The following is a 63,710-nucleotide window of genomic DNA, read 5'->3' on the forward strand; positions in this document are numbered from 1 at the left end:
AATAAAACATGATATGGATTATGTTGCTTGTGTGTGTTAATGCAACCATGTAAACACCGGAAAAATGTTGGGTAAAACAGTTGAAAAATGCTGGGTAAAACAGTTGATAGATGCTGGGTAAATGTGTAACAACTGAAAAATATTGGGTAAAACAGTTGAAACATGCTGGGTAAATGTATGATAATTGAAAAATGTTGAGTAAAACAGCTAAAAGATGTTGGGTAAAACAGCTGAAAGATGCTGGGTAAAACAGTTGAAAGATGTTGGGTATGAAATGAAATGAAATGAAAAGGGAAATGAATGGAATGGAAATGAAATGTGAAATGTGAACAATGTAAAATGGGAAAGAGTCACTTAAAATGAAATGAAATGCAATGTTTAAGTTATGAACATAAACAGATGTGTACGATTGAATAATGACAGAAAAGAATAATGTATTATGATATTAGAAGTATTTATGTATGTAGAAAATGTTATGTTTGGGCAGGGCACACTCTTCTCCTGAGGGCTTCCTGAGAAAGGCGAGTGCACTAGTAGCTTCAGATGTGACAGTAGCCACATAACGTATTAGGGCAGAGGGAACCTACTTATATGGGCAGGTAGATTTTCCTATCCTTAGGACCTTTATCGGTAAGTTATTGTTGAACGGTGTGAGTACGAGATCAATTTAACACTTGAGGGCTTACTGAGTAAGGTGAGTGCCCTGGTATGTTTTAGTAGTGACCTTAGGGTTACCTAAATATCATAGTAGAGGGGTGCTACTTGTATGGGCGAGTAATCACCCCTATCCTTGGGTAATCTGGTGGGTTAAATCTTTGCATGTGATTGATTAGGTTTAGAGAATGATTTTAGTGTTATGTTAATTGTAGACACCTCATTTTTACCCAGGCCCAATACTATTATTATTATCATTATTATTTTTAATAATATTATTATTTTGCTATTATTATTATTATTATTTGTCTTTGTTATTATTATTATTTTATCATCATCTTTATTATTATTATTATTATTATTATTTATTTATTTATTATTATTTGTATTATTATTTATTTATTTATTTTTGTCATTAATTATTTTCACAATTATTATTATTACTAATTATTTTTCGACATCATTATTAGTATTATCAGTATTAGTATATTATTATTATTTTATTATTATCGTTATTATTTTTACCACTATTATTTTCATTATTATTATTATTATTATTATTATTATTATTATTTTAACTATTATTGTTACTAATATTATTATTACTATTATTATTATTATTATTTATTTCGGTTATTATTATTATTATTATTATTATTATTGTTATTATTTTGTTGTCATTATTATTTTTAGTAGCTTTATTATCATTATTATTATTACTATTAGTTATTTATCTTATTATTATTATTATTACTATTATTATTATTATTATTAGTTATTTTTGTCATTACTATTATATATATTATTACCATAAAATATGAAGAGAATAAAAATGAAAAAGGAAAGGAGAAGAAGGAATTTTTAGGGTTAAAATTTTATAAAAGGGGCTGCGCTGCACACTGGACAGGGGTGACCGGCAGAGGCCAAAAAGAAAAGCAACCAAAAAAAAATAAAAGCCTCACTGTCTCTCTCTCTGGCTCTCTCTCTCTCCGGCAAGTCTCCTTGCCACTCTCACATCCTCCCATCTCCTTCACTCCCCCAACAGCCGCCTCTGTTCCTCACCTCTGTCTCCATCTTCTCCAGCGGCCAAGCACGCCTCCAGACCCAGTAGAAGCCTAGCTCTGTGGCCAACAACAACTCTGGCCAGACACCACAGCCGCAGCCAAGCCCCACGGCAGCACAGCAACCTCCGCCCACCACTCCAGACTTTCTGCTGCACAGCCGAGCCTTTCTCCACCACAACAGCAGCACCACCGTCTGCAACCAGCCACCCTTACTAGTTCCAGCGATAGCCCAGGCAGCATCATCTCCGGCTACATCCGCTCCAGCAAGGCCTCCCGGTGTCCCTTGCTCCATTCTCCGGTAACCCCTCTGGTAAGCCTCCCTTCACGCACACACTGTAAACACACACCATTCGCACACATTAACACACATACACCGTGCACACACAGAGAACACACACACACACACACACACACACACCATACACACACCCACCCACACACACACACACGTAAATTTTATTATTCTTATTATTATTATCATAAGTTTTTTTTATAATCGTTTCAGTAATATTCATGTTTTTTTTTTTTTTTTGAAAGATATTAAACATTTATTATTATTATTGTAGAATCTTTATTGTTTGAATTCTTTTTAATATTTAAAGTGCGCTTTTTGCTGTGTTTATTGTATAAATAAAAATATTAATATTATTGTTGTTGGTTTCATTATTTAATGTTTAGTATCCATGATATATTTTTCTTGTTATTATTGTTGTATACTTTAATATCGTTGCCATGTTAATATTATCATGCTTGTTTTATTGTGTATTTATTTTGCATAGTTATATTGTTGCGATGCATGTTTATTTTATTGTACGTTTATTTTGCATATTTATCATATTATTGTATTGTGTGCTTATCTTGTTGTATATTTATTTTTCATATTATTATGTTGCATATTTATTTTATTATATATTTTTTCATATTTATGTGATTATTATTATTGCCTTATATATTTTTGTATATTTATGTTATTTTGAATGTACATTCTTTGTATAGTTTGTATATTTGTATTATTATTGTGATTGCCTTATATAATTATTTGCATATTCATGCACATTCTAGTGTATATGAGCTTACATATTTTCATATTATTATCGTAGTTGCATAATATTCAAATTGTATATCTAATTTGCATGTATATATATCTACGTAATATCATTGTCTATTATGTATTCCTGTGATATTCTTGTTTATTATTATTGTAATTATCACGTTAATATTAGTTGATCTTATTATATAATTATTTTATGGTTTTCATCATTGTCATATTGATATTGTATATTTTGGGTGATCATTATTGTAATAGTGATATTGTATGTTAGGGCAGTTATATGGTTATCGGGTTTTCGATTATTATTATACATTATTTGGGATTGATTTGTTGCCTTAATTTCATTAATTGTTTTAAATATATATTATTATTTATTAACATGTTAATATTTAGGTCGATTTGTTTCCATAGTGTCAGTTATTTCCATATTTGCTATTTTACCTTTTGCACATTAGTTTTAGGGCAGATTTGCTTCCATAATTACATTAGTTGCTTCCATATTTATTATTGCATTTTGTACATTTATTTTAGGATTCAAATTGTTTCCATAGGTATTAGTTGTTTCCATATGTGTATATATTGAATATTAACTTTAGGGTTTTGATTATTTCTAGGTTTGTTATTATTGTATTTATAGGGTGTTAATATATTATTACATGGTAGTGTATTATTGTCATTATTAGTATTATGGTTATTATTATTACGTAGGATATAGTGTCATTATTATTAGTATTCTAAGTTTAGTATTATCACGATATGAGTTACATTATTATTATCCTTATTATGCGTGTATTATTACTATCTATTAGGTTGGTTTATTATTAGGGTAAGTTATTAGGTGCTATAAGCAATTTATTATTATATAGTATATATAGCATATATGTATCCCTATTATTATTACACGTATTAGGGTAATTTAATTTCTTAGTTTATTATCTTATTAATATATATTAAAACCTCCCACACTAGTATTTTCCTATAAAAATTTTATATATAATTTCAAAATTTTGGGAGTGTATTTTCTTAATTTTATTCCCTATGATTTAATTGCGGGGGGTATTAGCCTTTGGGCTTCACGTACCCTAAGCTCTGAGGGAATATATGTATATATATATATATATTTATTTATTTATTTATTTATTTTTTCCATGTATTTATAAACTTATAAAAAGGAGTAATTCAAAGGATTATTAGATTAACTTAGGGATAATTTTAAATTAATTAGGTACCGTTCGTAAGAACGGGCGCGTAGGGGGTGCTCGTACCTTCCCCTCGCGTAACCGAACTCCTGACCCCAACTCTGGTAATGTAGACCGATTCTACCCCTAACGGGGTAGTAATCATGTGTTCTAACCGCACTAAAGGTTAGTGGCGACTCCTACACCATATTTTTCCTGAAAATATTAAAATAATTTCTAATTTCGCCGACCGGGGCACACGCGCTCGCGGGACGTTGCGACATTAATAATTTGCAAATTTTTTTAAAATGATATCTACTTACCTCATGTTAGCCACACGTTGTTTTAATATATTATTTCTTCCTTTACTGAGATGTGTCTCACCCGAATATGAATTTATCTTTTTCAAGATTTCCTCGGGATCAAGCTTTGAAAGCTCAAGATTTTTATAGCATTTTTGGGAGATATAAGAAAAAGGGTATAAACATTTTAATGATGTTTTTGGGAATGTAGATATTTGATGTTTTATATTTTAAGTCTTTTAGATATTATGAATGGTTGTGAAAATACTGAAATATTTTGGGAGCTATGTAGATTTATGGAAATGTAGATGATAGATGATTTATTATCGATTATAGTTAGGATTAGTAAACTCTGGTATTATGTTATATGGAGATTATGTTTATGTATTCCGCTATGTCTATTATGAATTATGGATTATCAAGTATAACACGCTGAACCCGAGTTTAAGGGTTCAGGGCGTTACACGCGAGCCTCATCTACTCGCCTAACTGGATCTCCTGAAAAATAGTAAGTCACTGGGATGAGACAACGCTCAGTAAGAGGAAATATGTTATCACTAGTGTGTGGCGGCTAAGTTACACATTTAACATACTGATATAATACTGATACTGTAAAATGAGTAAGTTGATATTGTACAAAACAAAGTTGATATACTGTACAAAACACATAAAATGTAGTTTAAAATACAACTGAGTTTATGAGTTTACTATCTTTACATACTTCTAATATGATAATATAAACTGCTGATGTATGATATATCTATATATACATAGGAACTTCTGTTATACCCTAAAATCTGTATGTCATGATTTAACCCCTCATGACAGGGTTGTGCGGCCTGTAGGCTGGACTTACTTTGGTTGGCCTGCCAGGCATGTAATAACCCCAAAAATAACTATACAAGATTAGTAGAGTGATTAAAAAAAATGATTAATTAATTAAATTTAAAGGAAAAAGAAAAAAATAATAATTGAAATTTATTTTTATTTTTATCAAGAAAATATATTATTAATATTAATTAAATATTATTATTATTATTATTATTATTATTATTATTATTATTATTATTATTATTATTATACTAGACCTACTTGAAGCTTCTTTGAAGCTTCATAACGAATCTTGAAATTGCAGAGCCGCAGCCCCCCCTTCCCCTTCTTCTTCTTCTTTTGTAGTGTAGATTCTTGACTGGAAGGAACAGGAGCTACGCACAAAGAAGATTCCACTGGTAAAAATTTTGTAGCGCAATCATGCCATTGAGGAGACTTCTTGGGAACTAGAGGATCAGATGCGCCAAAGATATCCACACTTATTCAGTGGAATTGAGAGTTGAGTCAGTCAGAGTAAAGGAAATAAGACTGTATATTTTTATTTGTATAGTGTAACGTAAGATAGATATAGTTTCTAGTTTTGGGACGTGAATGGTTTTGGAAGAATTTTGAATAGTTGTAATCTCTCAGAACCCTCTTTGTAACCAAGGTGTTCCTCCATCATAAATGAGGGTAATTAATAAAATTAAGGTATTTATCTTTAAAGATGGGAAACAGATGAATAACAAATTTCGAAGACAAAATTTTTATAAGGTGAGGAGAATATAATAACCCCAAAAATGACTATACAAAAATGACTATACAAGATTAGTGGAATGATTCCAATAATAATAATAATAATAATAATAATTGATTAATTAATTAAATTTAAAGGAAAACGAAAAAAATATAATTAAAATATATTTTTATTTTTATTAATAAATATATTATTATTAATATTAATTAAATATTATTATTATTATTATTATTATTATTATTATACTAAACCTACCTGAGGAATCTTGAAATTGCAAAGCCGCAACCCCCCCTTTCCCCTTCTTTTTCTTTTCTTCTTCTTTTATGCTTTTGCGCGCAGGACACACACACACATACTCTCTCTCTCTCTCTCTCTCTCTCTCCTCGTTCTCTCTTCCTCTCTCCTTAGTTCTGTGACAGATTCTCTCTTGATCGGAAATTGGAAGATACCGCTGGACTTTATTCTCCGCTACCGTCATTTCTATCGAAGCGGATCGGTGGTAGGAATCGTCGTAGGTTGTTCCATCTTCTTGTGTAAGGCTAAATTTGTTTTTTTTTCCCCCTCCCCTCTCAATCTTACAATTATAAGTCCACATTGCACGATTCGGACACCATCACAAGAATCTATGATGATTCTCTCCAATCCAGTGAAAGAAACGAATTAATTTCCCTCAGTGAGATCGTTGTGGGTAAAACCTCAAATTTGAGATATGGGGGTTATTAAAGAGCCTATTTTTAATTAATTAGTATTAATTTAGAAATTATAAAATATTGAGCATCTGGAGTTGAAGTAGGATTTCTGAAATTTAGGGCCCGACTGTGTGCTGCGGGTGTAATTTTGGGACCCGCAGACATAATTCAGAAAATTAATTGGGGCGTATTAAATGTTAATTTGGGGTATATGGAGTCTAGGAAAGGTTAAATGGGTATTATTTTAGGGAAATAAGTTAATTAATTTAGGAAAAATGTAAATTACAGGAGTTGAGTTTCGAGTGCCAAGGGCGTAGGATCTAAGTGTTAACGAGACTCTCAATAAGTCAAGTAAGGGGAATAAATTATAGCAACATTTTTAGAATTACTGTTTAAATTAATATGTGAAAATGTGCATATGGTATTTTGCCTAAAAGAAATTATGATATAAATATTAGATAAATTGTGTGGCATTTGAGTAATATTAAATTGTAATGTTTTGGAGTGTGAAATTAATATATTATGAATATTAGATGAAAAATGTGTGGCACATGACATGTGTTGAAAAATATGAAATATAACGATGAGTATTTTCTGCGAAAATATTGAAATGAGAATGATTGATGTGATTAGTAGAAAATAATGAAATGTGATATTTATATGTGAGTATAAATTATTTGCACGAAAAATGTGATTGTACAAATTACTGATATGAGTATTTTGGGAAATATGGAAATACGTGAAATATGATATGTACTATTATGAGATGATGGAATGTGCACAGAGAATGATGAGAATATTTATATTGAACTGAATTGTGATATACTGAAATATGATTGATGAAATGCCAATACCGCATAATGATTGTGGGTATGTGGTAGTGAACCCTGATGGATGGTTATGATATTGAGCACGGTACCGTTGCTAGTGGTGTAGTACAACCACACGGGCTCTTGAAGTGTGTGGCATGACAGTCGATTGTGCTATTTTGTAGGGTTGTTGGGCCCTCTGAGTCTGGATCAGGGCTATAAGCCGCCCAATTATACTACAAACGTGATATGATATTTTGATCTAACCAGGTCGGCTAACCGCGATTAGATCCAGCCTTCGGGCCGCACAACCTTGACCATGGGAGGAAGCATGGGTTGGGTAGAAAGATCCTCAGGGTGGCTATGAGTTACAGACGCGATGTTGGTATTTGATACCAAGGATACTCATAAGCTAGAAAGTAAAATAGAAACAGAAAGTAAAAGAATGATAAAATTGGCTAAAATGAGAAATGAAAGGAAGAATAGAAATTGAGAAATAAAGAATGATAAAATTGAGAAATGGAACCGTGTGAGTTAAAAATATAAATATTTGAGGCAAAGTGAAACTCTCCGCCTGAGGGTTTACTGAGTAAGGTGAGTGCTCTGATAGGTATTTGATGTGGCCATACGTGACTGCATAATGTGTTAGGGTAGAGGGAAGCTACCTGTATGGGCTGGTAATCTTCTCTATTCTCAGGAACTTCGCGATTAATATGTGTTGGAAATTATTGAATTTAAGAAATGGTTTTAAAGTTTATAAAAGCTTGTGTTGTATATCTATATGATTATGAGAATGTGTATATCAGTGTATTTTCTCAGATGAAATGATGGTTTGAAAAGTAAAGTGCATTATAACTGAACTCATATGGTCACACACTGTAAATAATTTATTCCTTCTTACTGATATGTGTCTCATCCAAATTATCTAAATTTTTCAGAGGACGGAGATAGGTCAGGCAATAGAGCTCTGAGACCTTAGGGAGCTGAGACCCTGACACACAGGGTGAGTTTTGGACTAGGGAAGGTGTAATTCCCCTAGAGTTGAGTTGTTTTTGAGTATGGGATGGTGATGTATTTGTGTATGTATCTTGATACTCCGGGTATTGTATTCTTGTTGTTAAGCATGTATTATCTTCCGCTGTTAGGTTTTATAAATAAAATGACTTTTTACCCAGTACCCAATGCGGGTTGGGTTATATGAAAGGTAGTAAGGTTGTTGACGTGGCTGATTTATGGATGTTGTCGATGACGTATAAATTATTTATTATTGTTTATGAAAAAAAAAATTTACCAAAATCTGGGCGTCAAAGGCAAGTCAATCTATATGTCTAACATCCGCCAATCTAGTCCACTGCAATCTCTCCGGACAATCTCCAACTCTATCTCGTCTAACCGGTCACCTCAACCCAGCTTGCTGGGGAGACTGCAATCTCTCTTAACGCGGTTAGACAAAATCCACGTACTATTTGAGTTATGTGGTTGCACTCTATCTGAAATAGAAACGGTACTGTGCTCTATTGTCTGTATCTGTGTGGAATTTCCTCAGGGATCTGATACTGTGTAATACTATATATATACTTATCTTGCTATTTTAACATGATTTCAAACTAACGATAACACTATAAATCTAAACTGAAATATCTAACTGAAATATCTATAATATCTGTCTGTAATATCTGTTTGTAATATCTGTCTAAAATATCTGTAATATATGTCTGAGTATTATGGTTTAGAAATCATGTTATTCCGAAAAATGCTATAAATCTTACTTTCTGTTAATATACTTGTATAATTGGATATCTATAAAGTTTCATAATCAACATATTAAATTATAATAAACTCAAGCCACACAACTGTGTAATTAAAATCTCATGCTTCATATCTGTAATTTCACTGAAATAATAATACTCATGATATTCTGGAAAAATAAACTGATCAACATGCTTGTAAATATATATACATAATCTTCTGTTATACATTCTAAAAACTCTATAACATAACATATTTCCCTTACCTAATTTTTGAAAAGCCCCTACTGTATTATAGCCTTACACCTGTAGGGTTCCCCACTCAACACCCTGAAAACAACATCTCCCTGAACAAAATATCAGTATTTCTTTATATACTTTTCTTATAACTATGGTAAAGCCAGATATTGAATAAAAGGTCTTACCTTGAATTTGGGATGAAATCCAAGGCAGCCCCATCAACGATCCGCTCCAACAGACTTGAAGAGAACTTTCCTAGGAGCATCGTGGTGGCCTCGGATAGTCAAACCGGCAAGAATTCGGCCTGAAAACTTAGAGAAAAGGGTGGGAGAGATGAACGAGAGAGAGAGAGAGAGAGAGAGAGAGAGAGAGAGAGGGGATTTCGTGCGTGAATTTCAGCTGAAAAATGAAGTTTAGGCTATTTATACACTGGCCTTCGTCGACGAGCCACATCACTTCGTTGACGAGGTCAAGAAGGATATTCGTCGACGAATGCTTATCCTCGTCGACGAAATTCATAACTGAAATATAGCCTCTCGGTATCATCTCGTCAATGAGACACGTCCCCGTCAACGAGCCCCCCATATGTGCTCGTCAACGAATCCCCTGAGTTCATTGACGAGACCCTGTTTACTTTCCAAATTTTAATTCTTTTTCTCTCCTTCTCCTATTATTAAATTATGAAAATTATCCGGGTCTCTACAACATGTGTATAGAGAAAGCAGCCTGATGCTGAAAGTGGAGCGGAGTGGAACTTTTGGCATCAGCCTTTTGGGCTTGTAATTTATTGTTTTATTGGTTGGGATTAGGGGTGAGCATAATTCGGGGAAATTTGAATTCACCGAATAAACCGACCAATTTTGGTTGGTTCGATTCAGTTCAGTCAAGAAATAGGGTCAGTTTGGTTTGGTTATAATTTTACCAATTTTTGGTTAATCAGTTATCAGTTCAGTTAATAGGGATTTTAATTCGGTTAACTGAATTAACCAAATTAATAATTAATTACAAATTTAAATATAAATTAAAGCTACTCTGGAGTGTTTTGAGATCGAGAGTGAATTCAAAAACTGCAGTTGCTAATGATAGAAGAGCAAAATTGACAATAATCCTCTATGCTTTTTCCACATACTATTGCCATCAATGACTTGCTGACATCTTCAAGCTTATAAAATTCAATCTTTGGCTGCTTGCTGTTTCTCTGACGAACAAATAACATACAAAAAGCAGCAGCGGTTTAGGAAGGACCAAGGAAAGAGGAAGTTACCCTTTCGAAGATAAATCCAAATAGAGATCCTATTTTAAATCATATAACTCATGTCATCCTAGAAAACACAACATGGGTTTATTATTTCTATTAATAAAATTAATAGATGAGCTGCTTAATTAAGCTGGAATTGGTAAACAAATTTACAATTATATTTATTTTTTAATAATTAATTTCAAATTATTTTGGTTAACCAAATTACTCGAAAAGGTGATTCAGTCAGGTTTGTTTCGGTGAGCTTCCTTTGTTCGGTCGGTTCGGTTAACATAAATTATTTATCAAAAATTTTGGTTAATTAACTGAAGTTGGCCGAACCAATCGTTTGCTCACCCCTAGTTGGGATGATTAATGGTTTGGGGTGTTGGGGCAATGCCCCCGCGGTATGGTACGGGGGTATTTGAAATTTTTTTCTAATACCTCTATATAGTTAGGGTTAGTATAAATATATATGATGTAACCCTACTTTCATATAGTGAAATCTAGACGCTGCTTGCTCCTGTGGATGTAGGCATACTGTCAAACCACATTAAATTTGTGTATTTTTGTTGCTTTACATTTGTTTTTTTATAGCGCCCTAAACTCGGTGGTGCCCGGAGTGCTATCCTATCTACACATATCTCTGATACCATACCATAGTAACCCGTAATCCCGCAATAGGTACTCGGTACACCAGTTCATATCTCAAATAAAACATGCAGTGGAAACATATACATGAACTCCGAATACAATACCAGAGTTCTAGAACCATCATATCATATATACACATGTCTCTTCGAAAACCAATTAATACTACAACCCAAGGTAACACAAAACATATCCATATACATATATATATACTAGTGTCTCACCGGCACTATCTTCAAACCCCACTAACTAATCCTACCTGGAACTCTCTAAACTCGAGTCCCTGGATTTCCTGAAATGTTAAAAGATTATAGGAGTGAGACACCTCTTAGTAAGACGGAATAGATTATTGTCAGTGTGTGGCAACATGAGTTCCGGTGTAGCATAACTTATAACCTTTAAATAATTAACTTTAACTGGTAAATCATGTAAATTTGTTCTCATATATACATATATATTTGGAAATATACATGCTTTCCTACATAAACATACTTTATCATAATAGATTTCTTTATGTACGTAAATTGTCTGATATATCTATATATACATAAATCTTTCCCTGTGACATTCATATATCTTGTCATGTAATAATCCCATATGACCGGGTTGTACGGCCTGTAGGCTAGAATTAGCAATGGCTGGCCTACCACACTAAGTCAAACATAAAAGTCTGTAAGTACGATTGCCCACCCAGCTTGGTCTGAACTCATCCTGCTCTCCGCAACACTTCATGGGCCGGCCCCAGGGGTATCCTACTCTTCGCAACACTTCACAGGCCAATCGACTATCCAACACCAACACTCTATCTGAGAAGTGTGGTTGCACTAACTAATCTGTACACCCAATCTGGTTCGAACCCATCCTACTCTCCGTAATACTTCTTAGGCCGGACACAAGGGGGTTTACACTGTCATATCTTGCTAGCTAGCTACGGTACCGTGCTTTGAACATAATTAGTCCATTAGGGTTGACTCACTCTAAAAATGAGCAGCACATAATGCTATCCCAAGTATAGGAGTTCTGTCATGTAATATTAAGCCTAAAGGCTAGATTGTCTCCTCAAGGGATGCAGTTTTTCTAAACTCATGTAAAAAGTTTACTGAACATGGTTTAGATTCGGTTTTGGGGATTTTTGAGATATTTGTGATGCGATTGAAACGACATAAAAACTAAATTATAAACCTAACAGACATAAAATTAATGACAAGAAACGGGAAACAGACACAATAAAATAGACGATTACAAAATTAACTATGGAAAATAATCCTACATTTAACCATTGAGACAGGGAATAAAATCTACATTTGAAATTTCAGGCAAATGCCTAAAAACAAAAACTTTATTACGTAACTGAAGCATGCAACCCTAAAATCATCAATCAAACACTAACGCAGCCAAAACTAAATTTTTAACACAATCAAGAACTTAACAAAACGCAAACTAAAAACTAAATTTTAATAAAAACTAAACACAAATTAAAAATTCCAAGACTTTAATTAAAACACAACTCAAGTAAGCAATATTAAATGGAAGAGAGAGAGAGATAAACCTAACATGACTTCAAAACTGAATATTCAAAGCAATAATAAACTTAAACCAAATCTTTAAAAATGTATTTAAATAACAATGAAAGTAAATAAAAACTAATTAAACAAAGAGAAAAAAAGAGAGAGAAAGAGTAGCCGTGAAGTTGGAGTTGCAGTATGTAAAAACCCGAAAAAAAATTTTAAAAAAATAATTAATTAATTGGTTAAACACTATTAAATTAATGAATTAAATAAACAAATAAAAAGAAATAGTATGAAAAAAAAATTAATTAAGAGTAACTAGTAATTAATTAAATATTATTAAATTGAATTAATTAAGTTAAGTAAAGTGGTGATAATATATATATAAGGATAAGATATATATATAAGTTAAAAGTAAGTTTGGAAAAAAAAAAGAAAAAAAAAAAGAGATAAGGAAGCTGAGAGACTTGCGAATTTCAGAGAGAGAGAGAGAGGGATCCTACGCTCCGTCACTCTCCGTCTCCACTTCTCTCTCTCCCCTCATTTCTCGATGGATATTCGACCAATCGGGAAACGGAAGGTGTCGTTGGATTCCTAACTCCGCCACCGACATTTCTATTGGAGCGGATTTGTCATGGGAGCAACGTAGGCACCATTTATGGGGAAAGGTATATTTTCCCTAAAGTTCTAATTGGGGTTTTCTTGACCCTACTCCAAAGCAAGAGTGAGATTTGGAAAATTTGGTAATTTGGTTAAATTTAAGGGTATATTTATTTATTTAGAATTTATGGGATTAGGAAATATTAAAATAATATTTTATTCATGATTAATTACATGGAATTAAGATTTTTGATTCAGGGTCCGGGTGAGCGCCGCAGGTATTTTTCGGGGTTCCTGTTGGCGTAGTTCAAGAAATCAGGTAAGGGGAAAAATATATATTAAACCAAAATTTTTATGAATTTAATGAAAAAATAATTTGTGTTATATATACGTGTATATGTTTCGGCATAGGTAAAATGCCAACTATTTAAATTATATTTTTTTCGAGTTTAGGGTTGTTTATTAGATATGTATATACGAAAATGAACTGATGAAAGTGAGAAATATTTTCAAGATAATTATGTAAGAAATGAAAGGTATTTTCAGTATATAAACATTAAATGTTGGTTGATTTATTTTACAGGCAATGTATGAATTTTATTGCTAAACTGTGTGACATGAGATTCTGTGTAAATATATGTTAAATGTATGAGATGCAGGTTAAGTAAGTAATGCATTGTGAATAAAACATGATACGGACTATGCTGCTTGTGTGTGTTAATGCAACCATGTAAACAGCTGAAATATACTGGGTAAAACAGTTGAAATATGTTGGGTAAAACAGCTGAAAGATGTTAGGTAAATGTATGACAGCTGAAATATGTTGGGTAAAACAGCTGAAAGATGTTGAGTAAATGTATGACAGCTGAAAAATGTTGGGTAAAATAGTTGAAAGATGCTGGGTAAAATAGCTGAAAGATGTTGGGTATGAAATGAAATGAAATGAAAAGGGAAATGAATGAAATGGAAATGAAATGTGAAATGTGAAATGCAAACAATGTAAAATGGGAAAGAGTCACTTAAAGTGAAATACAATGCAATGTTAAGTTATGAATATGAACAGATGTGTATGATTGAATAATGATAGAAAAAAATGATGTATTATGATATTAGAAGTATGTATGTGTTGACCCCATGGGTCATATCCTGGTTTTAATAATGACGAATACTCATGTATTTAATGGTATCTAGTTCATATGCAGGTCTATACTAGCAGATATATTGATGGCACGTTAAAGCTTAAAGTTGGAAGACCCTATACATGTTGTACTTTATTTCATTATCATTTAAAGGGTCTGTAATAGTAAATAGGGTTTTCATTGTAATAATTGCATGTATCACCTGTATGATGTAATGTGTAAGCTTGAAATGAAAATGACCTTAGAAAGACCTTACGGTTGACCGACACCGAATTTTTTCAGTGTCTTTAAAAAGAACCTAAAAAGGGACCCTAGGACACTCACTCATGCATAAACATGTTTGATTATTTGAAATAGGGTGATTGTTGGATGAAAAAAGACCGAAATGCACAAAATGTGCACTTTCGGTCGACCGACCTAGGAAGTTCATTTTGGCCCTAATTGACCGAACCAGGTCTGGGTCAACATGTTGACTGCAACTCGGTCAACCGAATTGTATAGTTTATTTGGCCCTAGTCGACCGAACCCTCATGAAGTCAACAATTTGACTTCCTGGTTGACCGAGACGTTTTTGTATTGCACTAACCTGGTCGACTAAGGGTCCTCGGGAGTTAGGCCTGGCAAAACGGGTCATGACCCGTCGGGTCACCCGAACCCGTTTATTTTAAACGAGTTTGGGTTTAAAGAAGTTAACCCATTTAATAATTGGTCGGGTCACAGGTTGACCCGTTTATAAACAGGTTCAACCGGGTTTGGACGGGTCACCCGGCGGGTAACCCGTTAATTTGGATCCTATTCCTTTAAAAATTATATACATCCCAATTCCCAATTCCAGCATCCGTCCCACCGACTCCCACACAAAAAAACCCTAACCCATGTGGCTGTGCCATGGCTCTCCTCTCAGCTCTTACTCTCTGACTCATAATCCTCTCCTCTCCTCTCCTTTCAGATCTCACTCTCTTAATCCTCTTCTCTCCTCTCCTCTCCTCCCTCTGGGCTCTGATGCACTGCAGCCGCTGCTACGTGCTGGCGGTGCTGCGAACGATCGACTCCTTGATGGACCACAGCCAGCAGTCGTCATCTCCTCCACAGACCACAACCAGCAGCCAGGGATCACCTCTGTGGAGGTGAGTTACTTGATATATTTTATATGGTCAGAGGAGGAGGGGCTGCCTGTGTCGTCGTCTTCGTCGTAGCGAAAGAGCACAAATTTTGGAGATTGGAGGGAGAGGGAAGTGAGGTGAGTCTTGAATCGGCGGTTGAAGTTGGTCCTGGTGGTGCTGCGGATGGTGGTGGCTGTGCTGCTGCTGGTGGTGGTCCGTGATCTAGGGTGGGTGTAGATGGTGATGGTGGTGGTTATAGTGGAACTGGAAGAAATTTTCTACAATTTTGCTAGGGTTCATGATAGGCAGAGAGAGCCTCAAGAATAGGAAGGGAGAAAATATTTATATTTTCTGCATTAATAAATATAATGTAGTATTTTTTTTATAAAAAAATATCATTTTATGTGGAATTTTTAAAAATATTAAAATAAATAAATTATATATTTTAAACGGGTGACCCGTTACCCGCCCATTTATTAAAAGAGTGGGTTAGGGTTGGCATGTGTATAATTCGTTTAACATCGACCCGTTTATGACCCAACCCGTTTATAAGCCGGCCCATTGGTGACCCGTCCAAATCCGGCCCTTCGGCCCATTTTGCCACCCCTATGGGGAGTTGTCCCAACGGTCTAGTCGACCGACAGGCCTAGTTCAAATTAGCCTGGTCGACCAAACCTCGGACATAAGAAAAATTGTCTCATCCGGTTGACTGAAAAGTTAGTTCATTTCAGTCCCGATTGATCGAACCATGCAAAAAGGCTTTGGATTTAAAGATCTGATCGACCGACCTAGGCAGTTCAAATTTGGCCCGGTTGACCGAACCATATGAACTTCGGTCGACCGAAAATGTTTATGGTCGACCAGACCTCTCGGGTGCCCTGAATTTTTTACCGTGGTTAAATATTTTAAATAGGGTTAATTATTTTAAAATGATTTAAAACTTTCCCAATAATGTCCAATAGGTCCCCAATGACTATAATTCTTCCATTCTCTATAAATAACCCATCATTTGCAAAGATTAGAAGAGGATTAGCAATCTTGAGTAGGAGAAATTCCCTGAAAATCCCAAAACCTATAGTACTCATTTTTTAGCCTTCTACACTTATTCTTACCTGATCTTACTACTCAAACTTCTTTGTAAGTGTGTTTAAGTGTGGTTGTTCTATAGGTTTGCTCTCCCCGCTCTACTTGATTGATATTATTTTTATTGAGAGCAAAACCTTAAGGATTCTTAGGTGACTTTGATAATAAGTTTATCCTAAGGGGACTTTGTTAGATCTTCTAAGATTGCACCTTCATTGCAACATCTTGAGAAGATTGTATTTATTTTTGTTTGCAAAATCCTTTTAAAATTATTTTCAAATATCTAGTGTGTTTTATATTGAAAAATATATTTGAAGAGATATTTGTTTATGAGATAAAAATCTTTGTTGCAATATTCATTGACTTACATATTATTTGCTGATACAAAGATTAAATATATTTTGCAAACCAAGCATATACATTATTTGATATTTGCACGATTGAGATATTCTGCTGATTGGAATATTCAAGACTTGATTGATATCTCTGTTTGAGCATTTAGATTGAATATCTAGTGATACAAAGATCATATAGGTTTGCACTCTCACGTACGCATTACATTGATAGAAATATTTCTGAGAGTTGAACTATTTAGATCACATTGAGCTTACATATTAAATCATATTGTGGTATATGTAATTACGCGTATTTGGGTACACATCTGCTTTACTTGAAAGCATAATCACTGTACCATTTGATTGTAATACACATACTATTGTATTTCTAGGCACGGGCCTAAAGAGGGAGACTAGCCCTGGAATAGTCCTGAATTGGCTTAGACCCGGTTAGGAAAGCTAGGTGCATCCTCCTATTAAGGCGTGTAGGTTGAGGTCAGTCCTGTGCTAATTGACCTGGTTGTAAGCGGTGTTGCTCCACCCTTAAGTGAGCTATTAGTGAAATCCTCAGGCTTGCGAGCTAGAGGCGGGGACGTAGGCACAGTTGGCCGAACCCCGATAACATATAGTGTGTTTGTTTATATTTCCGCACTTTATATTTACCGCACGTGTATGTTATTATGTGAATGATGTGCTTGATTTAAATTTCCGTATATTATATTTATCGGCGTATTTGGAACTACATAGAATGACCCTAGGTTGTAATATTTTGCTAACATCTAGTTCAACTTACGAGAAAAGTTCAAAATTCCACTTCACCCCCCCTCTTGGGAATACACCAATTCTAACAATATGTATGTAGAACATGTTATGATTAGGCGAGGCGTACCTTTTGCTTGAGGGCTTGCTGAGTCAGGCGAGTGCACTAGTAGTTGCAGATGTGACAGTAGCCATATAACATACTAAGGCAGAGGGAACCAACTTGTATGGGCGGGTAGATTTCCCTATCCTTAGGGCCTTTGTCGATAAACTTTTATATGAACCGTGTGAGTACAAGATCAATTTATCACTTGAGGGCTTACTGAGTAAGGTGAGTGCCCTGATATGTTTTAACTGTGACCTTTGGGTTGCCTAGGTATCAGAGCAGAGGGGTGCTACTTGTATGGGTGGCTAATCACCCCTATCCTCGGGTAATCTCGTGGATTAAATCTTTTGCATGTGTTTGATTAGGATCAGAGAATGATTTCAAAAATGGTGTTAACGATTTTCAAATGTAAAATCTTATATATTATATATAAACTCATGTTAGCCACACACTATTTTAATATATTGTTTTTTCCCTTACTGAGATGTGTCTCACTCGAATATGAAATTATTTTTTTCAGAATTTCCTCGAGATTGAGCTTAGAGAGCTTGAGATTTTATAGCATTTTTGGTAAATAGAAAGAGAAAATGGTATATTTTTATGTTAATTTTAATATGTATTTTTTATGTTTTATGATGAATGTTTTAAGTTTTATAAGATATGGATGGTTGTGAAACATACTGGTATTTGTGGATAATGTTTTGGAGACATGTATATATTTGAATATAGGTAGATGATTAATTTATTATGGTTGGTAGTTAGAATTAGTAAAATCTGGTATTATGTTATATGAAGATTATGTTTATATTTTCCGCTGCGTATATGTTGATTATGGATTATCGGAGATTTTATTAGGTATAATGCGTTGGACCTGGATTAAAGGGTTTGGGGTGTTACATAGTAGGCTACTATTCTTTCTTTGGCGCTTGTCCCCAGCTTCCCTGCTACAGCTGCCGCCTCCCCAAGATAAAAAAGACTCTTCAAACCCTACCTAAAAGCTACCCTAAAGCAAAAGTAAAAACCTAATAATATATTCCTCCACAAAAGATGCTCCTTCCCCTTTTATAGAAGACCCAACTGCCCCCCCCCCCCCCCAAAAAAACCACATGGCTACTACCCAGCGCATGGTCTTCTTTGGCCCATCTCCACGATTGAAGCCCACTCAACACACACATCCCAACCTTCTAAACCCAGCTGCCCGCATGGTTTTTTTTTTAATCCCCACACGTGGTCACATAAGTGCATGGGTGAAGCCCAACCTTGCTTGTCTCGCCCATTTGCTTGCCACTCACGCACACACATGATGTAACGACCTGCTTAATTGACTACATAATCAACCATATTAATTATCATTAACTTAAAATATAACAAAGTCAACCCGAACCCGTGGGTAATGGGGTCACACCCGTCATACACAGCGGAAATCTAAGTAACAATAAATATAAATTTCATTCACCAAACCATAAGATATATTATACTAGAGTCACCTACATACCATCATAATACTGTATATAATTATACAATCCCCAAAATCATCAAAAGATATATCTAGGATCTAAAATCAAAAACCTACTGACCCTAGTTCAAATGACTCGCCCTCCTAGGGGGGTGGTAATCACTGCCTCAACGGCGGCCTCAATCTGCCGGTTTTTCTAAGTTCCCTGAAATAGTTTAAGTTGGGGTGAGACACCTCTCAGTAAGGGAAATAAACTAAATACAATTGTGTGACAACATGAATATTTACATGCTATAATAAATATACAAACATGTCACATGCTTGAAAACACCGATAATAACATAACTGAGTAAACATACAGTTTCATAATTCTATTAAATCATACTATAATTCACTTTTCATAAAGTCATCTGATATAACTAGTAATTTTGAAATTTACCCAGGATGTATAACTAGCTGATGTCATGTATTACCCCCTATGACGGGTTGTGCAGCCCAAAGGCGGGACTGGACAATAGCTGACCGACCACTACCGAGTCAAAAATGTCTGTAAGTGCGATGGGCCCGCCACACCCTGGTCTGGATTGCTAAGTGGATGTCTACAATTCTACACTGAAAACCACATCGACTATCCATCTCCCATTCCCTCTACTAGCAAGGGCGGTTAGCACAAGTTTAAACTGAACTAAACTGTATAACTACGGCACCATGCTCTTGAAACTGATCTGAACTATCATCCGGGTTCTGATAACATATAGTACATGATAATATACTGTTTAATGTAAATAGATTGCTAGCATTTTCTGATTTTTGTAATAACATAAATAAATACGACCTTGCACCAAATATATTCATAACTGCGGTCCTGCACCGAAAACATGCATAATCCATGGCCTTGCACCGGCTATCAATCACAGCCTTGTGCCAAACATAACATACATACTGATCTGATTAAATGTATTATTTATCATGTATTCTGAAATCATAATGTACTGCATTATATTGTTATTCTTGAAAATCACTGATGCATGTTTTAACTGTAAAATTGACTTAACATAATACATTATACATAAAATAACAGTCATGCTACACAATGCTAAATAAAATCACACATTCTATTTTGAAATCATATTTCCTGACATTTCATAGTAAAATATACATTATTGTGTAATAGCAGTATTTTCTCAAGTATACATTTTCTCATTAATACACATATATAGCACATGCTTTCTGAACATAAATTTGCTAATAAATGATAATAATTTTCATAAAAAATTACTGTTTTAGTTTATTCCCTTACCTCATTACTAAAAATCCCCTATAATGTCTAGTCCTACACTTGTAGGGTTCCCTATTCAACACCCTGAAAATAATATTTTCCTGAACAAAACTTCAATATTTTCTCAAGTATTATATTTTTTACAACTGTAGGAAAGACAAATATTGAATAAAAAACCTTACCTTGAAATTAGGATGAAATCCAAGTCAGTCCCACCAATGATTTACTTTAGCAAACTTGAAGAGAACTTTCTCAGGAGTGTCGTGGTGGTCTCGGATCATCGAACCGACGAGGATCCAGCTCGAAATCTTAGAGAGAAGGGGGAAGGAGCGAACAGGAGAGAGAGAGGAAGAATTTTCGCGAGATTCTGCAGAAAAATTTGAGTTTAGGCTATTTATACACCTGCATGAGCCACAACACTTCGTCGACGAGACTAAGAAGGGAGTTTGTCGACGAACGCTTATTTCTCGTCGATGAAATTTAGAGCTGAAAAAAATAACCTCTCGGTATCTTCTCGTCGACGAGACACGTGTCCCCGTCGACAATCCCAATAAGCCACTTCGTCGACGAACGCGTTTCAATTCCCTTTTTCTCCCTATTTTATTATTTAATCATTGTAATTTCTTCGGGTCTTTACACATGACCACTTTGGTTAAGCCCAACTTTCACATTTTAATTAAAAACCTAGCTACCATTTTGTTTCAAGGCCTGTGTATTGGACCTCTTGTTTGGTTTGCATGGCTTCTTTACATGGTTCCTTTTTGTGTACACGACTTCATGCAAGTCCACGTAGATTTTACATGCATGGCACCCGACTCCTTCACACACGCACATGACTCACGTACACAACCTCAAGTAAATAATTCCTCGCATGCTCACGTGTTCCAATTTCGAGCTTTCCTCATATGCGTGGTTTGATTTCCGGAAATTATCCTACAATGATTAAACATAAATATTCATACATTTACGGCAAAATAGGATAATTATCTCAATGTTATCGAATGAGCTTAATGTTAAAATATTGAACATAATCAGGCATTTAATTAAAATTATAATCTTTAATGCATGAATTTAAACGCCTAATTATGCAACTTTGACGCGTAATCAAGGGTTTTGTTATCATATAGTACAATTTATAATATAACTTTTATCGTGAACTCATTTTATACTTATTATTTCATATATCTGTGTAAATCATGTTTTCATTGTCACATCATCTCTGTCAAATCAAAATCCGTATAAAACCGTCATATCATAATTGTCTCGGTATAAAACCAGCATAACATATCATAACTTGGCTTAAAGTCGTCATTTCATAACTCTGCATAAATTTGTCACGTCATGTTTCTACATAATTCTGTCGTATCATGAATTTTTTATAAATTTTGTCATACCATGAATTCTGAAAATAAATCTGTAATTTCATAAATCATGTATAAATCAGTCATATTATTATTTTTGTATAAATTTATCATATCAAAATTCTAAAATAACTCTATCATAATTTCATTACTCATGTCACACAATTTGACTAAATATTTCATTATATAATAATCTACCTGAAAAACTATTTTATTCTATTGAAAATATCGATATAAACTTTCCTAGGGTTTGCCCAAATTCAAATACTAGGTTTTTCCTAAAACATACATATAATACATTTCAAAATCTATCATTTCCATGTGCCTGAATACCCAGAAAATTATATATACTATTCTTGTAATCGAATAATATAATTTAAGCAGTTATGTAGAGGCCCGATAAATTATATTAATTAAATAATAGGAGGAGGAAGAAAAAGAAATTGTAATTGGAATTCAATAGGGGTCTCGTCGATGAATGTGCTGTGTTCGTTGACGAACACGCTTGATGGGATCTTCGATGGGGACACGCATCTCGTCGACGAGAAGTTACTGAGGGACTATTTTCAGCTCTGAATTTCGTTGACGAGGAATAAGCGTACATCGACAAACTCCCTTCATGTCTTCGTCGATGAAGTGATGTGTCTCGTCGACGAGGGCAAGTGTATAAACAACCCTAAACTCGGATTTCAGCGTAGATTTATTAAGAAAAGCAGATTTTCTCTCTCTTGTTTGTCCCCTCTGCCTTCTCTCTAAGATTATGGGTCCGATCTTCACTGGATCGACGATCCAAAGCCGCCACGCTACTCTTGGGGAAGTTCTCTTCAAGTCTGCCAGAGTAGATCGTTGGTGGGGCTAAGTTGGACTCCATTCCAAGTTTAGGATAAGACTTTATGTTGAGTATTTGACTTTCCTACAATTGTAGAAAAGGTAGTATTCGAAGAAATACTAAAGTTTTGTTTAGGGAAATATTATTTTTAGGGTGTTGAGCTGGAAACCCTGCGGGTGCAAGACTAGTCATTTTAGGGGCTTTCCAGTAGTTAAGTAAGGGAGTAAACTAAAACAGTAATTTTTCATGAAAATTATTATTATTTAATAGCAGACTAATTTTCAGAAAGCATGTATTATGTATGAATATATTTGGAAAATGTACATTTAGGAAAATATTGTTATTACACAGGAATATATATATATATATATATATATATATATATATATATATATATAGTATAAAATGTTAGGAAATGTGATTTCAGAACATAATTCATGTTTTATTCAATATGTGTGGCATGAATATTATGTCATGCATATTATATTATGTTAAGTTAGATTTACAGAAAAAACATGTTTGCAATTATTTTCAAGAATAACATGATAATACAGTAAACTGTGATTTCAGAATATATGATAAACAGTACATTTATTCAGATCAGTATGTATGATATGTTCGGCATAAGGCCATGATTGATAGCTGGTACAAGGCCGCAGTTATACATTTTTTCAGCGTAAGGCCGCAGTTATATATATGTATCTGGCGAAAAGCCATGATTATTTATGTTATAACAGAATTCAGAAAATGCTATCAATCTTTTTATATTAAAACAATATATTATCATGTACTATATGTTATCAGAATTCGGATGATAGTTCATATCAGTTATCAGGAGCACGGTACCATAGCTATACAGTTTAGTTCAGTTTAGACTTGTGTTAACTGCCTTTGCTAGTAGAGGGGGGTGGGAGATGGATAGTACATGTGACTTTCAATGTAGAGTTGTAAATGTCTACCTGACAGTCCGGACCAGGGTGTGGCGGCCCATCGTACTTTTAGACATTTTTGATTCGGCAATGGTCGGCTAGCTATTGTCCGGTCCCACCTTCGGGCTGCACAACCCGTCATGGGGGGTAATACATGACATCAGCTAGCTATTCATCTTGGGTAAATTTCAGAACTACTAGCTATATCAGACGATTTTATGAATAGTGAGATATAGTATGATTTAGTACAACTATGAAATTGTATGTTTATTCAGTTATGATATTATCAGTGTTTTCAAGCATGTGATATGTATTGTATATTTATTATAGTACGCAAATATTCATATTGCCACACAACTGTATTTAGTTTATTTCCCTTATTGAGAGGTGTCTCACCCCAGCTAAAACTATTTCAGGGAATCCGAAAAGACAGGCGGACTGTGGCCGCCATTAGAGGTTGTTTTCATTACCCCGTTAGGAGGGTGAGTTTTTGAGCTAGGATCAGTTGGTTTTTGGTGTTAAATCCTAGTTTTATCTTTAATGTTTTGAGGATTGTATATACAGTATTATGATGGTATGTAAGTAACTCTGGTATATCGTTCTATGGTTGGGTGAATGAAATTTATATTTACTGCTACTTAAGTTTTCGCTATGTATAATAGGTGTGTCCTCGTTACCCACGGGTTCGGGTTGACTTTGTTATGCTTTATGTTAACAGTATCAGGGTATTTAATGTGATTAATTATGTAGTAAATTAAACAGGTCGTTATAGGTTAAATTATTGAAAATGACCGACATAATCTATTCCCCTTACCTGATTATTGAAGATATGCCTACAAGGATCCTAAGACAATGCCTGTAGCGTTTGGAGTACAAAACCTTGTATTCATATACTTTAGTTTAATTGGTTCATCTCTAAAACAACTAATATAATTTTTAGTCTCCTTACCTTAACTTTTGAGTGGTGCCTAGAATCCTCAAAACTCAAATCCGCTCCGATTAAAATGATGAGGATTGCTCCTAGGCCTTAGAAATGACGTCTGATCGTGAATTCGGCTGAAGACTGGAGAGAGAGAGAGAGAGAGAGAGAGAGAGAGAGAGAGAGAGAGAGAGAGAGAGAGAGAGGAATTTTAATTTTCCTACAAAAATGAGCTTAAACCCTTTATATATAAGCTGCTACCTAGACGAAACCGTCGACAGTTTGGTTTTTAACCAAACTGATTTTTACTGTTTTTTCCTTACTGGGTCTCTGTAACTCAAAATCGTCGATAGTTTTCTCTGAGCTCACCAAATCGTCGACGGTTTGGTCCTACACCAAACCGATTTCCCCTTTTTCTGTATTATTTTTATTATTATTATCATTTTTTCGGGTCTCTACAGTTTTTCCGTACTATTCATCATAACCGTCGCACGTTTCACAGCATAGTTTTTTTTACTCATTGTCAAATTAGTTGATTTTGGTTTACTTTAAACTATTGTAAGATTGGGTGATTTTGTGATTTTGTGTTGCAACCTTTTTATGTGAAATGTGTTTTTTACAAACTAAAATTAAGTAGAGGATTTTTCTTTTAAATTCATAAAATATTTGGGAGATACATTAAAATTTTCTTGATTATCTTTTTATTTTCTATAATCTCAAATATTATCATATTTATGGCGGTAAGTTAATTGTCAATGATTTTTTCTTGGATTAGAATAGAATCCAAAATACTTCATTATATATATTTGATTCTGAATATTAAATCTTTTTTTTCATTTTCTGTTATTTTGTTGTAGGGTGAGACTACTTTACTTTTTATTTTTTTATTTTCTTCATATGCTATTTTCAAATGCATCACATGAATCTATAACTAGTTTTGGTGACATTTTTTTTTAGATTGGCTTGGCACTTTAAATTTATTTATGCAAATGTTGTAATGTTCAGAAGATTAGGAAAATCGGATTTAAAAGGTCTAGTTATTTTTATTATTATTATTATTATATTATTGCATAGTACACTAATAATAGATAAACTATATATATATATATATATATATATATATATATATTTTAAAGTAAAATATTATTTTGGCCCAAAATTGTTACTTTAACTCATTTTTTAATTTTGTATTTTATCTAATTTTGATGTATGGTGGGGGTAACACCTCCATTTGAACTGAGTATTGTATAATAACTTGGAGAGTATGTGAGCATATAACTTGTGAAGAAAAACTTTATTTTAGAGTCAAATTTATTAAAATTAAAATTTATATTTCTCAATTGATTAAATGTTATTTCAAAGTTTTTTCTTATCAAATGGGGGATTTTCAAGTTAATTCTTTAACTAGTTTTTTCTTGCTCAATAGGGGATTTTCAAGTTAATTATTTAAATATTTAGGTAATTCTTGATTAGTAATATATAGTATTATTTTTTAATCACTAGGGGTTTTTCTTTTCCTAGATTATAAATTTGAAATCGTCTCTACAAAGGACAATATAAAATTTATTCAAAAAATTCCACCTAATAAGGTAGCCATAAAAAAAAAAAAATTACTTCACAAACTTGATATGTATGATAAAGGATAATACTCATCTCTACAATTGAACAAAATATTTAATGCCAATTTAAAATTTATTTTTTCCTCGTGTTATATATTTATGTTGGACAAGTTAATTTCATAAAATATTTTAAAAGTTAAATGTACATTTATTAATATATCAAATTGAGGAAAATTTTATCTCTACGCTCAAATTTGATTTTTTTTAAAAATCAAACTATTTCTAGATACATAAAATATATTTTTCTTCACGTGCAACACATGTGCATTAGCTAGTCGTTGAAGAGTCTCTCAAGCTACAAATTTGTTATTGTTGTTTTTTCAAAAGTGTAGATATAAAGTGTTGTGTAAAACCCCCAAATATGCACAACGGAATATATATTTATATGTAAAGAATCAAACACACAATGCAACACATTAATGGTGAATATACAGAACAATCCACAACCACAACAAGTAAATAAAAGTAAGACCAATCACAATGACAAAAGGAATTATGTGGTTCGGCAATATCTACATCCACAGGAGCAAACGGCAAGGATTCACTATCTTCTTATACAAATTATAATAATAATACAATTCTCTTAACTTTTATAACCATCATACTCAAAATTCATCATAAATGGCATATATATAGTCATACCAACGTTTCTCATTCAAAATTTGAAATCTACGCTGGGTGTTCCGAGCCAAATCATTGACGGTTTCAGACATAATACATTTTGTCTGAAATCCTACTATAAACCGTCAACGGTTAGAGCCTTACTGTCGACGGTTTCCCCAGCTGCTACTTGATTCCATTCATGTTTTCCCTTTGTGTATGCTATCCATTCAGTACTTGAGCCACAATTTATAAGATAAAGCAAATGAAATAACTTTGATATTATTTCAACTTTTCTAACGCTTACAAATATGATACTACATTCTTTAACAAAAACTAATTTTAATGTGTTCAAAATATTAGTAAATCTTTTATTCTTAACGTAATATTGCATTGTGTTATGTTTATAGTACAACAATTAGTATTGTTACCACTAAATGACAAATTTCTAATTTTATAAGACAAAATCTAAAGTCACTTTTTAAGTTTTCTGAATACGACAATGTTTAAATTATTGATAATAATCAAAAAAACCTTAAGATGTGTGATTTTTATTGACATTAGTTAACAATTAAATTTTTACCCTTTCTTGTAATGACGTCTTAACTACAATGATCAACATCAACTAAGGTGTTGTTCGGTATCATTATAAAAATTTACAAAAATGAAAACAAAAAATGAAAAACTAAAAACCAATTAATATTTCTAACATTAAAGCAAATTTAAAACTTGATTGAATAATGCTCATTTTTATATTTGAATAAAAAATTTTAAAACACATGATTAAAATAATGAAAAAAACAAAAATAATGCAGATTAATGAATAAAACTATTATAATATAATACTTAATTCATATATTTAAAACTCATTATTTAATGCTATAAGAACAATTTTAGTGTACATGACAATTAAAAATTTGTAAAAAAGAAAATATTTTAAAATGAAATTTATTATTTTAAAAAAAGAAAGTTTATTGATATTTTATTTTAATTGTATTTTAACTTCACTCAGTCATTTTATTTTAATTTTAATAAAAAGTTATGTAGACTATTGGTGTTCAAATTCACAAAAAAAAAAAAAAAAAATAATAATAATAATTATAGATACAATGAAACCATGATGCTCCAGTAACTGAATTCCACGTTGCTTTTCAACTCCTGCAAACCAAAAAGCAAGCAGGAGAAGATAAGGCGGTTAGGACACTGGAGAGACAGTTGCAAGAAATGGATGCTTTCCTTATCTCCACATCCCCCAGCTCAGTCGCCGCCCTCCATCTCCCCGCCGGCGGCCACTGCACTTCTTCCCCAACACCTCCATTTCCGCCGAAACACTCTTCCGCTTCCCTCCCTACGTTACTTAGACCCATCAAAGGCTCCCCTGTTCAAACACGCCTTTTTTCTCCTCTGCCCCTGATGAGAACGAGAATATCTGCTAATTCCCAAGCCGCCCCTGCCTCCGCCGTAACCTCGGCCGCTTCTTCCGTGCAGGCCGAAATGAAGGCTTGGGTCTACGGTGAGTACGGAGGCGTCGACGTTCTGAAATTTGAGTCGAAGGCGTCGGTTCCGGAAGTGAGGGACGACCAGGTTCTGATTAAGGTCGTTGCCGCGGCACTTAACCCTGTTGATTTCAAGAGGAGGCAGGGCAAGTTCAAGGCCACTGATTCACCCCTTCCGGTAACACTTTTTCTGCCCCTGATTTCATGTTTGGTTGCTGGGAAAGTGTAAAAAAGGAGAGAAATGAAAAAAGGGCAGTGTAAATGCATGCGACTGGAGCAATTTTCTTTTTGTCACCATCTTTAGTCTCAACAAGAAAAATTAAGTTCCGGGCTTATAGGGTTCTGATATATTTGGATTGTAATTGGTGGGTTTGTTGGGGTTGAAGTTTGAAAATTTTACTTAGGCTGGCTGAATGGAAGGAGTCAAAGGACAAAAATGGTTCTTATTTTCTACATCTAAGTGCAATACAGCGAGCTCAAGCAATATGAAATTGTAAAATTAAAATTGGAAAAAAGATGAAAAGTTTGATAGTTGTTGTTATAGAAAAGAGATTTCAATTCAATGAAATGGGGATGAAGCAATATGTTGCAACTTCACATTAGACATGTAAAATAAATAAAATGTTGAAAATTCAGTGTTTCTGCAAACAAATACAAATGAGATGTTTTTCAGCACCCTAGATGACTAGAAGTGTAAATGTTAGTGTCTTTGAGTGGAAGGGATTAGGCTGATAGACCTTCTCTCTCTCTCTCTCTCTCTTTCTCTCTCACACACACGCTCGCACAGACATATTGTGCAAGTTGAATTCACAACATTTTCAGGATTTGTTGATGAAATCTGAGTTGAGTATGTTAATTTCTTGGTAGACTGTTCCGGGCTACGATGTTGCGGGGGTGGTGGTAAAGACTGGGAGCCAAGTAAAGGGCCTCAAGGAAGGAGATGAAGTATATGGGGACATCAGTGAGAAAGCCTTGGATGGGCCTAAACAGTCTGGCTCTTTGGCTGAATACACTGCTGTTGAGGAAAAACTACTAGCTCTTAAGCCCAAGAATTTGGATTTTGCTCAGGCTGCTAGCCTTCCTCTTGCCATTGAGACTGCCTATGAAGGTCTTGAAAGGTCTGGGTTCTCTACTGGCAAATCTATCCTTGTTTTGGGCGGCGCCGGGGGAGTTGGAACCCTTGTGATTCAGGTATGTTTTTCTTATGGTGATAGAGTTTTCTCTTCCAATTCAAATAATTGTTTTGCCCAATCCTATTTGTTATCTTGTAAATAATAAACTCCACACTGACAGAGGTTGCCATTGATTCTTAGTTGTTTTGCATAGTGTTAAAAACTCATATCTGTTATGTAAAACCAGAACTAATGCCAAATTGAAGTAAATCTTGCTGAATTGAATAAACAAAGAAAAGGAATTAACTATTTGAAAGAATTAAAAGAAGAAAACACATATTTACGTGGTTCAGCCAATGTGGCCTACAGCCACAGTGAGAACCAGACGGAAGAACCTTTACTGAAGAATCCAATCAGTTTTGAGATTACAAACATACCACCTCACAGTCACAACTTCTCTCAATTTCAAGAAGAACTCTGCTCTTGGTGTTTTCTTTCGCTTTTAATCTCTTTCTCTGATCTTTCTATTGCCAGGAATAATTCATCACCGTAATGGATTTTAACAAACAACCAACATTATATACGACATACATCTCCTAACTAACCCAAGAAGCTTAATAGAAATCTGCCACCTGTCACCTGCAATTAACTGCTGAATTGTCATCCCAGATTCAGTCTATAATTGTCAACTGCAAGTTATTTGTTTAGCCACATGTGTGTTAAAAAGGATTGGCACTTATCATTACAAATCTCCACCTTGACAACGTTTTAAACCTTCACATTGTTCTCCTTCTCTCAACTGGTCTCACTTGCCTCTTCATGAGGCTCAGCAGCTCCTCAAATTTATCAAGTCTAGACAATGTCTGAACTTAGATGCTGGCAATGGCTTGGTCATCATATCAGATGGATTTTCCTTAGTTGGAACCTTCACCTCAATTTCTCAAGCTGCTATTATGTCCCTTACAAAATGAAGCCGAATGTCAATGTGCTTTGACCTCTCATGGAACACTTGATTCTTAGCAAGGTGAATTGTGCTTTGGTTATCACAATGGATAGTGATATTCCCTTGGCACATACCTAGTTCATGAGATATTCCCCTCAGCCATATTACTTCCTTAATAGCCTCTGTCATTGCAATGTATTTTGCTTCAGTAGTAGATAAAGCAACTATGGATTGGGGAGTTGCTTTCCAACTCACAGCTCCTCCAAATGCAGTAAATACAAACCCAGTAAGTGACTTCCTTGTGTTGACATTTCTTGCATAATCAGAGTCTACAAAGCCTTGAATCTCCCTACCATGCTTCTCATTCCCTTCATATCTCAGTCCCAAACACTTAGTACTACTAAGGTATTGAAACACCCATTTGATAGCATGCCAATGTGGCTTGCCTGGATTGCTCATAAACCTACTGACCACACTTACTGCATAGGCCAAGTCTGGTCTAGAACAAACCATTGCATACATGATGCTTCCCACCATGCTAGCATATGGAATTTTTGTCATAAATTCCTTATCTCCTTCTGTCTCGGGTGCTTGTGTGATTGACAGTTTGAAGTGCTGTCCCATGGAAGTTTTAACCATCTTCAACTGATCCATGCCAAATCTACTAAGAACTTTAGTGATATAGGACTTTTGAGATAAAAACAGTAGCTTCTTACTTCTATCCCTCTCAATCTCCATTCCTAGAATTTTCTGTGCAGGGTCGAGTTCTTTCATTTCAAATTTTGACTTTAACATGCCTTTGACTTGTTCAATCGTTCTTCTATCTTTACAAGCAATAAGCATGTCATCTACATACAGAAGTTGGTAGACCATTTCCCCTTCATCTTGCTTAAAATAAACACAACTATCATAGCTACTTCTCTTGAAACCAATTTTAACCATGTGGACATCAAACCTTTTATACCACTGCCTAGGTGACTGCTTAAGTCTATACAGTGATTTATTTAGGAGACATACCTCATTAGTGTTGGTTTCATCCACAATTCCTTCAAGAGGCTGCATGTAAATGACTTCTTCAAGTTCTCCATGTCGAAAAGCTGTTTTGACATCTAATTGTTCCAACTCCAAGTCTTGTTTAGCAACAAAAGCAAGTAGAAGTCTAATGGAACTGTGCTTAACTACCGGGGAGAAATTTTCATTATAATCTATTCCTTTCATTTGAGTAAAGCCCTTTGCTACTAATCTAGCCTTGTACCTCGGATCCTCAACCCCTAGAATGCCTTCTTTCTTCTTGTAGATCCACTTGGATCCAACTAGCTTCTGTTTTTCTGGTTTAGGAACCAGCTGCTAGGTATGGTTTTTTTTCAAGGATTCCAACTCCTCTTGCATAACTAGGATCTATTTGTCTGCCTCCTTGCTATTGATTGCTTCTTGATAAGTTCTTGGCTCCATGTCAATTATTTCTTCAGCAACTGACAGAGCAAAAGCAGTGAGTTCAGCTTGCCCATATCTCTGTGGTGCTTTAATGTTCCTTCTCTGTCTATTTCTTACCAGAACATAGGAATCAGCTCCACCTGCTTGGAGATTCTGACTTTCTGAGCTTGTTTGCTCTTCTGTCACTTCTTGCCTTGCTTCCCCTACTACATTAGTTTGCTCAACCTGATGTTGCAGAGATTTCTCTGACTGCTCCACCTCAAGCTGCAATCTGTCCAAGCCTGAGTCTTTGTTATGATCTTGCTTGCTTTCTGTTTGATTTCCAGCCATTTGAAACTCATTAAAAGTAACATCTCGGCTAATCAAACACTGCTTTTTACCTGGACCATCAATCCATAGTTTGTATCCCTTCACACCTCTAGGGTATCCCACAAATATACACTTTATAGCTCTAGGATCTAACTTGTCTGTTTTTGAGTGAACATAGGCCACACAACCAAACACTCACAAATGGCCATACTCAGCTGGTTTTCCTGACCATAATTCCCATGGAGCTTTGAACCCTATAGTAGAAGAAGGGCTGCTATTGATTAGGTATACTGCTGTATTAGCAGCCTCTGGCCAAAAATATTTTGACAGACCCGAGTTAGATAGCATACACCTAAGCCTCTCCAAAATGGTTCTATTCATACGTTCAGCCAACCCATTTTGCTGAGGTATGTGCTTTACTGTTCTGTGCCTAGCTATACCCTCTTCCTGACAAAACTTGTTGAATTCATTGGACAAATATTCCAAGCCAATATCAGTTCTTAGTGTCTTTACTTTCCTGCCCAACGGAGTCACTCTTATTCTTAAGGAAGTAGATCCACACCTTCCTTGAGAAGTCATCAATTAGAGTTAGGAAGTAGTTAGCTCCTCCATGAAATGTTACCCTTGTGGGCCCCCACAAGTCTGAATGAATATAGTCCAAGGTCTGCTGAGTTTTATGATTAGCATTCCCAAAACTAACTCTGGTTGCTTTTCCATAAATGCAATGCTCATAGAAAGGTGACTCAGTCAACTTTTCCGTACCCAGCAGGCCTTGTTTTTCCAGTTCTAGGATTCCCCTTTGATTGATATGCTCGAGTCTCATATGCCATAGCTTGACAGCATCATCAATAACATTTTTAACAGGTGTTGCTTCTCCAATAACAGTTCTCCCAATGAGAGTATACAGTCCATTCTTTACCATTCCTTTCATCATAGTCTTTGATCCCTTAGCTACCTTCAAAGCCTCAGAAACTGACTTGAAGGTATAGCCAGATTTAGTAAGCACAGCTAGGGAGATAAGATTCCTTTTAAGTTCAGGTATGTACCTGACTTCTTGGAGCAGCCTATCCACACCATCGAACATCCTTATTCTTACTGACCTGATGCCAAGTACTTTACAAGACTTGTTGTTGCCAAGTAGGACATTTCCCCCATCAGTTTCTTTAAAAGTTTAAAAGCAGGACTTTGTTGGACACATATGAAACGAGCAGTCTGAGTCTAGTATCCATTCCTTTCCTGAATCAATATCAGACACATTTAATACCTCGGCACTGTCATACCCATCCAATACAACTGCTGCATCACCTTCATCAATTGGTTTCTTCCCCACATGCTGCTTCTTTTCAGGACAATTTCTCTTAAGATGTCCCTCCTTATGACAGTTAAAGCACTTTAACCTTTTTCCTTTGGACTTTGACCTCCCTTTGTTATTCTTGTTATTGTTTTCATGTTTTTCTGTTCTACCTCTTACATTCAAACCCTCTCCAACTTTATTCTTTGACTCCCCCCTATTTTGTAACTCTCTAGAATGTAGAACTGATTGGACTTCTTCTAAAGTCAAGCTCTCTTTACCATACATCATGGTTTCTTTTAGGTTAGCATAGGAGGTGTCTAAAGAACTCAACAGAAAAATGGCTTGATCCTCATCACTTATTGTTATGTCTATGTTTTCAAGATCCAAGATTATCTTGTGAAACTCATCAAGATAATCATCCACAGACGTACCTTGAGCCATTTTGAAGGTGTAGAGCTGGGTTTTCTTGTACAGTCGAGTGGCCAAGGACTTTGTCATGTACAGGCTTTCAAGCTTGAGCCAAAGTGCTGCTGCTGACTTCTCTTTAGCCACTTCTCTCAGTACTTTATCACCAAGAGAAAGTATGATGGCACTATGAGCCTTTTGCAATATCTTAGCCTTCTCCTTGTCAGAAAGAGAACTGGGCATGTTCTTTTCACCAAGAAGTGCATCCTGAAGACCCTGTTGCACCAAAAAAGCTCGTATCTTTAGCCTCCACAAACCAAAATCATTTTTCCCCATGAACTTCTCTACATCATATTTGGCTGTCCCCATCGTGATTAGGCTCTGATACCAATTGTTAAAAACTCAGATCTGTTATGTAAAGCCAGAACTGATGCCAAATTGAAGTAAATCTTGCAATAAACAAAGAAAAGGAATTAACTGTTTGAAAGAATTAAAAGAAGAAAACACATATTTACGTGGTTCAGCCAATGTGGCCTACATCCATGATGAGAACCAGATGGAAGAACCTTTATTGAAGAATCCAATCAGTTTTGAGATTACAAGCATACCACCCCACAGTCACAACTTCTCTCAGTTTCAAGAACTCTGCTCTTGCTGTTTTCTTTCGCTTTCAATCTCTTTCTTTGATCTTTCTATTGCCAGGAATAATTCATCACCATAATGGATTTTAACAAACAACCAACATTATATACCACATACATCTCCTAACTAACCCAAGAAGCTTGACAGAAATCTGCCACCTGTCACTTGCAATTAACTATTGAATTGTCATCGCAGATTCAGCCCATAACTGTTAACTGCAAGTTATTTGTTTAGCTACATATTTGTTAAAAATGATTGGCACTTATCATTACACATAGCATAAACTCCCTTGCAAACTATGGAAAGGGTGGTTTGGTACTTTGGTTATAAGATTGAAGCAGATATATAATATAGCTACCCATTGTGCAAAATTGAGCTGAGTCAGCTCTGATTCCTCATTTTTTTGTTTCAATTTTCAAACTCATCATAGTGTTTTATCGAAAGGTTTCAGCCAAAAGACACAAGACAATGTTAATAATAGTTGAAGGAAATTAAACTCCTATCTCATGTTCTGTTCGCGGAATGGGTAAGAATAGAATGGAATGAGAAATTGAGTAGAGAAGTTGATGAATTAAGTTACTAATTTGATTCCATTCCATTTTAATGTATCAAACATGTAGCTAATGAAATAGAAATGCAGCAGAGCGACCATATGCACCCTCATACCCCCTCATTCAGCACTGTTGTGTTCCCTTGCTGTTTTTAATTTTAACTCATCAACTTCCTGCGCTCAGTTCCCCTCATTCAGCACTGTTGTGTTCCCTTGCTGTTTTTAATTTTAACTTATCAACTTCCTGCACTCAGTTTCCCTCATCTTGAATTGGCATGTCAGTTAATCAACTTACAAACATAGGAGGCTGGATTGGAACAGGGAAGCGATATATCTCCCGCTGTCTGTTCATTACACAAGCCTCTCTTCAAGACTATCCAACAACAATAACTTAACACTTTCTTCATTCATTTTCTTTTCTGTTTGAGGCAGCTGGCAAAACAAGTATTTGGTGCATCTAGAGTTGCAGCCACATCAAGCACTGGAAAATTAGATCTGTTGAAGAGCTTGGGTGCTGACTTAGCTATTGACTACACTAAGGAGAGCTTCGAAGATCTGCCCGAAAAATTCGATGTTGTTTATGATACAGTTGGTAATAAGATTTTATGCTGAGTACTTGAATCGAACATCTGCGCGCCTGTGTGTGTTTTATTTATTTATTTATTCATTTGATCCATGGATAGTTTTGATGAATCATGAGTTTTGGTTTCAAAATGACAGGGCAGTGTGACAGGGCAGTGAAGGTGGTAAAAGAAGGGGGCAGCGTGGTGGCGCTGACGGGAGCAGTCACTGCCCCTGGCTTCAGATTTGTGGTGACCTCCAATGGCGCTGTGTTGAATAAACTGAACCCATTTTTGGAGAATGGGAAGGTGAAGCCAGTGGTTGATCCCAAGGGGCCATTCCCATTCTCGCAGCTTGTCGAAGCTTTCTCTTACATTGAGACAGGCCGAGCCATTGGGAAGGTAGTTGTGCATCCAATTCCATAAGAAAGATATATAATAAAAGAAAATAGGCCATTTTGGCAATCATGATTAGTTTCTTTGAAGTATAATATTAATGTTGTCTCTTTGGAGGCATCCGATAGTTCGAATGTAAGAAAATCTTAGAATATTTCAATGAATACATGAGTTTTCTGTTTAATTTTCTTTGTCATCCCCTTTCGTTGCTTTGTGAAATGGCACAAGAAGAATGACCCTAAAAACTTTTAAATTAGTTATGTTTGTACGCGTGAATTTTTTTTTTTATATTTGAATATATGTAAATTTAGATAAAATTTAATAGTATTTGGAAGCATGATTGATTTCCGGGGCATGCATTTGGATTTATGTAGGTTTGTAGAAAATTAATACAATTTTATACCGGGTCTTGTATATTCAAATCTGTACAATTTAAATTTCATGTTTAGGTATAATTTTGTTTGACATTATGTTCAAAAGTTGAAGTGAGGAATTACTAAACATTAAGATAGTGTTCGGAAGCATGGATTTCGGATATTAAATTTAGATTTGAGTGGATTTGGATAAATTTTAATATAATTTCATAACACATTCTTATCCAAATCCAATAAAACTCAAAATCCAAAGTCTCCTCGAACATAGGGTAAGGTTTAATGCTTTTAGGAAGCCAGGAGTTAAAATTTGAAACTTCTATATTGGAAGCTTGTTCAAATCCTGAAAATTGAGAAAGGATATGAAATAAAATATGAATTACCTTTCATTGTGTCGATTGAGTCTTTTAATTTCATTTGAAAAAAAGAAAAACAAATCCACAAATTTGTGAATTTGACCCCGCGAGACGTATTGAAATTCTAATGACCCAAAAAATAAAAAATAAAAAAAATAAAAAAAGTATTAATTAAAAAAAATCTTATTATTAATTAATTAACTATTATTAAGAAAATTAATTAAATTAAGAAATTTGAGGATTGTGGATATATATATAAGTATCAAAATTCTTTATGGGCTAGATTTTTTAGAACTAAATATGTGAAGGGAGGACACATTGCTCTTTGCAGACCTCATGAATCAGATTCTTCCTTTTGGAAGAAAGTTCTGCAGGGTATGCCTGAACTTTTAAGTAAATTTAAGTGGAAGGTTAGAGAAGGAGATATAAATTTGTGGTATGATAAGTTTCTAAATTCGGGACCTTTAGTTGTAGAGTGTCTAGATGGTGCACATTTTCATATCAAATTAAAAGACTTGATTATCAATAATGTGTGGGATGTGGAAAATTTGCAGAGAATTATGGGGTTTAATAAAGCGGAAGAAGTGATGGAAAAGGTGAGAAATCTTATAAATTCTTCGGACATACTACTTTGGTTCCCGGAAAAGGATGGTTGTTTTAATACAAAGTCTGCTTGGGATGTTATTAGAATTAGAGCTCCAAAGTTTGAGTGGGCAAAATGGGTTTGGAATAAATGGTTACCAAAGAAAATTGCTATCTGCATGTGGAAGGCCGCTTTTAGGTGTTTAAGTGTTGATGGAAAGGTGAGAAGGGTGGGGGTTTCGATGGCTTCGGCGTGTAATTGTTGTGAGATGAGGTAGCCAGAAGATATATAGCATGTGTTAAATAGGGGAGATTTTGCTACTGAGGTTTGGAGGAAGGTTTTGGTGGAGGTTGGTGTTCTTTTCCTTAGACAACAAAGTTGGAAAGAAAGAGTCCAAATGTGGTTTAATAGGGCTTCCGTATTTTCTCAATTGGGATCATTGATGTGTTTGATTCCTTATTTAGTAGTTTGGAGGTTGTGGAGAAGGAGATGTTTAGCTAGAATAGAGGGGAAGTTGGAGAATAGTTCAGATGTGTGGCTGTCCATTAAGTATTGGGTGGGGGTTTTGAGCAGAAACATGACAGGATTGACTCAGTTAAAGGATGCTGATATTGGGATATTGCAGAATCTGGAAGTGCAAACTATGAATAAAAGAAGTAAAACTATGCTTTGTGTGAGATGGCTAAAACCGGGGCAAGGGAGATTGAAACTAAATTTGGACGGAAGCAGTTTAGGGAACCTAGGGCAGGCGGGTGGTGGTGGCATCCTTAGAGACCATACATGTACTTTTATGTTTGGTTTTTCAAAATATTTTGGTTCTTGTTCAAATAATGAAGCTGAATTGAGAGCTGTATTAGAGGGAATAAAGATTTGCAAACATTTGGGTCATACTAGTATTGATATTGAATGTGATTCGAAGATTGTTGTAAATTGGATAAGAATAAGGAGGTGCTCCTTGTGGTATTTATGGGATTTTGGAAGCAGCTGATTGGTTTATTGGAGGAAGTAGACTTTTCGATTAAACATTGGTATAGAGAAGGAAATAAAGTGGCAGATGCCTTGGCTCGTCAAGGTGTTAGAGGGAGGAATAGGTTGTTTACAAATAGTAGTCATCTCTCTAGAGTTATCAAGGGGTTATATAAATTGGAGAAGATGGGTACGACTTATTTGAGGTATGTTTAGCTGATTTCCTATTAGTTTTGGTCTATGCTTTATGTTATTTTTCTTTTGTTTGTTTTGTTGCGTGATATTTGGCTTGTAGGTCCTTTTTTGTTTTTGTTTTGTAAGCTTTTTTTTGGCTGGATGTTGATGTTTTTGGGAGGCCTTTAAAGATTTGTCTTTTGTCCCTCCCTTTAAATATCTTGTAACCACGGTATTCCTCTGCCAAAAGTGATGGTTTATCAATAAATAAATGGAGGTCCCGCCCTTCTTAAAAAAAAAAAAAGTATATATGTAAGTAATATATATATATATATATATATATATATATATAATAAAAGTATATGATAAGGTTAAAGTAGGATAAAGGAAAAAAAAAAAAAAAAAAACTTAAAGGTTAAGTTTTCTGGAGAAGCAGGAAGAGGAAAAGGAAAGAAGATAAAAAAAAAAAAAACATTCACGCGTACAGGAAGGAAAGAAAGAAAGAGAAAGAAAAATTAAATATATTCTCTCACGCTCTCCACTCCTCTTCTTTTTTATGATTTTGCGGTGAATTCTCGCCCAATTGGAAATCTGAGAATACCACCGGACTCCATTCTTCGCCACCGAGATATCTACCGAAGTGAATTTGTCGTAAGAGTAGTGTGTGCATATCTCTTGGGGTAAGTCAAATTCTCATTCTTACCTCAATTTTTCTTAAATTTTAAGCCAAATGGACGATCGGACACCACCACGAGAATCGAGGAATGATTCTCTACAAGTTTAGCGGAGTGAATTTCTCGTGAGGTCGTTGTAGAAATAGTCCAAAATTAGGATAAATAGGTTATTTAGAAATTAATTGATATTTAATTATTGCAAATTATGAAATATTAAAATAATATTTTATTGGGATTGATTTGATTGAATTAGGATTCGGGTGAGCGCTGCGGGTATAATTTTGGGAGCCTTGCAGGCATGATTCAGGGAATCAGGTAAGGGGGAATAAAATTATATCAGTATTTTATTAAGGTGAACCGGTTATTTACGAGCGTATGAAATTTATTATTTATCTATATGATTTTCAGAATAGCCTGATTACTGGGAAAATGATGATTTTGGTTTAAGGTTATATTTGAGATAATTGTTTATGATATTAAATTTGTAACGACCCAAAAAATAAATAAATAAATAAATAAAATAAAAAAGTATTAATTTAAAAAAAATTTATTATTATTATTAATTAATTATTATTAAGAAAATTAATTAAATTAATAAATTTAAGGATTTTGGATATATATATATATAAAAGTATATATGTAAGTATATATATATAAAAGTATATATAAGTAAGTATATATATATATATATATATATATGTATATATATATGTATATATTAAAGAATGGATAAAGGAGAAAGAAAGGATAAAGGAAAGAAAAAAAAAAAAAAAGAGAAAAGAAAAGAAAAAAAAAACGAAAAATTAGTGTGTAAGTTTTCTTGCTGGAACAAAACAGAAGGAAAGAGGAGAAAAAAAAAATTCACGCGCACAGAACAGATAAGAAATGAAAGAAAGAAAGAGAGAGAAAAAAATTAAATATATCTCTCACTCTCCACTCCTCTTTCTTCTATGATTTTACGGCCGATTCTCGCCCAATTGGAAATCCGAAGATATCACCGAACTCCATTCTTCGCCACCGACATATCTACCGAAGTGGATTTGTCGTAGGAGTAACGTAGGAATATCTCGTGGGGTAAGCCAAATTCTCATTCTTATCTTAATTTTTCCTAAATTTTAAGCCAAATGGGCGATCGGACACCACCACGAGAATCTAGGGATGATTCTCTACAAGTCTAGCAGAGTGAAATTCTCGTGGGGTTATTGTAGAAATAGTCCAAAATTAGGATAAATGTGTTATTTAGAAATTAATTATCATTTAATTATTATAAATTAGGAAATGTTAAAATAATATTTTATTGGGGTTGATTTGATTGAATCAGGGTTCGGGTGAGCGTCGCGGGTATAAGTTTGGGAGCCCTGCAAGCGTAATTCAGGGAATCGGGTAAGGGGGAATAAAATTATATCAGTATTTTATTAAAGTGAACCAATTATTTACGAGCATATGAAATTTATTATTTATTTATATGATTTTCAGAATAGTTTGATTACTAGAAAAAAAAATGATTATTTGGTTTACGGTTATATTTGGGATAATTGTTTATGATATTAAATTCGTGTGACATAGGAGTAATTTTCCTAATAAATTGGATATGAATTACTGTGGTATTTGGGTTTGCATGTGGGGGTGTTTGAAATGATTATGGTAAGATGAATGAGTTGTTATGTTTGACTCCTGTGTGGAAATGATTTAATGCGTTTGTGTGAACTAACTGTGTGGTTATTCGTATGCATCTCAATATAACGTTGGCATGAGGAGGTTGTTATATTGCCTAGATGTAAATGATGATGTGACGTTGGCAGGTCGAGGAGCTTGTCGTATTGTTATTTATATGGGGTAGGACATTGGCAGGTCGAGGAGCTTGTTCTACTGATGTATGACGGGTAGGTCATGGGGATTGGATACTGGTGAATAATGGCGCCTGTGTGGGCCATGTTATATACCCTGTGTGGGTAGTGGTGCCTGTGTGGGCCACGTTATATCTTGTGTGGATAATGGCGCCTGTGTGGGCCATGTTATGTACCCTGTGTGGTTAGTGGTACCTGTGTGGGCCACGTGTAGATAAGAAGTACGTAGGTGCCTGTGTGGGCCACGTACTGACATGTACGCAGTTGCTCTGTGTGGGCCACGTACTGAGGACATTGGAAGATGAAGTATGAGATGAATGATTCCAGTGTGGATGTGTTGTGTGCATATGAATTTAATTATAGCATAAAAATAATGGTATAGCATATTGTGAATGCATGTATGTGCATGCGGCGAGGTAAACATACCACCGGAGCTTGCTGAGAAAGGCGAGTGCTCTGTTAGGTAGTTTCTTGGTATCAGTTGGCAAAGGGATGCTAACTTGTATTGGCAGTAAGAGATCCCGATCCTCGGAAAACCATTCGCCTTTAAAATATTAATATCGTGGACTAGCGGCAAGAATAATACTTCACCTAGGGCTTACTGAGTAAGGTGAGTGCTCTGGTAAGTAGTTTTTAGTACCAGAGTCATAGGGATAGCTACTTGGTATGGGCGGGTAATCTTCCCTATCTTTGGGACTTTCGCTTGCATACAAAATTATATACTTGTGCAATTGAATGTGTTGTGATCTTGGATGTGTCTTAATGGTCTAATGGTACATTTTTTCTCATTGTTTTGATGTTATATAAGAAGCATTTATTTTGAGTTATAATATTAAAACGCATTTGTCACACAACTGTTATACTTTATTCCACCCTTACTGAAAGTGTCTTCAACCCGAGTGATTACAATTTTTCAAGTCTTCTGGAGACCGGTTTTGAAGCCTATAGGCTAGGGACTGGTTGTGATAGTTTCTTTTTGGGGATTGTGGAGATACTAATATATGTATAGATATATTGTCGGAATTACGTTTTAAATGCTGTTTGTGGATACCGATAGTGAATGTTATAGTGTTGATTTTTGGTTGTTATATAGACTCCTGGTATTTTTTGAGGTTAATTTATCATGTGCCCGCTGTTTGTATGTTAATTCTGGTCTCAGATACAGGTTGATTGAAAACACCTGGCCCTTCGGGCCCCCTTGGCGGGTCGTGGTTGTCACATTGTGGTATCATAGCATTAGGTTATAGATCTCAACTTTAAGATTGATTAATACCAGAGTTTAGGTACGAATAAGGATAAGAATAGGAATGGGTAGATTAGGATTTGAAGGAATTTTGATTTTTTGTTCGTATCTAGAAGGCAGAAATCCCTTGATGGACTTCTGTGTGTTTTCTGAATCCAGCCAGTTTCAGAAAAACCCCGGTAAATCCATTGACGGTGATGTTCTAATCAGGAGACTGGGAACTCAATCAAACTTGAGAGTTAGGTTGATCTTGGGGATAAGCTGGTTGTTTGATGTTTTTATTTTGATTTATGTCAATTGATTCGTTTTCTATAACTGTAATCTAATGCGATATAAGGTTCTAATTCGCTTCTAATCCTGTCTACAGGATGATTCCAGGGGAAAGATGTTGATGCTAAGAGAGAATGAGTAGGAGCCACTAGTGTGCAAGAAGAATCGAGACCCCCCCCCCGTCCACTCTACGCGGGGTGTAGCTCGGCAGGTTCGGAAGAAATTAGGGCGAGACTCTGAAGAAGAACTCCCCACCTGTGAACCAGGGTTTGTTCGATGACCAATTTATCCTTGAAACCTTCTGCATTGCGGGCAGTGTTGACCCCTTCGTAGTCAGAGCTGGGTGCAGAGATGGAGAAAATGTTTGGCTGTTATCTTGCACTGAGGCACAGAAGGTTTCTCTTTCCTACCTTTTTAGTTAATTAATAGGGGAGGCCGAGCGCATGTGGCAAGCAGTAAAGCTATTAGAGGAATAAGTGGGGGCAGTACCCAACAAATATGACTTTGGAGTCGATTTAGGGAACTTTTCTATGTCGATATTTCCCTGCCACCACAGGGCTGCGAAGGCATAGGAAATTCTTTCACCTGAATCAGGGGAAACTCTACTGTAGCAAAAGCTGCGAATTCATGGAGCTCCTCTCGTTGTGCCCTTTAGGTTCCAGATGAGTTCCAGAAGGCGAGATGGTTTGGAGAGGGGAAAAAAGTAAAAAGGCGAAATGCTTTCCGCCCTCGCCTTCCCGCGCCCCTGGCAGTTTTGAAGTATAAAACTTTTCAGAACTGGTGGATAGAGCCCACCTGTGCAGAATTGAGTTCTGCAGATGGAGTGCGAGAGATGACAGAGCAGGAAGAGCCTTGCTTCCCAGTTTTCTGATGATTCCAGCCCGGGCTCGTGGAAGAGGGACAAATATGTTGGGAAACAAAGAATCTGATAAAGGTATCAGGGACGTCTGAGTGATTCATCACTCCCTATTGTGCTCGTTGGTAAGTTGAGGCATTGGGGAGAAGTGCTAGCCAGGAACATTAAGTGTTATCGTTGCGGCAAATACGCCACATGGCCCGAGATGTCGAGGACTTCCGAACAACGCACCCGCTCCTGATCAGCACCAGAGATGAGCCACTGCCTCGTGGGGGTCTCAGCCGTGTTTTATACATGTTCCGGCTGATAGGGATATTTGCTCTGGTGCAGGAGCAGGTATGATTTTATAATTAAAGATTGATTTGATTAGATTCATAAGCTTACTTGGAATTGTGGCGTATATTGAATTTGTGGTATAATGATGATTAGGTACTTTTAGATTTTTGTAAAAAGGATTGATTAGCGAATTTCGAGACGAAATTCTTTTAAGGATGGAAATGTAACGACCCACAAATAAATAATAATAAATAACATAAAAAATTATTAATTAAAGCAAAAATTTATTATTTTATTAAGAAAATTTAATTAAATTAATAATTTAAGATTTTGGATATATATATATATAAAAGTATATATGGTAAGTATATATATATAAAAGTATATATAAGTAAGTATATATAATATATATATATATAAAGAATGGATAAAGGAGAAAGAAAGGATAAAGAAAGAAGAAAAAAAAAGAGAAAAGAAAAGAAAAAAAAAACGAAACTTAGTGTGTAAGTTTTCTCACTGGAACAAAACAGAAGGAAAGAGGAGAAAAAAAAAATTCACAGCGCACAGAACACATAGAAAGGAAGAAGAAAGAAGAAAGAAAAAAATTAAATATATTCTCTCACTCTCCACTCCTCTTTCTTCTACTGATTTACGGCCGATTCTCGCCCAATTGGAAATCCGAAGATATCACCGAACTCCATTCTTCGCCACCGACATATCTACCGAAGTGGATTTGTCGTAGAGTAACGTAGGAATATCTCGTGGGGTAAGCCAAATTCTCATTCTTATCTAATTTTTCCTAAATTTTAAGCCAAATGGGCGATCGGACACCACCACGAGAATCTAGGGATGATTCTCTACAAGTCTAAGCAGAGTGAAATTCTCGTGGGGTTATTGTAGAAATAGTCCAAAATTAGGATAAATGTGTTATTTAGAAATTACTTATCATTTAATTATTATAAATTAGGAAATGTTAAAATAATATTTTATTGGGGGTTGATTTGATTGAATCAGGGTTCGGGTGAGCGTCGCGGGTATATAGTTTGGGAAGCCCTGCAAGCGTAATATCAGGGAATCGGGTAAGGGGGAATAAAATTATATCAGATTTTATTAAGTGAACAATTATTACGAGCATATGAAATTTTATTATTTATTTATAGATTTTTCAGATAGTTTGATTAACTAAAAATTATTTATATGATTTTCAGAATAGTTTTGATTACTAGAAAAAAAATGATTATTTGGTTTACGGTTATATTTGGGATAATTGTTTATGATATGAAATTCGTGTGACATAGGAGGAATTTTCCTAATAAATTGGATATGAATTACTGTGGTATTTGGGTTTGCATGTGGGGGTGTTGAAATGATTATGGTAAGATGAATGAGTTGTTATGTTTGACTCCTGTGTGGAAGATGATTTAATGCGTTTGTGTGAACTAACTGTGTGGTGTATTCGTATGCATCTCAATATAACGTTGGCATGAGGAGGTTGTTATATTGCCTAGATGTAAATGATGATGTGACGTTGGCAGGTCGAGGAGCTTGTCGTATTGTTATTTATATGGGGTAGGACATTGGCAGGTCGAGGAGCTTGTTCTACTGATGTATGACGGGTAGGTCATGGGGATTGGATACTGGTGAATAATGGCGCCTGTGTGGGCCATGTTATATACCCTGTGTGGGTAGTGGTGCCTGTGTGGGCCACGTTATATCTTGTGTGGATAATGGCGCCTGTGTGGGCCATGTTATGTACCCTGTGTGGTTAGTGGTACCTGTGTGGGCCACGTGTAGATAAGAAGTACGTAGGTGCCTGTGTGGGCCACGTACTGACATGTACGCAGTTGCTCTGTGTGGGCCACGTACTGAGGACATTGGAAGATGAAGTATGAGATGAATGATTCCAGTGTGGATGTGTTGTGTGCATATGAATTTAATTATAGCATAAAAATAATGGTATAGCATATTGTGAATGCATGTATGTGCATGCGGCGAGGTAAACATACCACCGGGAGCTTGCTGAGAAAGGCGAGTGCTCTGTTAGGTAGTTTCTTGGTATCAGTGCAAAGGGATGCTACTTGTATGGGCAGGTAGAGATCCCGATCCTCGGAAACCTTCGCCTTTAAAATAATAATTATCTGTGGACTAGCGGCAAGATAATACTTCACCTAAGGGCTTACTGAGTAAGGTGAGTGCTCTGGTAAGTAGTTTTTAGTACCAGAGCAGAGGGAAGCTACTTGTATGGGCGGGTAATCTTCCCTATCTTTGGGGACTTTCGCTTGCATAAAAATTATATACTTGTGCAAATTGAATGTGTGTGTGATATTGGATGTCGGGAATGTTATTAATGGTACATTTTCTCAGTTGTTATTGATGTTATATAAGAAGCAGTTTATTTTGAGTTATAAATATTAAAACTCATTTGTCACACACTGTTATAATTTATTCCACCCTTACTGAGAAGTGTCTCACCCTAGTGGATTAACAATTTTTCAGATTCTTCTGGAGACCGGGTTTGAAGGCCTAGGCTGGGACTGTTTGTGATAGTTTCTTTTTGGGGTATTGTGAGATACTAATATATGTATAGATATATTTGTACGGAATTACGTTTTAAATGCTGGTTGTGGATACAGATATTTGAATGTTATAGTGTTGATTTTTGGTTGTTATATAGAACTCTGGTATTTATTTGAGGTTATTTATTCATGTGCCGCTGTGTGTATGTTAATTATGGTATCAGATACAGGTGATTGAAACACCTGGCACTCGGGCCCCACTTGGCGGGTCGGGGTGTCACATTGTGGTATCAGAGCATTAGGTTATAGATTCTGCAGACTTTAAGATTGATTAATACCAGAGTATAGGTACGAATAAGGATAAGAATAGGAATGGGTAGATTAGGATGTTGATAGGAGATTTTGAGTTTTGTTTCGTAGCCTAGAGGCAGAAATCCCTTGATGGACTTCTGTGTGTTTCTGAATCCAGCCAGTTTCAGAAAACCCCGGTAAATCCATTGACGGTGATGTTTCTAAGCAGAGAGACTGGAACTCAAATCAGAACTTGAGAGTTAGGTTGATTTGGGGATAAGCTGGTTGTTTGATGTTTTAATTTTGGATTTAAATGTCAAATTGATTCGTTGTTCTATAACTGTATCTAATGCGATATGAAGGTTCTAAATTCGCTTCTATCCTGTCTACAGGATGGATTCCAGGGGAAAGGATGTTGATGCTAGAGAGGAGAATGATGTAGGAGCCACTAGTGTGCAAGAGATCGATACCTCCACTCTACTGCGGGGTTTAGCTCGGCAGGTTCGGGAAGAAATTAGGCGAGACTCTGAAGGACAGAACTGCCCACCTGTGAACCAGGGTTGTTCGATTGACCAATTTACTCGCTTGAAACCTTCTGCATTTGCGGGCAGTGTTGACCCACTCGTAGCAGAGAGCTGGGTGCAAGAGATGGAGAAAATGTTGGCTGTTATCTTGCACTGAGGCACAGAAGGTTCTCTTCGCTACCTTTAAGTTAATAGGGGAGGCCGAGCGCTGGTGGCAAGCAGTAAAGCTATTAGAGGAATAGTGGGCAGTACCCACAAATATGACTTGGAGTCGATTTAGGGAACTTTTCTATGATCGATATTTCCCTGCCACCACCAGGGCTGCGAAGGCAGAGGAATTCTTTCACCTGAATCAGGGGCAACTTACTGTGCAGCAAAACGCTGCGAAGTTCATGGAGCTCTCTCGTTTTGCACCTTTTATGGTTCCAGATGAGTTCCAGAAGGCGAGATGGTTTGAGAGGGGATTGAAACCGAGAATTCACGAGCAACTGGCAGTTTTGAAGGTATAAAACTTTTCAGAACTGGTGGATAGAGCCACCGTGGCAGAATTGAGTCTGCAGAGGAGTGCAGAGATGACAGAGCAGAGGAAGAGGCCTATGCCTCCCAGTTTTTCTGATGATGCCAGACAGGGCTCGTGGAAGAGGGACAAATATGTTGGGGGACAAAGATCTGATAAAGGTAATCAGGGACGTCTGAGTGATTCATCACCTCCCTATTGTGCTCGTTGTAAGTTGAGGCATTGGGGAGAGTGCCTAGCCAGGAACATTAAGTGTTATCGGTGCGGCAAATACAGCCACATGGCCCGAGATGTCGAGGACTGCCGAACAACGCACCCGCTCCTGATCAGCACCAGAGGAATGAGCCACTGCCTCGTGGTGGTCCAGCGCGTGTTTATACCATGGTTCCGGCTGATAGGGATATTGCTCGTGGTGCAGGAGCAGGTATGATTTTATATTAAAGATTGATTTGATTTTAGATTCATAAGCTTACTTGGAATTGTGGAGTATATTGAATTTGTGGTATAATGATGATTAGGTAATTTTAGAATTTTGTAAAAAGGATTGATTAGCGAATTTCGAGGACGAAATTCTTTTAAGGATGGGAGAATGTAACGACCCAAAAAATAAATAAATAAATAAATAAAATAAAAAAATTATTAATTAAACAAAATTTATTATTATTATTAAGAAAATTAATTAAATTAATAAATTTAAGGATTTTGGATATATATATATATAAAAGTATATATGTAAGTATATATATATAAAAGTATATATAAGTAAGTATATATAAGTATATATATATATTAAAGAATGGATAAAGGAGAAAGAAAGGATAAAAGAAAGAAGAAAAAAAAAAGAGAAAAGAAAAGAAAAAAAAAACGAAAACTTAGTGTGTAAGTTTTCTCACTGGAACAAAACAGAAGGAAAGAGGAGAAAAAAAAAATTCACGCGCACAGAACACATAAGAAAGGAAAGAAAGAAAGAGAAAGAAAAAAATTAAATATATTCTCTCACTCTCCACTCCTCTTTCTTCTACGATTTTACGGCCGATTCTCGCCCAATTGGAAATCCGAAGATATCACCGAACTCCATTCTTCGCCACCGACATATCTACCGAAGTGGATTTGTCGTAGGAGTAACGTAGGAATATCTCGTGGGGTAAGCCAAATTCTCATTCTTATATCAAATTTTCCTAAATTTTAAGCCAAATGGGCGATCGGACACCACCACGAGAATCTAGGGATGATTCTCTACAAGTCTAGCGGAGTGAAATTCTCGTGGGGTTATTGTAGAAATAGTCCAAAATTAGGATAAATGTGTTATTTAGAAATTAATTATCATTTAATTATTATAAATTAGGAAATGTTAAAATAATATTTTATTGGGGTTGATTTGATTGAATCAGGGTTCGGGTGAGCGTCGCGGGTATAAGTTTGGGAACCCTGCAAGCGTAATTCAGGGAATCGGGTAAGGGGGAATAAAATTATATCAGTATTTTATTAAAGTGAACCAATTATTTACGAGCATATGAAATTTATTATTTATTTATATGATTTTCAGAATAGTTTGATTACTAGAAAAAAAAATGATTATTTGGTTTACGGTTATATTTGGGATAATTGTTTATGATATTAAATTCGTGTGACATAGGAGTAATTTTCCTAATAAATTGGATATGAATTACTGTGGTATTTGGGTTTGTATGTGGGGGTGTTTGAAATGATTATGGTAAGATGAATGAGTTGTTATGTTTGACTCCTGTGTGGAAATGATTTAATGCGTTTGTGTGAACTAACTGTGTGGTTATTCGTATGCATCTCAATATAACGTTGGCATGAGTAGGTTGTTATATTGCCTAGATGTAAATGATGATGTGACGTTGGCAGGTCGAGGAGCTTGTCGTATTGTTATTTATATGGGGTAGGACATTGGCAGGTCGAGGAGCTTGTTCTACTGATGTATGACGGGTAGGTCATGGGGATTGGATACTGGTGAATAATGGCGCCTGTGTGGGCCATGTTATATACCCTGTGTGGGTAGTGGTGCCTGTGTGGGCCACGTTATATCCTGTGTGGATAATGGCGCCTGTGTGGGCCATGTTATGTACCCTGTGTGGTTAGTGGTACCTGTGTGGGCCACGTGTAGATAAGAAGTACGTAGGTGCCTGTGTGGGCCACGTACTGACATGTACGCAGTTGCTCTGTGTGGGCCACGTACTGAGGACATTGGAAGATGAAGTATGAGATGCATGATTCCTGTGTGGATGTGTTGTGTGCATATGAATTTAATTATAGCATAAAAATAATGGTATAACATATTGTGAATGCATGTGTGTGCATGCGGCGAGGTAAACATAGCACCGGGAGCTTGCTGAGAAAGGCGAGTGCTCTGTTAGGTAGTTTCTTGGTATCAGTGCAAAGGGATGCTACTTGTATGGGCGGGTAGACATCCCGATCCTCGGAAACCTTCGCCTTTAAAATAATAATTATCTGTGGACTAGCGGCAAGATAATACTTCACCTAAGGGCTTACTGAGTAAGGTGAGTGCTCTGGTAAGTAGTTTTTAGTACCAGAGCAGAGGGAAGCTACTTGTATGAGCGGGTAATCTTCCCTATCCTTGGGGACTTTCGCTTGCATAAAAATTATATACTTGTGCATATTGAATGTGTGTGTGATATTGGATGTCGGGAATGTTATTAATGGCACATTTTCTCAATTGTTATTGATGTTATATAAGAAGCAGTTTATTTTGAGTTATAAATATTAAAACTCATTTGTCACACACTGTTATAATTTATTCCACCCTTACTGAGAAGTGTCTCACCCTAGTGGATTAACAATTTTTCAGGTTCTTCTGAAGACCGGGTTTGAAGGCCTAGGCTGAGACTGTTTGTGATAGTTTCTTTTTGGGGTATTGTGAGATACTAATATATGTATAGATATATTTGTACGGAATTACGTTTTAAATGCTGGTTGTGGATACAGATATTTGGATGTTATAGTGTTGATTTTTGGTTGTTATATAGAACTTTGGTATTTATTTGAGGTTATTTATTCATGTGCCGCTGCATGTATGTTAATTATGGTATCAGATACAGGTGATTGAAACACCTGGCACTCGGGCCCCACTTGGCGGGTCGGGGCGTCACAAAATTTGTGTGACATGGGAGTAATTTTTCCTAATAAATTGAATATGAATTACTGTGATATTTGAGTTTGCATGTGGGGGTGTTTGGAATGATTATGATATGATGAATGAATTGTTATGTTTGACTCCTGTGTGGAAATGTATTGATCTGTTAGGATACTATGTGGGAAATGAATTGATCTGTTGGATTCCTATATGGAAATGTATTGTTGCGTCTGTGTGAACTAACTGGTGTGGTTATTCGTATGCATTTCAATATAACGTTGGCATGAGGAAGTTGTTATATTGCCTAGATGTAAATCATGATATGACGTTGGCAGGTTGAGGAGTTTGTTATATTGTCATTTATATGAAGTAGGACATTGGCAGGTTGAGGAACTTGTTCTACTGATATATGACGGGTAGGTCATGGAAATTGGATACTAGTGAATAATGGCGCCTGTGTGGGCCATATTATATACCCTGTGTGGGTAGTGGTGCCTGTGTGGGCCACGTTATATCCTGTGTGGATAATGGCGCCTGTGTGGGCTATGTTTTGTACCCTGTGTGGGTAATGGTACCTGTGTGGGCCACATGTAAATAAGAAGTATGTAGGTGCCTGTGTGGGCCATGTACTGAGGACATTGGAAGACGAAGTATGAAATGCATGATTCCTGTATGGATGTGTTGTGCGCATGTGAATTTAATTATAGCATAAAAATAATGGTATAACATATTGTGAATGCATGTGTGTGCATGCGGCGAGATAAACGTACCAACGGAGGCTTGCTGAGAAAGGCAAGTACTCTGTTAAGTAGTTTCTTGGTATCAGTGCAAAGGGATGCTACTTGTATGGGCAGGTAGACATCCTGATCCTCGGAAACCTTTGCCTTTAAAATAATAAAGATGTGTGTACTGACGGCGAGGTAATACTTCACCTGAGGGCTTACTGAGTAAAGTGAGTTCTCTGGTAGGTAGTTTTTAATACCAGAGTAGAGGGAAGCTACTTGTATGGGCGGGTAATCTTCCCTATTCTTGGGGACTTTCGCCTGCATAAAAATTATGTACTTGTGCATGTAGACACCCCAATTTTAACCAGGCCTTTCCGAGGAGACCTTATGGCAAACCTTCCCACACTGTTGGAGGACCCCACACATCCTTGTAGGTCCCATGCTATTGGTGGACCCCACACATCCTTGTAGGTCCCACGCTGCTGGTGGACCCCACACATCCTTGTAGGTCCTACGCTGCTGGTGGACCCCACACATCTTTGTAGGTCCTACGCTGCTGGTGGACCCCACACATCTTTGTAGGTCCCACATGGCTTGTGGGCCCCACATATCTCTATTGGGCCCCTATTGTTTTGTGGGCCCCACCTCTCTTGGTACGCTAGCTCAGATTCCTACATCTGATGCACGTTACCCCCTCTGGTACGCTAACTCGGATTCCTATATCCGATGCACGTTACCTCTTTTGGCATGCTTGCACCTGCTAGCTCGGGTTCCTATAACCCTCAAATGGTTTTTGGATCCCACATGGCTTGTGGGCCCCACATATCTCCATTGGGCCCCACATGTTTTGTTGGCCCCACCTCTCTTAGTGCGCTAGCTCGATTCCTACATCCGATGCACGTTACCCCCTCTAGTACGCTAGCTCGGATTCCTACATCCGATGCACGTTACCTCCTTTGGTACGCTAGCTCGGATTCCTACATCCGATGCACGTTGCCCTCTCTGGTACGCTAGCTCGGATCCCTACGTCCGATGCACGTTACCTCTTTTCGCATGCTTGCACCTGTTAGTTCGGGTTCCTATAACCCTCAAATGGCTTGTGGATACCACATGGCTTGTGGGCCCCATATATCTCCATTGGGCTCCACATGTTTTGTGGGCCCCACTTCTTTTGGTATGCTAGTTGGGATTCTTACATCCGATGCATGTTACCCCCTCTGGCACGCTAGCTCGGATTCCCACATCCGATGCACGTTACCATCTCTGGTACGCTAGCTTGGATCCCTACGTCCAATGCACGTTACCTCTTTTGGCATGCTTGCACCTGCTAGCTCGGGTTCCTGTAACCCTCAAACGGCTTGTGGACCCCACATTGCGCGTGAGCTCCACACATCTCTGATGGGCTCCGCACAACTTCTAGGACCCTCATATTATTATTTTATTATTATTATTATTATTATTATTATTATTATTATTATTATTATTATTTATTTAATTTGTCAAATGCAAGCATGCTTTGTTCCCCCCATCATCACTCACCACATGTCATGTTTTCTCCCTTTATCATTCTTCTCATACTATATTCCCTTCATCATTCTTCATCTCATACTTTGTCCCCCATCATCACTCACCACATGTCATGTTTCCTCCCTTTATCATTCTTCCCATACTATATTCCTTTCATCATTTTTCATCTCATACTTTGTCCCCCCATCATCACTCACCACATGTCATGTTTCCTCCCTTTATTATTCTTCCCATACTATATTCCCCCTCATCATTCTTCATCCCATACTTTGTTCCCCCCATCATCACTCACCATATGTCATGTTTTTTCCCTTTATCATTCTTCCTATGCTATATTCCCTTCATCATTCTTCATCCCATACTTTGTCCCCCATCATCACTCACCACATATCATGTTTCTGTCCTCTAATCATTCTTCCCATACTATATTCCTTTCATCATTCTTCATCCCATACTTTGTCCCCCCATCATCACTCACCACATGTCATGTTTCCTTCCTTTATCATTCTTCCCATACTATATTTCCCCTCATCATTATTCATCCCATACTTTGTTCCCCCCATCTTCACTCACCACATGTCATGTTTCCTCCTTTTATCATTCTTCCCATACTATATTCCCTTCATCATTCTTCATCTCATACTTTGTTCCCCATAGCATCACTCACCACATGTCATGTTATCTCCTTTTATCATTCTTCCCATGCTAATTTCCCTTCATCATTCTTCCCCCTATACTTGGTTCCCCCCATCATCACTCCCTTATGTCTTCTTTCCTATACTTGCCCCAAGCTAAGTTTATAAATAACTCTCTCATTCCAAGCACAAGGGAGAGAGTTCTTAGTGGTGGTAAGGAGAATATTTCAAATATTGAAGTTTTCTAATATAAGTTTGTGAAGTTAGTTTTTTTGAGTGAAGATCAAGAGGTCAACTAATCCCGTTTCCTACCGGTGTTGAGTCACTTTATTTGAAGAAGGCACTCCGTAGTGCCTCGAGTTAGAGCTCAAGAACCACTCTCGGGAAGACGCTGTAGAGTGGCCATAGTAGACTCACCAACAGGAAAAGAAGACTGGAGTAGAGGAAAACGAAAGAAGATCAAGCAGTCGACTGATCCCGTTTCCTACCGGTGCCGAGTCACCCCGTCCGAAGAAGGTACTCCGTAATGCCTCGAGTCAGAGCTCAAGAACAACTCTCGGGAAGGCGTTGTAGATTAACCCCTGCAGATTCACAGATAGGAAAGGAAGACCGGAGGAGAAAAAGACGATAGGTAAAACCAATGAACTTTCTCTTCCTATGTTACATCTCCGCCCCCTTTCCCGAACCGGCCTCTACTGGTTTATTTGATTTTATTTCATTTTTTTATTTTATTTTAAATAGCTTCTTTTTAACCCATAAAAAATAAAAAAAAAGAAACTTCATTAAAGACACAAAAATTCAGAAAAATTCTCAAAGAAAATTCAAAAATTTTTAAAGCTTTGAAACTTATTTACATTTGAAAATTTTTGAAGAAAATCCAAGAAAGTTTCTAACATGTTTGGCAAATGTTAGATCTGTTTCCCTACATTCAAAATTTTCAAAAATACATTCTAAAGTCATATATTTAAAATTATGACTTTCATGATTGTTGTCTAAAATTCGGTTGTATTTGGAAGAACATTGGAAAACCCCAATGGTCTCGACCAAGACCTTAAACTGGTTTTCCCCAAACTGGTCAACGTTTGATCGATTCACCATTCCCGTACTGGTTCATCCCGGTTTTCTCCATTTCGCTTATATGCTATTATTATATCCAGAAAATTCACAAAAATCACAAAATTTTTAGAAATTTCAAAAATATTTTCACATTTTGATTTCAACTGATTTTATTTGTGTTATTTGGAAAGTTCGGGAAAAATCACAAAAATCAAAAAAATCATTTTCACACTTAGGAAAAATCACAAAAATATCTTTTTAGGCACAAAAATTATTCCAATCCCGAACAAATTTCAAAAAACTCCCGGAATATTATTTTTGATACTAAAAAAAAAAAAACCCTATAGATTTCAAAACCCTTGGGAGCGTATTTTGTATTCTATCTTTGATTTTCCTTCCCGATGATTGCAAACAAGAACATTGACTCTTCGGAGTACTAGATTGCCTCGGTTATGAGGGAATACTTATATAGTATTTTCATTCTTTTGATTTTTGAAAGAGAGTAATCTTTAAAGAATTATTACATTTATTTCGGGATAATTCTTTATTAATCTGGTATCGTTCGTAAGAATGGGCGCGTAGGGGGTGTTAATACCTTCCCCTCACGTAACCGTACTCCCGAGCCCGACTCTAGTAACGCAGGCCGATTCTGCCCTTAATGGGGGTAACAATCAAGTGTTCTAACCGCACTTCCAAAGGTTAGTGGCGACTCCACCACACATCGTTTTCCACAAAAATCACATTTATTAAAATCACACATTTCCATCCATTCTTCTCAGTTCGTAAGTCGAACCTATTTTTAAAGCAGAGATTGGTTCTCTGGGCCGGGTCCGGGACGTCGTGATAGTGCATATTGGATGTGTGTATGATATTAGATGTTGGAGATGTTATTAATGGTACATTTTCTCAGTTGTTATTGATATTATATGAGAAGCAATTTATTTTGATATGTAAATATTAAAACTCAGTTGTCACACACTATTATAATATATTCCACCCTTACTGAGAAGTGTCTCACCGTAGTGGATTAACAATTTTTCAGGTTCTTCTGGAGACCGGGTTTGAAGGCCTAGACTGGGACTGTTTTTGTTGGTTTCTTTTTTTTGGGTATTGTGAGATATTGAAATATGTATATATATATTTGTACGGAATTATGTTTTAAATACTGATGGTGGAGATAGATATTTGGATGTTGTAATGTTTGTTTTTAGGTTGTTATATAAAACTTTGGTATTTATTTGAGGTTATTTATTATGTTCCGCTGCATGCATGATAATTATGATATCAGATGCAGGTGATTGGAACACGTGGCACCCGGGCCCCACTTGGTGAGTTTCGGGGCGTCACAGAAATAGTTAAAGTTAGTCATTGGGCCTAACATTTCATATTACTTAATATTTTCTAACAATAAATAATCTGTAATCTTAAAAGCAGTCTCGTCTTAATGTCAAATATTAGAAAAAAAAAATCAAAATAAAAAATTAGGAAATGAAAACCAGTTTGGCTAGTGTTATAAAATTAGTACAAATTAAAATTTTGATTGTGCATTTTTGTCATTGAGCCAAATAACAATTAAGAAAATATTATTCAAATAATTAAAATATAAAAAATGCAATCTAATAATATTATAATAAAAATAGAAACTATTATTACTATTTTACTTAATTATTATATTTCAAAATTTATTTTAAGGTGCTATAAGGACAATCTTATTGTACATGAAAATGAAAAAAAAAAAATAGTAAAGAAGTTGTTTAAGGACTTATTTTTCTGAATTTTTAGAAATTTCATGAATAATTTTATTTAATTATATCTTAATTTCATAGAGTTTCAATTTTAAATATAAATTATGTACCAAAGGAATTATTTAATTCATAAAAGTTAGTTACGTATATTCTGACATTAAATTAACAAAATATCTAAAAAACCATCAAATTTAGTTTTTATTGTTTTTTAAACAGTTACAAACTAAATATAAAATTAATAATGTAAACAAACATGTTGTTATAATTTATTTATTTTTATTATATGAAAATGAAAATAAAAAGCAAAAAAAGAAGCACATATTAATGATGTCAAACCGAACCTAATTAGTATTCGATACTAAAATTAGCAAAGCATTTCTTGCTAGCAAAACGTCATGTTTTCACTTTTATAATTTGACTATTATATTGATATGGTCAAGTAGGAAAAGATGGAAAAATTAAATCTATTTTGTTTTCAAGTAAACCTTAAAATAATATAAATATTTTTACTAGCAACAATAAAAATATCTATATATATTAACCATTACGAAATTAGTATTTACTAAAGTAATACTTTAATATAGTCACATAAATTGCATTGTTTTGTTTGTAGAATATAAATTTAAATCTAATATATTTTCTTTTATCTAGCATGCAAAGTGTATAAATAATTTTTCGCTTGATTGAATTTAAACATATTTGTGATCTTATTTAGATAGATAAATTTACTCTAACCATTCTTTTTCTCTAAACTAAAAAGGGAAAAAGAATTGTCTATTATAAGGTGGAGTTCATACTGAAAATAATTAATCAAATTAACTATTTAAAATCTATTCTTTAAATTGAAAAAAATATGGATTATTTTTTTTAACCTTATATTTGAGAGCTTAATTGGAATTTGAGCCTTAGATTTGTAGACAGCATGCATCAATACAAAGTTACACTAAATTTTATCCAAATAAACATAATTTAAATTCAAGATCCAAAATACATGTTCCCAAATATAATTTAAAATTTAAATTTAAATTTAACTGAAAATAAAGACATGATAAGGCTGCATGTATATTTTAGAGTTAACAATACTTTTGGTCTCATTGTTGAAGTAAATATTTTTCATTTATGTTATTAAGTGAAATTTTTTAAATTTAAGTGGTCAATATAGTAAACTCTTGATTAAATTTCAGTTGCACCTATGACATGCAAATTTTTTTGGCAGTCAATTGAGTTCATATCTCGTGTTCGGTGTTTCAATTTCCACTCCTTTCCAAATTTGAATTTTAGATTACCTCCATCAAAGATGACTCATGTTCGGTGTCTCCTTTCTTTTCAAGCATTCTACTTAAGGATATGTTCTTCTCGTTGTATTTTATCTTCAACTCATCCATATTCTCATTTGTGGTGTACGAACACTGGTTAGGTTAGCCACAACATTATTTTTATCCTATTTTGCTTCTGAATAATATCAACAACTATTTTTATCTGTCCACGGTTATGAAGATAGTGTCCTACTGGCCCATGTGAATTGTAATCATCTTCACGAGCAACCCACCCATGCATAGATATTTGAACCAAGATGTTTCTTTCGTGCATCCCATTCCTTTTTACACCTGTGATGAACAGTTTCAAAAGATCTCTCAAATTCTATTGCATTTAAAAAATCAGTCCAATCATTGCAGAATTTCACCACAATTTCCCTGGTCTGTACACGATAATTTAAAATGTTTAAATTAAGAGAATCTTTTCAACCAATATTCACTATCAATGACAACTTTACCATCTTTTTCGTCCATTATATATGTTAAGAACAATTTCAATCCATGACCAGACATATATATAGATCATTCTACTTTGTAGTTTGAGAGATGGGTGTTGGTTCGATAAACATGACGAGGTGTTTGGTCCAACTCATCAGTTAGGTCAGTTTCCACATATTCTGCCAAGGTAAGGTCGTTTTTGTGTTTACGTTTGCTCATTGCACTTAATGGCCATTTTCGTTGCTCGATCCATTAGAAGTCATTGTAAATCAGTCTTTGCAAATTGTTTTTGGTCACTACATTTGAAGCACACTGCCTAAGTAATTAAAAAAACCGTAACTAATATTCTTGACCTTTTTCCCCATCAACAAATGCATTATTAGTGAAGGTTCTTAAAATCATCACTAATAATAGACTATTTGTGACGGTTCTAAAAACCGTTCTAATATAAGACTATTAGTGATGATTTTCTAAACCGTCACTAATAATCCACTATTAGTGATGGTTTCGATTCGTCACTAATACTAAAAAAAATGTCGCCAATAGTTTTCCACGATAGTTTGAGCGGGAAATATGGTTTTTAGTGATGAATCTATTAGTGACGCTTTCAATTTCGTCATTAAAAACATGTTATTAGTGCGAAATTGAAAACTAATACTTTCGTCATTAAAAACCAGTTTTTTTGTAGTGATAATAAACTCTTGATTAAATTTTAGTTGCGCCTATGACATGCAATAGTTTTTGGCAATCAATTAAGCTTATAACTCGTTTTTCAATTTCTATTACTTTCCATATTTGTATTTGAGACTTGCATCAAAGATGACTCAAGTTTTGACTACTGGTAATTACTCAAATAATTTTTTTTGACTTTAATGACTGAAAAAAGAGAACAAATACATCAATAAGTAAGATAAAACGTTACAAATAATTTAAGCACAAAAAATGTATTAATCTAACTCTATTATAGGTTTTGTTGTGAAACATGTGACAATTATAATGAGTAGTACGGAATAAACACAGAGATAAAGTAATAAAAATACATATTTAACGTGATTTGACAGTATGTCTATATCCACATGAACGAGAAGCGGATGGATTTCACTATATCAAAGTACGATTACATCATATGTATTTAAACTGACCATAATCGTACAGAGGTATTAAAAAAATTCGTCAAATACTCTTATACGCCTAACTTTGAGCATTAGTCTGCTTTTTACGTGTTTTTACCACTTACTTTTCGTATGTATATATGTTATTTATTATTTAATTAATTTTATTATTGTATTCCATCCATTTAATCACAAGCCTCTCACGAGGTCAGCAATTAGCCACCCGGGATCGATTCCGCTCTGAGCTCCTGGTTTACCCTCCTCGTGGTGATGTGGGGCCGGATCCACGGGACGTGGGATTAGTCGCTAGCCGGTGCAGTGGACAGTAAAACTGACACTGTTGACGGTAGGCGGATACCCGGACGAATCCAAAAAAAAAAAAGAGTCATATTTGGGACAACCTTGAAATCACCGAAGTATAATTTTACCTTTCCACTTGAGCATACCCGATTTAACTACATGCATATGCATGTATAAAATTAACCTGATTTTCGTTCATTGGCAGTACACATGTATGCATGATGCGTGTGCGGTTGAGGATCAATCACGCGTCGGTGCCGGCCAGCCGACGGGCAGCAGTCTCAGAAACCATGATAGCTAGCCAGTAGGTTGCAGACTGCAATATTTCAGTTTCACGTAAATCGGGGACCGGCCTGCATGCACAATTAAACTGTCAGCAAGACTTGGTAGGTACGTTAAATAAATTTCTGTCTCTACTATTAACATTTTGTTTCTTTTTAAATTTCATTTTTTTTTTTAAATAGGTTTTTTTTTTTTTTTTGAGTATCGCCGAGTGTCTACACTTTCGTTTTACGGTCCGCGCGACTAATCCCACGCCCTGTGGCAACCGACAATACAGCTCCACAGAGATGGTAAATTCAGGAGCCAATCACAGGAATCGAACTTGGGAGGGGATGTATCCCTGACCTCGTGAAAGGCATTCGCAACATCTACCCTGCTAACTAAGCTACACCCTGAGAGTAAAAAAAAAAAAAAAAGGTTTATTGATGGTACTTTAGTAGACTCTTATTGGGCATATACTACACAATATTTTGGTCTGGTACTCCTATTGGCTCAATTCAAAATTATAAATGCAAGTATTTAATGTGATGGTCAATCCAAAATTCTAATGTCCCATTTAAAACTTGAAAAATATTAATGTTGCATTTGATAGCATTAATTTTGAATTTTAAATTTGGATTTAGGTAAATTAGGATACATTTTAATATAATTTAATATTACATCTTATTAAATACACTTCCAAATCTAGGCTTCACCAAACATAGAGTAAAATAAGATAAAATTCTTTCAAAAAAAAGTATAATAATTAATATATCAGAGTTGTTAGTGTAATAATTTATAAAATAATTTTCACTACAACATGTCCCTTTGTATTCTATTTATCTTGTATCTTTTTGTTAATTATATAAAATAATATTTGAAAATATAAATTTTAAATTTATATTATTTTGTTTAAAAAATTCATATTATATAAAGTTATATTAAAATTTTAAAATCACATCAAATTCACACAATTCGAAATTTCAATCTTAAAATTTATATTCTCAAGCATAAAATAAATACTATCCTAGCTAACGCAATTTTTTTTTCCCTGCAAAAGTAGCTCCCCATAATATTAAACCATTTAATTTGGACCTAACTAGCTACGTGCCGACGGAGAGTAATTAGCAACAGTGAAAGGCCGTGATGCAGAGAAAAAAACCAACCACTTACCAACAGTGACTAATCAACACTGTTCCCCGTGCTCCTTATCTTTTACAAGCTCAAGGCATTGCAGGGCTGCTGGCTCATTGTCGGCAAGGAGAGGTGGCAATACGGGTCCTTTTTGTCTTTTTGGTCAGCGAACTCCAAATTTATTGATAACCCTCGCTCACAGTAGAGAAAAATTGTGAAACAAGCGGATAGATGAGATTTACATATAAATTATAAAAATCATCTTAAGCGTCAAAATCAATGAAAAAAAAATCAATTCAATAATCTAAACAAATCAATCTAAATATGCTTATATGCAATCAAATCAAAATAAATCAGACATAAACAAAAGTTGGTGGAAAATCAAATGATGTCAATTAAAAACGAAGACTTCGAATACTCAACTTATTCAAATGAATGAGAAATTTCATTTTACTCGATAGCACATCACCTTCAAAATATCTCCTCATGTTTTCTCCTTTGTTTTGACGAGTCAAGAAATCTGCCACTTGATTGCCTTCTCTAAATTGGTGTTTTATAAAACAATGAAGACCTTGTAATTCCTCCTCTAATAATTCCCAAAGGTCTCATAAGTGCTAGGAGGAACAAAAATCCATAAGTGAGTCATCCCACCACCAATTCCGAGTTGCTTTCAATACAAATATTCTGATATCCCAACTTCTTACTTGTCCCTATAAAATAGATTTAGATTTAAAAATGAGTGACTGTTTATAACGAGTCAATTCGAATCTAACCCATGGAAAAGTATCATCAATCTCATGCCACCCCTTTGGGATAATTTGAGAATCAATGTATTGGATGGGGAAAAAAATAAAATAAAATTTTGGCTGGATAAATAGGCAGCAAAATCCACCCTTCAAGAGCTTTACTCAAATCTCTTCATGGTGGTCAAACAAAAGAATGATGTCGTGGCCGATTTGCTTACTTTCCACAAAAACATGCCTTTTTTGGGATATTTCTTTTAATAGATATGCTAGATTGTAAGGAGGTCAACAAAGTTATTGAGTTGTTCAATGTGGTTTACAATGTCGTGATTAGTGGGGGGAAGACCAATTCATGCTTGTGGGAGCTTTTCACAACCCATACATTCACGGTTAAACATCTTTACAATTACCTTGTTTAGAAGGACGCTCAGACTAATCCAAGTCTTCCCTACAATCAGCTGTGGAACTCAATCTTTACCTCAAAAGTGACTATTTTTTGGCTTACAACTAATAATAGAATTCTCACCACTGATAATCTTCAAAGAAGAGGTTGGATGTTAGCATCTATGTGTGTCTTATGCAAAAAGGAATATAAAGGGGTCAATCATCTCATTCTACATTGTCATTTCTACATCCGGGCTATGGTCTGTCAGAAGATGCTTAATCACACAGTCACGTCGAATATCTTGACAACAATGTTTATAGCATGGAACTTCTCAAAGCTTAAAGGATGTCTTAGAAGATTTAAAGCAGCAATTCCGGTAGCTGTATGTTGGGAAATTTGGAAATTAAGAGAGAAATGGAAGAATCTTCAGGGAAAATTACTCTATAGTCTCCATTGTGTTTGATCATTGTTTATCAAATCTCTTCCATTGGTCTAGGTCTAATATCCTTCTGTCATCTTTAGCTTGGGAAGAGTTCTCTTATATTTTCATTGATTTGGGACGGTGATTATAAGCTCGCCTTCATCTATTGTCTTGTTTAAAGAATCCAAGCATCTTGCTTGAATTCTCTACTATTTAATGATATTACCTGTTTAAAAAAAAATCGAGTTCGAGTTTGGTATTTGTCTGGTCACTCATTTAGATTTTTATAAATTTTCTATATATGTATAAATTATGACACATATATGATATATGTTGGAATTGGTGTATTCCTAAGAGGAGGGGGGGTGAATTATGTATTAAAAAATTTCTTCGTAGGTATAACTAATCCAATAGCAGTATACCACAACTTAAGGTCTTTTTAGAACATACACCAATTCAATATATAAACTAATGAGCAAATATTTAAACAAATAAATCAATCTCAGTATTACCAATCATTCAATGCATATAAAACAATATAATCAGAGTAATGAAAAATATCATACAGGTGCGGAAAATAAATTGCAGATAAATAAAGGTGACACTAGATATGATATTGAGGTTCGACCAGTATTGCCTACGTCCCCGACTCAAGCTAACAAGTAAGAGGATTCCACTAATGCTCGCTTAATGGGTGGAGCAACATCGATTACAACACCTTACAGGATGGTGCACCTAGTTCTCCTAATTGGGTCTGAACGAGTCCGGTGCTCTCCTAATCGAGTTTGAGCAATTCGGAACTTTTCATAGGGTGAGTCTCCCTCTTCCGACCACACGTCGGGAATACAACAGATAATCAATGAAATATTTCGTACAATCAGATTGCTTCTAAAAAGCTAATGTGTACAATAATAAAGCACAATTGCACTCACGTATGATATGAATTAAAGCTCAATGTGAGTATGTGTATTTATAAAAATGAGTTTATTATCTTTGAAAATAATGTATATGATAAGCACTTCAAAGATTCAATTCTAATATAATTTTTCTCTAAAAAAAAATCTCAAATAATAATTGGAGAACTTAGGATATTAGCTTTCAAATAATTTTAGCCTAACAATAAACTAATATGATATTTGATAAAAAATAAAGTATGAAATATATGCTTTTCAAAGATCTCAAAAACCCCCAAATGATATGTAACGTCCTCAAAATTCATACATTTTTTTTTATATCTATATAAATATATCTGGGCATTTACATCCATACCTAAGCAGCGGAAATACAAATCATATAACCATTTACAAATATACAAAACAACACAAGAATCCAATATCTACAAACTATATCCATACAAAAATGCCCTTCTATCAT

At 35.3% G+C, this 63,710-nt stretch overlaps 1 protein-coding gene across 1 annotated transcript; it reads left to right on the top strand.

The window, feature by feature from the left end:
• The first annotated feature begins 27,951 nt into the window (after window positions 1-27,951).
• Window positions 27,952-36,140, top strand: LOC131144196 (2-methylene-furan-3-one reductase-like). Its single transcript, XM_058092668.1, has 4 exons — window positions 27,952-28,489; window positions 29,179-29,502; window positions 35,433-35,592; window positions 35,721-36,140. The coding sequence occupies exons 1-4, from the start codon at window positions 28,040-28,042 to the stop codon at window positions 35,984-35,986; spliced, it is 1,200 nt and encodes a 399-aa protein (XP_057948651.1). The 5' UTR covers window positions 27,952-28,039; the 3' UTR covers window positions 35,987-36,140.
• Window positions 36,141-63,710: the final 27,570 nt, after the last annotated feature.

Source organism: Malania oleifera, chromosome 12, assembly GCF_029873635.1.
Source record: "Malania oleifera isolate guangnan ecotype guangnan chromosome 12, ASM2987363v1, whole genome shotgun sequence".
Lineage (NCBI taxonomy): Eukaryota > Viridiplantae > Streptophyta > Magnoliopsida > Santalales > Ximeniaceae > Malania > Malania oleifera.

Excerpts from the sequence above, each read along its gene's own strand:
- LOC131144196 (XM_058092668.1), top strand. The coding sequence starts at position 28,040 with ATGGATGCTTTCCTTATCTCCACATCCCCCAGCTCAGTCGCCGCCCTC. Across the intron at positions 28,490-29,178 it reads CCACTGATTCACCCCTTCCG|ACTGTTCCGGGCTACGATGT; the intron begins GTAACACTTTTT and ends ATTTCTTGGTAG. Across the intron at positions 29,503-35,432 it reads TTGGAACCCTTGTGATTCAG|CTGGCAAAACAAGTATTTGG; the intron begins GTATGTTTTTCT and ends TGTTTGAGGCAG.